The sequence below is a fragment of the Astyanax mexicanus genome, chromosome 17 (genome assembly GCF_023375975.1).
Source record: "Astyanax mexicanus isolate ESR-SI-001 chromosome 17, AstMex3_surface, whole genome shotgun sequence".
NCBI classification, from domain to species: domain Eukaryota; kingdom Metazoa; phylum Chordata; class Actinopteri; order Characiformes; family Acestrorhamphidae; genus Astyanax; species Astyanax mexicanus.
Window position 1 is genome coordinate 27857624 of NC_064424.1, and position 72089 is coordinate 27929712.

Below are 72089 nucleotides of genomic sequence, written 5' to 3' on the forward strand. Positions count from 1 at the left end.
AAAGCTCATAAATGTATAAATAAATATATTTGATCAAATCCCCCTAGTTCTAATATGGATTGAATCTTTTTGTGCAGTTGCATTCATGTTTTTTGCTGTACACAAATCTCCACATCCTTTTAAAGGTAAAGTTACAGCTTTGAGGGGAAGAGCACACAGAAAATATCTGTAAAACTCAAACTCAGTGCAGTAACATGACAGAAGACTGGAATAAGAACAAGAAGAAGAAGAAAAAAACATAATAACACTAACACTCTAACAAATCGCTTGCGGTGTTAATTTGGAAACACACTTTCAATGAAAGAGTGCGATTTTACACCACCAAAATAAAGCCCAGCGTAGCCGGGAATAAACAGACAAACGGAGTGTCATCTGTTTATCTCAGATAGGCTTTCATTAAGAATTCCTGATGTTCTTTGTGATTTGTTGTTAATCAAGTGTGATTTTTATTTAACCCTTTGAGGAGCACAGTTATGGCAGTGTGCTAAGAGTTAACAGAATCGACAGTTAATAAGAAGCACTAGAATTCCTGTGCATGCTGAATTTAAGTGTCTTGAATAAAAAAATAGCAATAAAAACAAAAAATCATTTAACTCTAAACCTGCAGAAACCTTTACTAAGAAAACCTTTAATAATAACAGAAATTGCCAGAAAAAGCTGCCGGTCAGAATAAAATAAAAAAAGTATACTTAAGAGCATTAAAATTAAGTTTGAATTAAATTAAAGGTAAAGAATACTAAATGTGCATTCAATTAGTATACTTTATGAAAATACACATTAAATATACTTTCTCTGTATTTCCAAAAAAAGTACTTTTAAGCAATATGCTTTAAATTATATGCTGAGTTGACAGAAAAAAAATATATAGTGACATTAAATACTGCTTAAAGTATACTTCAAAGTGTTTTTAAAAAGGTGTTAAAAACACACATGCTTAAATCTACTTAAAATTTCCAAAGTTGTACGAAGAAAAAAAAAAACACTTAAAGGCACAATTTAATGCTTTTATGTTGTGTTTAATTATAGCTTAATTACAATTGAAAAATACATAAGTTGCCATAAGTTGTTCCAAAACAGTACATTTAGTATGTATTTAAGTATATATGTTAATTTTAAAAAGTATGTTATTTTCCATGTTAAGTATACTTGTAAAAGATATACTTAAATACACTTCTCATTTACAAGGGATAGAATTCGACTACAATACATAAAATATTTACTGTCAAAAGAGAAACGTTTAGCAAAAAGCAACAAACTTTAGACAAACTCTAAAACTGTGGAAGTGCTCAAAATTCCTTTCTAACGTAAAGTATTCAACAAAAAGCAACAATCAGATGGTAAAATTTAACATAACAGAATTGCAGAACAAATTACTTCAATTTCACCAAAATTGTAGAAATTGTAATCAAAATTCTTTACTGACAAAATTTATTTCTTAAAAAAAAAACAAGCAAAAAAAAAAAAGTATTAATCTTAGTGCCATAAATGTTCAAATCAAATAATTTTTTTCATTTATTTATAAAGTGTTTTTTTTTTAACAACAGATTGATACGAAGCGGCTTTAGAGAATGTGGTTTCATAATAAACATTAAAAAAACAGAACCCCCATATGACCTTAAAAAAAATTACTAAGGACTATGAAAGGGACAGATGTCTCATTCAGGAAGGTATGATTAAAAGAAATGATCAAACTTTTACATTTGGAGGAAATAAGAATTACACTAAATAATAGATATGGGCAGTTTAATCAAATTTGACTCCCTGTTCTGCTATACTTGGATAGTATAAAAACAAAGGCAGTGCGACATCAGATTCTATAGGTGGGTGGGAATGGGGGGTGGATTGTTAATAATTTAAAAAGTGTGTTTATTGTTTGTGAGCTATTTTATTAGTTTTTTTTTGTGTGTTATGTAAAAAAATTGGAAGATACATTATATATTTCTAAGTGTTGTGATTGCCTTTATGCGCCTGCTTTATAGACAAATGTTAAAAGAAAAAAACGAGGCAAGGCTCACATGTACTTCAGACACTGTCTGGCCAACAAAAAAAAGTCAGCACCAAAAAAACACATTTGTTTGGACCTCCTTTAGCTTTGATTGCAGCACACATTTACTGTGACATTGTCTCAATAAGCTTCTGCAATGTCACAAGATTTATTACAATCCAGTGTTTCATTAATTTTTCACCAAGATCTTGCAGCATTGATGATGGTAGAGTCTGATCTCTGCACAAAGTCTTCTCCAGCACATCCCAAAGATTCTCAATGAGGTTAAGATCTGGACTCTGTGGTGAACTCTCTCAATCCATGTGTGAAAATGATGATCTCATGATACCTGAATCACTCTTTCACAATTCCAGCACCATGAATCCTGACATTATTATCTTGAAATATTCCTGTGCCATCAGGGAAGAAAAAATCCATTGATGGAATAACCTGGTCTATATTCAGTATATTCAGGTAGTCAGCTGACCTCATTCTTTCAGCACATACTGTTGCTGAACCTAAACCTGAACAACTGCAGCACCAACCCCACATCATTTACTTAGTTAAATTCACTATTAAATTAAAGTTAAAACATTTAATAAAAGCTTAAAAACAATAAAAATAAAATGTTGCAGTATGATTAAGAATACTTTAGGAGTCAGTTAAAAGGTTTCTAAACTCATGTGACAATTTAAAAGCATATTTAAAAGCAAGTCTGCTAATTATTTTGATTTTCTCTCAAGAACGTCTTTCTTTTAAAGAAAGACGTTCTTGAAAGACGTAAATAATTGATATTTATGACCAAAAAAACTCCCTCTTATTAATGGCACTCACTCCTGTTATTGGCATTCACTCCTGTAACTTTTTATGATTTGAGTAACAGGAATGAATGTAACAGGAATGAGTTTTTAGAATTAGCAAAAAAAAAATTGCCGGCTACGCTAATAGACACTGTGCGCATTCTAGTGATTTTCCCAAAATTTGAATTTAAAAAATAAACAAATAAGATCTAAGAATTAATGTAGGTAACAGGAATAAGCGTTGAAATTAAGCTCCTCAGTCATAATTTTGATAAGATCAAGTATACAGAAAAAAAAATGAGGGAGCTTAATTTTTGTCTTCCCATGGTCTTCAGAAGAACCAACTGATGTGACTTTCTGTTGTAGGTGTGACTTCCTGTGTAGAATGTTCCAGATTTGAGATGTTTCAGATGGGGTGATGTGTTACGGTAACAGGACTGAGTGAAACCCAGGGACACAACTAAAATGTGTTTTTTTTTTTTTTATTTAATATTATGGATTTATTATGAACAAAAAATGGCACCCATTTAGAGGAATATGCCAAATACTTTTTTTTTGTTCTCAAAAAGTCAATCCAATGAAAAATGCTGTTAAGTTATCTACATGATGCACATGAAACAAAAACAAATAAGCTTTGTAAACAGTGATTCAGATGTTAAACAGATGCAGCAATTACAGTCAGGAGTTGCAATAGCATGTAGAGCAACTGCGGTGGTGTTACTGCTGCTTGTGGCAGGGGTGCGACAGTACTGCGCAGTTTAGTTTTGCAGCGTTACTCCACTGGGTTTATTAGCTCTTTAATTAACATTTTAATTTAGACAGATGTGAAAGAGGTAGAACTCCAGTTTTGACATAAGTGAGTTTTTATTCTGCGTTATTCTGAACAATTGATTCATAACTTTAACTTCTACTGTGGATTCTTGATCAAGTTCACATAGCTGGTGATAAGTGGTCAGACTTCATTTCAAACATCAGGACAACTTTGTGTTTTTCTAAAGATATGTAGATATTATGAGACGCGGTGCATTTGAGATACCTCACGTACGGTTCTAGACAGTTAATGGCAACGTGGCTTTTAGACGAAACTTAGTGGACAACAATTTAATAATCAAACATCTGGCAAGCCAAATGAATCCCTCGGCATGTTGACATCTTTACAGTACATGAGAACACAGGTATTAATAGATCCACTGTATATCGTGGTAAAAGCACGAAGAAGCAACTGTATTAAGTGTATTTCATCAGATAGTTAATTTCACATTTGTGATTATGAACGGCGGGAAGGTGGTGGTGAGTGTGTGTGTGTATGAGTGTGTGAGTGAGAGATAGAGATGGAAAAACAACAAGGGTGTCAGCAAGAGAAAGAGAGAGATTGAGCGAAAGAGATAAACAGAAAAGAGGGGGGGTGGTTTTCAACAATAAATCAAGTTCCACACTAATCTATTTAGCATGCTTTCACCATTATCCTGTCAGTGAAACAGCTAATTAATTAACTGATTCTACAATGAAGAGGTTTTGAATGAGCCCATTTAGGTAATTACTACCAAGAGCCGTTTGGGCGACTCATTTACTGCAGCTGTGCGAGCGCTCGGTCTGCTCTAACTCCCTGTCCTGTAACATTAGGAAAATGAAAAAGAATGTATGTCCATATGTGGAAGAGTGTGTATAAATGTGTGTGTGTGTGTATTAGTGTGTGTGTGTTTAATGGTGACAAAAGTGGGGGAAGGTATAAGCACATCAACGTTTCCCCCATCTAGCTTGCAGACAGCAAGCATTTTGAAGCTAAACTAGAAGAAAATTCAGACACCAGAATAGGCCCTAGAACACACCCTTGAGGAACACCACCAATGAATCACCATAGTCAAAGACAAAAAATGGGAATTTTTAATTTTTTTTTTACACATACCCCTTTAAAAAAATAGGATTTAACTCTAAAGAAACCCATGCAAAAGTGCTTGAAGTGGTAGACATCTTTGAATCACCATGGTCAAAGACGAAAATGTGGGGTGATTTCAGACCTTTTTTTACACCTATCCCTTTGATGAAAAGGTTTTTAAACTCTAAAGTGTTTGGAGTGGTAGACATCTTTGATCGTGTTTCCCCATCTATGCAGACAGCAAGCTTTTTAAAGTTAAACTAGCAGATACTGTAATTCAAACATTAGAAAAGGCCCAAGAATACAACCCTGTGGAAAACCCATGCTAAAGTGTTTGGAGTGGCAGACATCTTTGATTGTGTTTCCCCACCTATGCAGACGACAAGTTTTTTTAAAGCTAAACTAGGAGATAATTAAGACATAAGAATAGGGCCTAGAACACATCTCTGAGGAACACCACCAAAAAAGTACCACAGTCAAAAATCGATAATTTCAGATATTTTTACACATATCCCTATGAGTAAACGGTGTTTAAACGCTAAAGAAACACACGCCAAAGTGTTTGGAGCGGTAGACATCTTTGATCATTTTTTAATCTATGCAGAAAGCAAGCTTTTTAAAGCTAAACTAGCAACTAATTCATACATCCGAATAGGCCTTATAACACACCCCTGAGGAACATCACCAATTAATCCCCATGGTCAAAATTAAAAATTGAGTGGAATTTCAGACTTTTTTACATTTATCCCTTTGATGCAAAAATGGCGGTACACATCTTTCCCCATCTGTGTAGTCAGCAAGACTTTTGAGGCTAAACTAGCAGATAATTCAGACATTATAATAGGCCCTAGAACACACCCCTGAGGGACACCACCAATATATCACTACAGTTAAAGACAAAAAGACTTTTTTACACATATCCCTAACATGAAAAGATGTTTAAAGAACTCTAAAGAAACCCATGTCCATGCTAAAGTTTTTGGAGCGGTAGACATCTTTGATTGTTTATCCATATATGCAGACATCAGACACTAGAACACACCCCTGAGGAACACCACCAATGAATCACCATTGGCAAAGACAAAAAATGGGGGTAATTTCAGACTTTTTTTACACAAATCCCTTTGATGAAAAGATGTTTAAAGAACTCTAAAGAAACCCATGTCCATGCTAAAGTGTTTGGAGCGACGGACATCTTTGATCCAGTTACCTTTACCCTTGTAAAGACCCGATATATTTGCAAACAAAGAGGCACATAAGCACCCATTCACAAAGCTTCTCGCGTTAAGCCACTGCGGCCTATCTGAAGCTGATCACAATACACACAAACCCAATCAAAGCAGTGGAAGAAGATCAGTAAAGTGTGGGAAAATAGCGTCTGCCGCTGCCCAACAATGCAGACACTGATATAAAGAGAACAACTCGTCCAACAAAAGGCCCAATGAAGATCATTACACCAAGCCTGGTGCCAGTGGTCAGTGTTTTTGTCACCTATGGCTTTGGAGTGAGAGAAGAGGGAAGGGTGAAAACCTTCTCCATCAACTCAGTACTTCTTCATCAATATCGCTCAATCCCACATCAATGAGAGGGCATCTTCCTTTCAGAGTCTTCCTTTCACCGAGCCTGTGTTCGTCATTACCCCCTAAACCTCCTGTTTGTTTGGCCTGGACTTAGGGACGTCGCAGCTGAAAAGAGACAGCCGTGCTGGGAGGGGGAGATTAATAGATAGACTCTGAAAAGAAGTGCGGGGGCCGAACGAGGAAGGTTTAGGTGCTTTGCTCGGGGAGGACAGGGCAATAAGGGCAGCAATCAAGATGTGTGTGTTTGTGGTCATGCTAAAGCCCGTAGGACAATGATGCTGCTACACGTGGGGTCTGCTTCACTTGTTTTACGCTGGCGATTAACAACTTTCTCTGTTAGTCTGTCTCAGGCTTAGTTACTTAGCCTAAGATTAATCCCTGTCCAGATACACTGTGGTGGTGGCAGTGCTTATTGGAGTACGACTTCACAAAAAAAGAGAAAAATGACCTGAAAAAAAGGACCACACTGGTTGGTTACTGGTTTAAAACCTGTTTACAGCCCAAAATTATAAATGAAATTTGAATAAATCCACACTTTTATAAAAGAAAAGTATTTTTAAAATAAGTAAGTATTGTTTAAGTATTGTTTTTGAAAGAAATGTTACAGTGACAAAAAAAATCAAAGAACATAAAGAAAATAAATCTGAACACTAAAAGGTTTTCTCCAGAGATGAACCCTGCTGCCGTTTTGTGGGCTCCAAAATCTAAAAACTCTAAAAACCTGCTGGTATCTGTATTTGTTTTACACAACAGAGAGCGAGCGGTGCTGCAGCATGGAAGCTAGAAAGCGGGCTGGTTCAGCTGCTACACAGCCCAAATATGTGTAAATATGTGTAAATAATTCATCAAATTCTGTAGAATTTTTCTTTCTATTTCTTCTTAAGTATAGAAGCACTCGAGGAGGTGTATAGTGTTTTTTTTGTTAACAACTTCAGGGTTGTTCAGGTCTGTGGCAAGCGTCAGGTGTTGTAGGGCGTACGATACTCCAACCAATTAGTCAAACCGATGAGCCAAAGAACTCCTCAAAGGTGAATCGCTCTGCAAGAAGAAGCCATATGTCAACACCATCCAAAAATGCTGCTGCCATCTTCTCTGTGCCAAACCTAATTTAAAATTCATTTCATTTTGATTAATCTGACAACAGAACAATTTTACCTTTTGTCTAAGTTCATTTTTAATGCTCAGAGAGGGAGGTACAAAGCTTTCATTTATTCATTATTTTAATTTATAAAATGCAAGGTTTACAAATTAAGCAATTTTCCTTTTATTCATCCTATTAGATGACTATCAGTAGCATTGTCTAATAAGGGAAGACCTAGAGTAGCTAGTGGTTTCACATTAGTGATAAAATTGGCTTGATAGCTTAAAAAATGATGATCTTTTGGAGCTTCTTCATTAACAGCTTTGGACTAAGTGTTGGGTAGTGGTTGAAACATATGGCGTCACTTCAATGTTAACAGTCAGGGGTGCAAAAGCACCAGACCAACAAAAAAAAGTAACTAATTTTTTTGCGTGTGTAAATTTCCTTCTGGCAAGCGCAACTGTAAGACTCACGAGTGGGCGATGGCTTTGCCATCAAGCTGCCGGCGTGGGTGGATGGCGCTTTCTCCCCTGGGGTGATGTCCGCAGCACAAGGCGTCTGTGAGCTGATGTATCAGAACAGAGCCGCTGCGCTTTCCTCCAAGCACGTTGTGATGCTGCTCGGCAATGTTGCATCAGCAGCAGTTTGAAAAGAAGGCATGGCTGACTTCACATGTATCGAAGGAAGCATGTGCTAGTCTTCACCCTCCTGGTGTGTTGGAGCATCACTAGTAATAGGGGAGTCCTAATAAGTGGGTTGGATAATTGGCTATGTAAATTGGGGAGCAAATGGGAAAAGAAAACCCTCATGAGCACAAAAAAAAGAAATAGTGTGCACACTAAACAAAATATCACTCCTAAGCTTTTTTTTTTTTTTTTTTTACTTTGCGACTGCTCGTTTTGCTTGAGTGAAGTTTTTGCACAGTGTAGAAAGGGGTGGTTTTGACAGTTTGGGGGCAAGATCATGGTCATCTCAATCAGTGAATGCTATTGGCTGACATCTCCAGGTTTGGTGAGTTTGTGCACCATTTGAAAATGAATGGCTGCTGCTTTTGACATAGTGTGACTATTAGTGCATGATGAATGGACCAACATACATGGGCCCACTCTACGTACTTTACATTATCAGCTTGGTGATGGTATTTTTTCTCCTTCCTCTCCACTGCTACCAGGTTGGTTCCATCAGTGTATGTTCGACAGGATCTGCAAGAATCCAGAAGCTAAAAGCCACACTGGGCTGATGACAGGGCCTTCTTTAAAGACTTATACTTTATGTCAAACTTAAAGACTTAAAGACTACTTTCATCTAAATGTATTCATACCTTTAGAGTTGTCTGGTTAAAATTCTTAGAATTATGATAAAGATAAGAATTTTCTGCCCACTTTTTCAAAGTGAAACTTTTCCTAAGATATTGTAGGTTTTGTTTCACGGAGGAGAAAAGGAGTGCGGTGTGTGGAGGACAAAGGGACATTAAGAATGTGTAACTGTGTGTGAGTGCCTGTGCTGGCAGTCCGTCCAGCTTTGGGCTTTGTCTCGCTTTGTCCGTGTGCTCTGTGCTCAATACCTCTTCACTCGGAGCATCATCAAGAAGGCCAGGCCATGCAAGCTCTGAATGTGATTCTGTCAGCGCCATTCTTCTGGGGTTAGTTAGGTTCCAGAAACTGTGATTTATATAAAGGGCGAAGGAACATGAGAGAGAGTGAGGAGAGAGGAGTAAGACTGAATGACAGCGTGTAAGAATAGCACTAAGATGCATTATGTTAGAATATGTATTCAGCTGCCACATAAGAGTGTATTATTGCAAGCAGGCGTACGCCACTATCACTCGCGCACACACACAGCCCTGCTCTCGCAGCACCCCGAGAAGGACGCGCGCGGGGCAGAATGAAATGTGGCTGAAGGCGGCTGTGTTGTAGCTGGTGAACGCAGAGTAATTAAGGGGAAAGGGCAGGCGTCAGCGGCGGACGACTGCTGGACACGGCTGATGGGAATTTATGACCGCAGCTCGGAGAAACACACACAAACACACTCCGAGAGTCTGCTGCCAGACACGCACTCATACACACATTCACAAGCAACCTGGCCAAGGACGCTCAAACTTGTACATGTATGCACGCTCTACTTTCACTACTGTACATTAAAATACTTGCAGTATATACGCTCACACAGATAATAATAAACTGAACATTTATTTGAATTTATCATATTCTGTATAGGATTTCACACTTAAACCACAGAGATGGTCACAATGCATTCGGACTAGACAATCCAAGTTTAGCCTTGAGTCTCTTCTAGTGTCAAGAGAGTTTCTTCTCTGGGATGGGAAGTCCTTGGGGTTCAGTTTTCAAATCTCTGGGGCACAAGCCTGAGCCCTTCAAATGTTCAGTCTCTGGATTGTAAGTACAATGCATCCTAATCAAAACGCAACTTTCTTGGATAAACAGCCTCTGGGGTGTGGGTCTTTATGAAAGTCAAGTCTTTGGGCTGCAAGTGGTCTGTAAGGTTTGAATTCAAGTTGAAAGACTGACATCTTAAGGTTGCACATCTATATTATTTTGATTTTGATGTCTGAGTCAAGCATTGAGTTGTGTGGGTGGAGTTTATATTGTAAAACTGAATTTCTTGGGTGCCATTTTTAGTCTAGACTAAATCTATCTGAATCAAGCCTCGAGTCTCTAGATTGCTGAGTCTATAGGATGCAAATCCATGTCCTGTTCTCTGGGCTGTAAATCTGAGTATCTGAGAAGTGTTGAGTCTCTAAATGTTGAATCCCTGCAGTGCACATTTAAATGTCCAAGACATGTGGGCTCTAAGTCTAGTCTAGAGTGTTTGGGGTGTCAGTCTACATTGCAAGACTTTCTAGGGTGCAGATTTGAGTCCAGTGCTGAGTCTATGAGATATGTGTCTGAATCTTCATCCATATCCAGTTTTGAGTCTCTGGGCTGTAGATCTGTGTGAAGTGTTGAGTCTCTAGAATTTGAATTCATGCAGTGCACATCTGAACCTCAGGTTTCAAGTCAAGTCTCAAGTTTTTCTATAGAATTTCTGAGCTGTGAGTCTAGTCTAGAGTATCTGAGCTGTGAGTCTAGTTTAGAGTCTCTGAGCTGTGAGTCTAGTCTAGAGTCTCTGAGCTGTAAGTCTAGCCTAGAGACTATGGGCTGTGAGTCTAGTCTAGAGTCTCTGGGCTGTGAGTCTAGTCTAGAGTCTCTGAGCTGTTAGTCTAGTGTAGAGTCTCTGAGCTGTGAGTCTAGTCTAGAGTCTCTGGGCTGTGAGTCTAGTCTAGAGTCTCTCTTAGCTGTGAGTCTAGTCTAGAGTCTCTGAGCTGTGAGTCTAGTCTAATGTCTATGAGCTGTGAGTCTAGTCTAGAGTCTCTGAGCTGTTAGTCTAGTGTAGAGTCTCTGAGCTGTGAGTCTACTCTAGAGTCTCTGAGCTGTGAGTCTAGTCTAGAGTCTCTGGGCTGTGAGTCTAGTCTAGAGTTTCTCTTAGCTGGGAGTCTAGTCTAGAGTCTCTGAGCTGTGAGTCTAGTCTAATGTCTATGAGCTGTGAGTCTAGTCTAGAGTCTCTGTGCTGTGAGTCTAATCTGGAGTCTCTGAGCTGTGAGTCTAGTCTAGAGTCTAGTCTCTGAGCTGTGAGTTTAGTCTAGAGTCTATGGGCTGTGAGTCTAGTCTAGAGTCTCTGAGCTGTGAGTCTAGTCTAGAGTCTCTGAGCTGTTAGTCTAGTGTAGAGTCTCTGAGCTGTGAGTCTACTCTAGAGTCTCTGAGCTGTGAGTCTAGTCTAGAGTCTCTGGGCTGTGAGTCTAGTCTAGAGTCTCTCTTAGCTGGGAGTCTAGTCTAGAGTCTCTGAGCTGTGAGTCTAGTCTAATGTCTATGAGCTGTGAGTCTAGTCTAGAGTCTCTGTGCTGTGAGTCTAATCTGGAGTCTCTGAGCTGTGAGTCTAGTCTAGAGTCTAGTCTCTGAGCTGTGAGTTTAGTCTAGAGTCTATGGGCTGTGAGTCTAGTCTAGAGTCTCTGAGCTGTGAGTTTAGTCTAGAGTCTCTGAGCTGTGAGTCTAGTCTAGAGTCTCTGAGCTGTGAGTCTAGTCTGGGGCTGTTAGTCTAGTGTAGAGTCTCTGAGCTGTTAGTCTAGTCTAGAGTATCTGAGCTGTGAGTCTAGTCTAGAGTCTCTGGGCTGAGAGTCTAGTCTAGAGTCTCTGTGCTGTGAGTCTAGTCTAGAGTCTCTGAGCTGTGAGTCTAGTCTAGAGTCTCTGTGAGTCTCTGGGCTGTGAGTCTAGTCTAGAGTCTCTGAGCTGTGAGTCTAGTCTAGAGTCTCTGAGCTGTGAGTCTAGTCTAGAGTCTCTGAGCTGTGAGTCTAGTCTAGAGTATCTGAGCTGTGAGTCTAGTCTAGAGTCTCTGAGCTGTGAGTCTATTCTAAAGTCTCTGAGCTGTGAGTTTAGTCTAGAGTCTCTGGGCTGTGAGTCTAGTCTAGAGTATATGGGCTGTGAGTCTAGTCTAGAGTCTCTGAGCTGTTAGTCTAGTCTAGAATCTCTGGGCTGTGAGGCTAGTCTAGAGTCTCTGGGCTGTGAGTCTAGTCTAGAGTCTCTCTTAGCTGTGAGTCTAGTCTAGAGTCTCTGAGCTGTGAGTTTAGTCTAGAGTCTCTGGGATGTGAGTCTAGTCTAGAGTCTCTGAGCTGTGAGTCTAGTCTAGAGTCTCTCTTAGCTGTGAGTCTAGTCTAATGTCTATGAGCTGTGAGTCTAGTCTAGAGTATCACAGCTGTGAGTCTAGTCTAGAGTATCACAGCTGTGAGTCTAGTCTAGAGTCTCTGTGCTGTGAGTCTAGTCTAGAGTCTCTGGGCTGTGAATCTAGTCTAGAATCTCTGAGCTGTGACTTTAGTCTAGAGTCTCTGAGCTGTGAGTTTAGTCTAGAGTCTCTGAGCTGTGAGTCTAGTCTAGAGTCTCTGAGCTGTGAGTCTAGTCTAGAGTCTATAGGCTCTGAGTCTAGTCTAGAGTCTCTGAGCTGTGAGTCTAGTCTAGAGTATCTGAGCTGTGAGTCTAGTCTAGAGTCTCTGAGCTGTGAGTCTAGTCTGTAGTCTATGGCCTGTGAGTCTAGTCTAGAGTCTTTAAGTTGAGGTGCAAGTCTAAATCAAGTGTCGAGTCTCTGAGATGTGTGTCTGAATCTTAATTGCAGAGTCAATGTCCAGTTCTGATTCTCTGGGGTGTCTTTGGTGCTGGACTGATTTGAGCGTTGAGTCTTTAAACTAAAGATCAATATTCTGCACTACAGTTCTCTGTAGTGAAAATCCTCTTTCTGTTGTAGAAGTTCCAAGTTAAGTCTTAAGTTCCTAGATCAGAAAATAGTAAGTAATGAGTCTTAATACACAGTGTGAGATAACTGTCAAATTGCTGGAGTGTCTGCAGGCATTATCATGAGTCTCATATTGATCGAATACAATGTGCTTTAATCGGCTCTGATATTAATAAACTAAAACATGCCACATTTAATTCTAATATTAGTTTATTGGTTTAAATATGCCTTGTCAGGCTCTGACATCAATCAATTTAAGTGTGCCTCAGAAATCAACTAATTCATTAAAAATGCTTCAATCAACATTGATATTGAATCAATAAAATGTGTTTTGATGCCTCTAATATTGATCTACTACAATGTGCCTTGATTGATGGCTATTTTAGTGATCCATTCAAATGTTCCTCAATTGGCTTTGATATTGATCTATAAAAATGTGATTTGTTAAACCCTGATATAGGCTGTAATATTGGTCCAATCAAATGTCTGAATTGACTGAATCCATTAAACTGTCCCTCAAGATAGGCTGTAATATTGGTCCAATCAAATGTCTGAATTGACTGAATCCATTAAACTGTCCCTCAATCAGCTCTGATTTATCTATTCAACCATGCCTCAACTGACTCTGTTATTGATTTATTTTAACATGCTTAAATTGACTGATTTTGATCCATTAAAAAGTACCTTGATTGACTCTGTTATTGATCCATTCAAATATACCTCAATCAGCTCCGATATTGATCCAATAAATGTTCCTTTGGTTGACTTTTGTATTGACCCATTAAAATGGGCCTTGATTGGCTCTGAAATTGATTCATTTAAATATTTCTTATTTGACTCTTCAGTTGATCCATTAAAATTCACATTGATTGACTCAGAAATTGATTCATTTAAATATATTCTATATTTAACTCTTCTATGAATCTATTAATATGTGCATTTGTTGACCCCTGTATTGATTCATTAAAGTATGCCTTGATTGGCTCTGGTAGTAGTCCACTCAAATGTAATTTGATTGGCTCTAAAATTGATCTATTTAAATATTCTGTAATTGACACTTTTACTGACCCATTAAGATCTAACTAAATCTGCTTTAATATCGATGCATTTAAACATACCTCAATTAATATTAATCCATTCAAATCAATGTCTTGATTGGCACTGTTATAGATTTATTCAAATGTAACTTGATCAGCTCTGATATGTATCTAATAAAATGTGGAATAAAATAAAATGTGCAATAAAATGAATATAGATCCAATAAAATGTGTCTTGACTGGCTTTAATATTGATCAGTCAAATGTGTATTGATTGACTCTGATACTAATCCATTAATTGTGCCTCAATCAACTATAATATTTACCTATTCAAAGCTTTTTAAATGTGTCTTGATTGACTGTTATATTGATTTATTAAAATGTGACTTGTTGGCCTCTGTTATTGATCCTTTTATACATATATATATGCCTTGATTAACTGTTTCAATCCATATATTGACTTATTAAATCAATCTCCAAGTCGACACTTATCAGAATAACTGCTGTTAATTAATGGATTAAAATACAGCTCTGATATCAACCTTTCAGATAGTTTTGGAAGATCCTTACTAGTTGTATAATTTGGTCCCAACCCAAAACCCAATCAAACCAAATGTAACAGTCTTAAGTGTGAATGGACATATGGGGTCAGAATTAGTTCTTTTTTTCTCTTTTTTTTTCTTCCACTCCTGTTCAAATCCCATTCATTCCACCGAGGGGATTGTTCATCTTCACAACGGCAGCCGGGGCACCTGAGCACCTGGGGTGGGGGCTGGAGGTGGTGGTGGTGGTGGGGGGGGGGGGGGGGGTTTGTGGGTTTCTAAAGGAGGCTCTAAAGGAGCCTGAGGAGAGCCAGGTGTCCCGGCGACACATTTTACGGTGAGAGGTGATTGTGGTGGAGGACTGTACACTCACACTCACACACTCGTACACTCATACATACACACACAAGAAAAAACTGGGCCCTATCAGCCCAGCCATTTCTTACTCTCTCTCTCTTTCTTTTTTGCTCTCTTTCTTTCTCGCTCTCTCACTCTCTCTTGTTCTCTCTTTCCACATCTCCTCTCTCTGAATGTGGACTTTTCTATTGACAAGGTGCTGGCAATATGCTGGGCAAAAAAAAGGGGAAAAATGAAGTCTGCTTCATTCTCTCACTCTCTCGCCCCTCTATTCTCCGTCTCTTTCTTTCTCTCTTACTCTCTCTCACTCTTTCTCCTTCTACCCCCCTCCTTCGCCTGCGTTCACTCTGTTCCGCCTCCTTCATCTCTCTCCAGCCATTCCTCTCTTTTTGCTATCGCCCCGTAAAACACTCCCTCCCTCCCTCCCTGCCCCTTTCTCGCTCGCTCGCTTGTGAGATTTGCCTAACAATGGGCGGCTCTGCCCAAGGTCAGATAAGGAGCCACAGCGCAAGAAGCCAGAGCCACCGCTCCTTTCATTCGTCTTCTCCCTCCCTCCTTTCCCCCCTCGCAGCTTTCGAATTATCTCCGCCGCACATAATAATCATTACAGAGGACGGAGGAGAGGAGATAAGGCAGAGGCAGAGAGAGAGAGAGAGAGAGAGAGGGTGTGCGTGTGAAGAGGGAGAGAGAGAAAGAGAGAGAAGGAGAGGAAGTGTGAAAATTTATCATGGCTAGTGTTAGGAGGGGAGGGGAGAAGGGGGGAGTGGGAGGAAAGTAAGTGGGGGGTGGTGGAGTAAAATTATATTCCCTGAGTACTTTTCATCAAAAAAACGAAGAAACCGAGGAAGAGTTCCTCCACTCCTCAGGATGTTCTGCACAGAGCAGCTCATTAGATTTACAACAAACCAGAGCAACAATTAACAACCCAACTATATTGGATAAATCAGTAAAGAACCCTGTCCAGTCAGGAATGTTTTATCTGGGTATCTGTATAGTGATACAGCTAAACAAGCTCCTCCATTGGTTAGAACTCAGGAACAGAGCTGGAAGCCTAACACTGTGTTCACACTGGTAGGTCACAAAGCAACAATTACTATGGGGTTAAGCAATCTGTAGCTGCAATTGGGTGACAAACAGCAAATGACATGGAAATAGTTCAACAACCAATGATAAAAAAAAGTTAATGTTTTCTCAATGTAATGCAGATTCATTTTATTACAATGTTACGGGTAGGTGGGTAGGTCAGTGGGTAGGTCGGTCGGTAGGTGAGTAGGTGGGTAGGTAGGTGGGTAGGTATGTAGGTGGGTCGGCCGGTGGGTAGGTTGGTAGGTAGGTGGGTAGGTAGGTGGGTAGGTAGGTAGGTCGGTAGGTAGGTAGGTCCATAGGTGGGTAGGTGGGTAGGTAGGTTGGTAGATAGGTTGGTCGGTAGGTGGGTAAGTGAGTAGGTAGGTCGGTAGGTGGGTAGGTAGGTTGGTAGGTGGGTACGTAGGTTGGTAGGTGGGTAGGTCGGTAGGTAGGTTTGTAGGTGGGTAGGTCGGTAGGTGGGTAAGTGAGTAGGAAGGTCGGTAGGTGGGTAAGTGAGTAGGAAGGTCGGTAAGTGGGTAAGTGAGTAGGAAGGTCGGTAGGTGGGTAAGTGAGTAGGAAGGTCGGTAGGTGGGTGAGTAGGTAGGTGGGTAGGTCGGTAGGTGAGTAGGTACATTTTTGCAACTACAGTCTATCTCCTGGGTCTCCTACGATAACGTTTAATTTCTTTCATGGATAGTTTGTGCTGACACTGATGCACCCTGAGCCTGTAGGCATGGGCGTGGTAGTGGGGGGAAAAGTGGACCTGACTACCCAGCGTCAGAGTAGGGGGATTTTTTTTTCCCGTTCGTGTTCTTTGTGTACTGGCATGAATAGGGGCCCACTAACATTGAGAGTGTACAGGGCCCAGAATTTGCTGCTACGCCCCTGCCTGCAGGACAGCTTGAATTTTCTTGGTGTTTGATTGGAGCTGCTTATCCACCATCTGGACTATCATGTGTAGCAGCCTTTTGTCAATTATTCTTTTCCATCCACGTCCAGGGAAATTACCTACAGTGCAATGCAATGTAAAGTTCTTGATTCTGTTGCGCAGCATAAACAAAGGAACATCAATATATCTGGAGATGGATTTGTAAACTAACTTTTAAACACACAAATGTCTCAGGACTTTGTTATGGTTCAATACAGAAAATGGTTGACTGTTTATTTAAGAACTAAAGGTTTTATGAGAACATTTTGAAGGTTAATATAAAATAACGTAATGACTATGTATGGGTTCTGTCATATACGGATGTTATGTAGCCCTTATGTGAACCCATTAAAAGTTCTTGAAAATCTGTTAAGTTACAAAAAGAAGCTATCCACTTTAGAAAATGTGATGCACAATTAATGTATTTCTATATATGTATTTCAATCTACAGTTTTCAATTAAAAGGGCTCTATATAGTGTTAAAAAGGGTGTTGGCCTGGTAAAATGGCAGAATGTTTTTAACATTTTAAGTATTTTTAAAAGAACAATGTACAACATCCTTTTCAACACAGCGAATAAAGGTTTTGATTAACCTTATATATACTGCTCTGGAAAAAAATAAGAGACCATGTTTGAATAAAATGAACTTTGTTGTTTCATTCTATAAACTACGGACAACATTTCTCCCAAGTTTCACATATAAATATTATCATTTAGAGCTTTTATTTGCAGAACATTAGAAATTGGTGAAATAAGAAAAAAGATGCAGACCTCAAATAACGAATTCATATTGATAAAGTTTTCAGAGACAACAGAAATCAATATTTGGAATTGGAATAACCCTGGTTTTTAATTACAGTTTTCATGCATCTTGGCATGTTCTCCTCCACCAGTCTCCACCAGTCTTACACACTGCTTTTGGATAACTTTATGCCTGCACTCCTGGTGCAGAAATTCAAGCAGTTCAGTTTGGTTTGATGGCTTGTGATCATCCATCTTCCTCTTGATTATATTCCAGAAGTTTTTAATTTGGTAAGATCAAAGAAACTCATCATTTTTAAGTGGTGTCTTTATGTCTGAACGAGGCGCTCTGTGTTGGATAGATACTCGCGAGAGGGATGGGTGGGGGGTAGGGGGGGTTCAGGGTGGTGAAGGGAGATGCCTATCACAGCAGCTGTATTATAGGCTTCAAACGATGGCAGGTTAACCCATCCAGACCTTACATACACACACACACACACACATACATACATACATACACACACACAAGTCCCTGTGGATCAGGGGCTATTATAATTCCACTGCCTTATCTGGAGAGTCAGGCGTGTCGTCTGGATGACCCATGAAGGGCCGGGGGACAGCAGGAGAGCGGTGGTCCATCTCTGCTCAGACTACCTGCAGTCTTGTTGGGTTGGGCTGAGCTGGGCTGGGCATTGGTGGCAGACTGCATATGCCTGCTTGGTTTTGGTTCCATCCAGAGAATATTTGTGTAAATATCCTACATTGGAAGGCAGCAGTGAAGATAAATTGGGAGTATTTTTTTTTCATGTGATCATACAGGGGTTGGACAATGAAACTGAAACACCTGTCATTTTAGTGTGGGAGGTTTCATGGCTAAATTGGAGCAGCCTGGTGGCCAATCTTCATTAAATGCACATTGTACCAGTAAGAGCAGTGTGTGAAGGTTCAATTAGCAGGGTAAGAGCACAATTTTTCTCAAAATATTGCAATGCACACAACATTATGAGTTCAAAAGAGGACAAATTGTTGGTGCACGTCTTGCTGGCGCATCTGTGACCAAGACAGCAAGTCTTTGTGATGTATCAAGAGCCACAGTATCCAGGATAAAGTCAGCATACCACCAAGAAGGACCAACCACTTCCAACAGGATTAACTGTGGACGCAAGAGGAAGCTGTCTGAAAGGGATGTTCGGGTGCTCACCGGATTGTATGCATATAACATAAAACCACGGCTGCCCAAATCACGGCAGAATTCAATGTGCATCTCAACTCTCCTGTTTCCACCAGAACTGTCCGTCGAGACAATAAATTATTGTGGTCCAAAACCAGGTGTTTCAGTTTCATTGTCCAACCCCTGTATATTTGGTGCTACATCCAATAGTGTTATAAAATGGAATGGAATTATTCAAGTTGCTGTTGAATGTCTAAGAAGATAGCTAAGCATTTGGCTGCTGAACATTGCACCTAGAATGCTGAGTGATCCAGTGGGCTTAGTGCTGCCATTATGAATGAGCCAACTGCCAGAGCCCTGAGAGAGCACAATTGGTGCTCTTTCTGGGTGAGTTAGATGGCATTCTTTCCCCTCATCACTCCTAGAATGATGATGATGATGATGATGATGGTATCTGAACCGAGTCACTGCCTTACTCTGCAATGCTGCATCAGCAGTAGTTTAAAAAAAGAGGCAGTGGCTGGCTTCACATGTGTCAGAGGAGGCATGTGCTAGTCTTCACCCCCCCTTGTGTTGTGGCATCACTAGGCAAAAGCAAGACAAAACTAAGGCTTGTCACTAAAGATGATCTGCTGCTATTCAGAGTCACTCCATGACGGTCTGGCATGACTATCCACCAAGTTTCATTCCTAACAGTTAATTCCTTTTGGGAGCAACAATTTGTTTTTGATGATGAGAGTATTGTTGTACTTAAGGAAAAACTTGTGAGAAACCAAGGCTCATGAAGGGGGGTCCCATCCTCCTCTGGTCAGACTACTTACATAAATAAATGATTAAAAAATCTATATGCACTCACACAGGTTGATTGTTGAAGTCCACGTGAACTTTAATATAGTTGATAGTGAAGCTTAAACCACTAGTCTGAATCACGTAAGCATAAACACTGGACACTGGTCAATTTTAGATGATTGGGGTGCCCGACTTCCAAAAACGTCCATCAGTGTCAGGCCAGGCAGGTGGGCCCATCTCCCAGGTAGCAAGATGAAAATGTTCTGACTGGATTTATGAAGAACAGATAATCTGCAATATATTGTCCTCTTGGTGTAGTGAAAGATTAAGACCAATACATGTGGCACTTACCGTAAGGGATACTTTCCTTGAGTTAACCTGGAGTTAAGGTTAGCTTTTAACCTTTTGGCACTTACTCCCATCTCTGGCTTTATCTCTGGCTTTAGTTTCCTGGCTGATTGAATTTAAACTACACTTCTGCAGACACTGGAACAGGTGAAGTAGCTTAGCAGCATTCACAACAAGTAGAAGAGTTTGTAGGTGATGCATATCCTAGGTAAAGACTGTGGGTGTCATTTTGAGGGTGTGAATATAACAAGTGAAGACTGTTAGATTACAGTTTTGGGGGCTTTGTTCTTGGCCTGTTTAGCAGTTCTATTTTGGCTACGCTGGATTGATTCTCTTTTCAGTGAGGAGACAGCAGTGAATGATAAAAGTGAGGTCTCTGTTTTGTCACTTCCATGTATCATTATTCAATTATGACAAGATAACCAGGCCTTCTGAATATGTGATGCGTGACAACAAACTGTTTATCTCGGCCCTGAGTCATTGGTCATCTCCATAGCCCAAAGATGAAGATGACCTGCTGCCATTCTGACCAATGACCAATGAATCTGTGAGTAAAAGCACTGTGGTCAGGGCCAAGACGAATGGTTTGTTGTCACACAAGACAGGTACAGAAAGCCTGCTGTCAAGATGTCAAGATGGGGTGCATTTTTAAATTGGTGCCAAATCACCTTTGGTCTTTATTACAGTCAATTTGACACTCAAATGTTAATAATGTCCTGTAACTAATAAGAAACCCTACCTTTTTTGAACACCCACTTGTGCTATTCCAACAAGACCTTGCTTGTCCACATACTGCTGCTGTCTCAAGAGCTTGCTTTGAAGACAAAGTTGCTAAGCCATGTCCTGCCCCATCAGACCTGTCACTGATTGAAAATATGTGAAATACTATTTGACGCAGTATCAAAAAATATTATTCAAGCTGCATGTGATAGAATATAACAGGACACCATAAGGAACCTCTACAACTCTATACTGACACATATGGCATGTTGGTTTACACATGCAATATATATGCATTTCACACTAGTTCAATATGTGTAGCTCAAAAACTGTTGATCATATATATGTCAATTTGTCTCTGGTAACCTTTATCCTCCTTCCGAATAGCATTGCAATCCAACACTTCCTTCTCTGGCAACTATCGTTCTGAAGAGATCAACTTAAAGTTTGACCTATTCCTTTTTCATTTCACTACTTTAATAATTAGTCATCTAAACTGAAGCGCACTTTTGAAGTGACCATCCCAACCCTGCTGAAAGTGATGTTGACCTGTGAGAAGTTCTGTGTGCACGTTTTACATGGAACGTGGTAGTCTTGATCCTCTTGTCTAGGCCAATCAACATATCCTGATGTGGAGAGGTCCATTGTGTTGAGAGTGAAAAAAAAAACCTGTTGAATTTCTCCCAGCTAAGACTTGAGATGAATAACGCAGTACGTACACATCATGTCCAAGGACACACTGAGTTTGTTATTTGAAAATGAACAACCATAACCCAAGCGAAAGGTCTTCAGAGAAATGCAACTTACAGCAAATGCCAAAAGTCCAGCTGTTCTAGCGCTGCTAGTATAGCATTCCTTGGTTCGTCAACATTCCTGCCTTAATTAAAGTAGAGTTGTAGAAAGAATACTGAGGAGGCATCTAATAAAATGACTGTTAGACTTTTACATTCCGGTTAAGAGGCATAACTTAAAGTCGGGGTCATGATTCAGTTTATTGTTCTATAAAAACAAAGGCTTCGGAAGAAAAAGGGGATCCCGGTTGAAGCACATCATTGGTGTACCTTCATTCTCATATTTGGGTGAAGAAAATTAATCTTTCCAAACTTTCCAAAGGAGCACTCACTTAAGTCTTATTGGAATTGGGTTTGGTTATTGGTGGGGAACTGGGGGCATCAGTAGCTTTGTTTTTAGATGTTAGGTCAGGTAGAGGTTTTCATTGGTTTTGCTGCTTTTTGATAATCTCCTGACCCACCCATTGATCACCTGCTGTTCCATTCCACTGCTGAAATAGAGATTCCTATTGGTTTTGCCTCTAATTTGACTACCTGTTGTCCTGCCTCCCAGTTGAAAAGAAGATGCTGAATTTGACTGCCCATTGTTCCGACCATTGTCCTGACTATTCTGCTGACTTGTTCTGCTACTGACTTCTCGGTAACACTTTACATTAAGTTTTGACTAACTAACATGAATAAATGCATTAGTTACCATGAATAAGACATGAGGAAATACATTAACAAAGCTTAGGTAATGTTAATTAAACATGGAACTACAGAACTAATTAATGTTACTTTCACACATGAACTAGAGTTAAAAGTAAGGTATTTGTTAAGGTGAACAATAAGTCATAAACAAGTAACAACTTTTGCTTATATGCTGCAGCTATGCATACAGTAATTTACATAATAAATATTTAATATTTACTGTATGCATAACTGAAGTACATAAGCAAATGACGAAGACGATTAACTAACGCAGTTGTTACTTGTTTACCCAACATTAGTAAAGTATATGATAATAAAATATATGACTTATTGTTCATCTTAACAAATGATTCACTTGTAATGTGAAAGTAACATTAATTAATGCTGTAGTTCTGTGTTTAATTAACATTACCAAAGCATTGTTAATGTATTTCCTTATGTCTTATTAAAGGTAACTAATGCATTCATTCATGTTAGTTAGTCAACACTTAATGTAAAATGTTACCAACCGTTTCTCTGTTGTTCCATCTCTCATGTGAGAAAAAGATAGATTAGTTCTGCTGGAGGCTTTGGTTGCCTGTTGTCCCACCCCTGGCTTTTTTTAATAAAGACTCTTATTGGTTCTGCTGTTAAGATTGACTGCTAGTAGTCCAGCCCTCATCTGAGATGGAGATAGTGATGGGTTTCTTTTTTGATTGAATGATTGTCGTTCAACGCTCAGTTAGGATAGATATACTGATGGTTCCACTACTGCTGCCCTGCCTCTTTGCTGAGATTGAGATGCTGATTGGTTCTGCTGGTGAGATTGACATAGTGATTCTCATTGGTTCTGCCTGTGATTTGACTGTCCATTGTACAAGCACCCAGTTCAGATGCAGATACTGATGAGTTCAGCCTCTGAATTTGACCGCCTGTTATCTCACCTCCCAGATGACATGGAGTTACTGATTAGTTCTGCTCTAGGGTTTGTCTGACTGTTGTCCCGCCCCTGGCTGAGATGCGGATAGCGATTGGTCCTGCAGCTGAATTTGACTGACTATTGTTCTGCCACCAGCTGAGATGCAGATTCTGATTGGTTCTGCTGGTGAGGTTAACTGTTGTCTCATCGTCTCCTTAAAGTGAGTTTGACTGAATGTTTTCCCACCTCCCAGCTGAGTTCTGGCTCTGAGTTTAATTGCCTGTTGTCCCGCCTCCCCAGCTGAGAAGGAAAAGCTGATTGGTTCTGCTGCTGAGTTTGACTGCCTGTTGTCCCAGTCCAAGCTGAAATGGGCATAGTGACTGGTGCTGCCTCTGAATTTGACTGAATTTTTTTCTGCCCCAGCTGAGATAGAAATACAGGTTATTTCTGCAGGTGCAGGTGCCCCTAAATAAGATGGAAGTAGATTGAATAGAATTGAATAGTCCCGTCCACCTTCTAAAGTGGAGGTGCTGATTGGTTCTGCCTCTGAATTGACTACCAGTTAACCCGTCTCCAATTGGAGGTAGAGGTAATGGCTGGTTCTCTGTATATAAGTTACACTAGAGTTTTCACATTTTCTGAGCAATTTAGAGTGTCCAATTTACCTGGAACTTTGGAAGGAAACAGGAGTCCATAGAGGAAAGCCACAAGGACACAGGAAGAACATGGAAACTCCACCCAGATTGGGACTTGAACCCAAGACCCCAGTTCGGAAAGGTGAATGTGCTAACCACCAAAACAGTGCGACAGTTTTGCACAATATTTTCTGGGAGTGTTGAAAAACTGTTTGCAACATTTTACTACCTTTTACTATCCCACCTTTAGCTGAGGACGAGGAGTTGATTGGTTCTGCCTGTGATTTTGACTGCCTGTTGTCCCACCTCCAGCTGAGACAGAGACTCTCATTGGTTCTGCCTCTGAATTTGACTGCCAGGTGTCCTGCTTCTTTGCTGAAACAGGCATTTCTGTTGATTCTGCCTGGACTGGATTTTGACTGGATTTAACTGTCTTTAAGTCTGCCTGTTGTGCTGTCCACCAGCTAAGAGATTTATAGAGAATTTACATTTTTATATCTTTGATTTTGACCAACTTTTGTCTTGCCCCCAGCTGAGACAAAGATTCTCATTGGTTTTGACTTTAGGTTTGTCTACCTTTTGTCCCACACCACAGCTGAGATAGAAATATTGGTTGATATGCTGTGCCATACCAAGCAGAAATAGAGATTCTCAATGGTTCTCCCTCTGAATGTGACTAGCTGTCAATCAGAAAGAAATTTTCCTATTTGCTTTGTTTTCAAGTTTGTCTACCTGTTGTACCGCCCACCAGCTGAGATGGAAATATTGATTGGTCACAAGTATGTCTAAATGCTGTCCCATGCCAAGCAGAATTAGAGAGATTTTAGATTGCCTCTTTGGTTTGACTTTGCCTACCTGTTTTCTCGTCTCCATAGCTGAGAATCTGATTGGTCCTCCTACTGAGTTTGGCTCCTCCCCTCACCTTGCACCAATGGATTGTCACCATCTGAATCTGGGAATCTGAATTTGAAACTGACTGTTGGACTGGGTTGAAACCTCTGTTACCTGCATTAAACTCTGGTTCAGGCATCTGGTTCGTTTCACCACCACTGTGAACCACGCTGGCATGGTGAGTTCCTGCAAAACAGAGCATTTCACACCAGAGCCTCTAAATAAAACAGTAACATAAACAACGGCAACGATTTCGACAGAATAGCAAGACTGTGACCTGTGTGTGTGTGAGAGAGTGTGAGTGTGTGAGACACAGTCCGCAACCCTGAAATTCCTCATTTGCTGGAATTGATTAAAAAAAACACGTGTTTGTTTAATATGCATTAAAATGTCCTGCAGGCCCCTGGAACACACTGATAAAGTGGACATATCTCTGAGTGTTATGATAAGCGAGAGCGGGAGAGAGTGAACGTGTGTGTGTGTGTGTGTGATATCTCAGAATGGTATGATAAGAGACAGCAGTGAGACAGCAGAAGGCAACAACAGAGAGAGATGGATGGAGGGGAGAAAAGAGGGGAGAGGGAGAGGAGGAGACGGAGGGGTCTCTCTCTCTCTCGCGCACGCTCTCTCTCTCGCTCTCTCAGTCTCCTGGGGGAATGGTGGAGCAGCGCAGTGTAAACATGTGTGTGTGTGTGTGAATAGGTGGATGGGAATGGACAGCTGTTTGAGATGACAGAGATGGCTGCTGCCTGCTCCCCACCGGCCTGTTTTCACACACACACACACACACACACACACACACACACGATTTGTTGTCATTCATTGTCAGAACATGGGGCAATACATATGTATGGTGTGTGTGTGTGTGTGTGTGTGTTTAGCATAACATTATGACCACCTCCTCGTTTCTACACACATTTTCTTTTTAGCTTTTCCATTTAACATTTTCCATTTCTTAGCTTTACTGATCATATTGAAGCACTTTGTAGTTCTATAATTACAGACTGTAGACATTCTGTTTCTCTGCATACTTCATAACAATAATATTCAATATAATAATAGCCAATATTGATTTATAACGTCTCATAATAGAAACATATTACGAATATGTTTTACAAAGGTTTGGGTTATCAGTATGTAAATGGATCATTACCTTAGTGGGCAGCTTGGGAACACGCACACATATGTACCTACCTAGTGGCTTGCAAAAGTATTCATACCCCCTTGAACTTTTTCAATAAAAAATCTAAAAGTATTCAGCCCTCTTTACTCGGAATCCCTCAAATAAAATGCAGTGCAATAAATGGCATTTAGTCACTTAATTCGTTAATATAGTCCAGTTTGTGTAATTTAGTCTCAGTATAAATACAGTATAAATACTGTAACGTTGTTTTTTCTCGTTTTGTGTCTAGATATGTGGGAGACAAGTATATGTGCAACGGGTAATATTTAACCCGTATTCTGTTCATAGTAAAACAGCTCCAAGTTATCATGTTTTTGTACCATAAAAGTAAGTTGTTTCAATCTGAAATTAAAAATATAATCAAAATGTCTCTGTTTTGAATGTATGTGAGGGATACTGTCTGTTCTTGCTGTTTCCTTTGCAAGTCTTCATTATAGTAACAGTGTGTGAAACTACCACCACCATGGCCACTGTAAGTTGTGAGGTGTTATCTTGTGAGTAATGATTGTGATCGGCGGTGTCTGGCTTGAACTGTCCCTGAATAAACAGACAAGCAAATATGTCAGAAATCATATCCACATTCAATGGATGCAGTATCTCTGCCCAGTGCTGCCTCAGATCAGAGTAGCTGTGTGTGTGTGGGTGTGTGTGTGTGGACGAAATGAGCAAGTCAGTGGATAGAGCAAACACTGATCCATATCACTGCACTGAAGCTTACGACTGCATCTACTCTCACACTGTCATACAGCATCACTCACCACCCTGAGAGCGCGAGAGAGAGAGAGAGAGAGAGGGAGAGAGAGGGAGAGAAGGAAAGAGAGGGGGGAGGAGGAAGAAAAGAGATGGATGGGAAGGAAACAGAGAGGGAGAGATAAAAGAGACAGAAGAAGGATGGAGAGGAGAGGAGGAGGAGGAGGAGGAGAAAGGAAGGAAGGAAGAAGGGAAAGGGGAGGAAGGAGAGGTGTGTGGTGCCGGAAGACCTTACAGTAGAGAAGATCGATGAGAGGCGCAAGCAGCTCAGGAAAACAGGGAGCGAAAGAGAGATAGAGAGAGAGAGAAGGGTGAGAGAGATAAATATGGCATTGCTCTGATGCATGATATCCAGATTTCACAGTGCATGCACTCAACTGCTAGAGAGAGAGAGTTAAAAAAGAGCAAGAGCGACAACAGGAAGAAATAAAAGTAATAAAAAGAAGAATTAGGGAACACAACAGAAAGAGAAAATGAGAAACAAAGAGGGAGGGTCAGAAATATTTGCAATGCACAAAAACATATCATTACTTATTAGATATTTTGTTAGTAGCCTTAACCCTTTGATGCCCTTAACTAGAAAAAAAAACCCATATATATTTTTTGTTAATGGCAATAATAAAAAAATACATTAATGTATTTGTACAGACTTCACAGTTTTATAATATACACCTTTTTTAAAAATTAACCTTTGTGAAAGATGACAATTTTTGGTAAAAACAAAAAATAATATTATTAATAATAATAATAATAATAATAATAATAATAATAATAATAATGTGTCTTCTGTATGATGTTGCACAATTTTATTAATCAAAACCTCTGAAACTATAACATGTTAAAATATCCAGTATGATTTAGATAACCCTTTAAATATAAAGCAAAAATAAACATGCACTGTAAATAATTTCACTGTAAATTAACAATAAAATACTGGTAGACGTGACACCAACATTTTAACGTTGTTTTAAATTTTTGTATATAGAATAACATTATTTATAATACTTTTATGGTACACGGCACAATGTTACTGGTATTTTACAGTGTTGCTTTTTTTATAATACACTGTAATTACACTGTTTTCTAGTATGTCTGGAACAGTGATGTGCTACAATGCTGGTTTAAAGTATGATAGCATGTATTTCCATAGCTCGAAAGAAAATATTGTATTATGCTGTTGGTTTCTGTTATTTACAGTTATTGGTTAACTGCATGCATTACATATTATGCTTGTATGCAAGGTATTATTATTATTATTATTATTATTATTATTGTCCATTAACACAGTACAATACTATTCCATAACTTTGAATTCATTTGAATTCTATTTAATTTTGAAATATTTTAACACAATTTATTTAAATTCATTTTAAAGGGTGCCAACTGCTGAAAAAGGAAAAATATATATTTGCATGAAATGATATTGTTATATGATAAATGATTGTAAAGATATATGGTAGATATATAGTTTAAAATATAATACAATTTAAAATCTAAAAAAGAAAAGTGAGGGAAAAAAGATGGGGCATGAAAAAAGAGACAGGAAATATATAGAGAAAAATAATGAGGGAGAGAGACAGAGCATTAAAAAAGAAAGAGACTAAGAGGACAAATAATGAAAAATAAGTGATTTGAGAGAAAATATATACAGAAGATGAAATCAGAAAAGAAAGGAAAGAGAGAAAAGAACCAAGTAAGAAACAGAGAGAATGAGAAGTTAAAAAGAGAGAGGTTTCAGAAATAGAGAGAAAGAAAAAAAACAGGATGGGTGAGAAAAAAAGAGATAAAAGAAAGAGAGAAGAAGAGAGAAAAAAGGCAAAAGTTTTAAAATAGAAAGAGAGTTAGAAAAAGAATAGAGAGAATAGAGATTGAAAGAGAGCGAGAAGAAAAATGTGGTCGGGGGGCTGAGATAGAGAAAGAGAAAGATGGAGAGATGGCTAAAAGAGGAGTTATGCTAATTAGAGGAAGCCCAAAGGCAAACCTGTGAGGGAGGAGGGGTGTTGAAGAGGGTGACATCAGCCCTCTCTCTCTCTCTCTCTCTCTGTTTCTCTCTCTCTCTGTTTCTCTCTTTCTCCTGGTCTGGGATGAGATGTAGGTGCCAGACTGGGCCTCGTCCTCTGTGAATGAGTGTATTTGAGTGTGAGGGATGAGAGAGTGAGAGAGCGAGGGAGTGAAACACATGGCAGTGTGTGTGTGAGAAGAGTGTGTGTGTTTGGTAGAAACTCTGCCCTTGTTAGTGGTCATTACTGACTGATTGAGTGTTTGTGTTTGCGTTCTGTTCGCTGTGTGACCTTTCTTTTTGTTTTACACAATGTGTGTGTGTGTGTGTTTGTGTGTGTGTGTGAGAGAGAGAGAGTGTGTGTGCGTTAGTCTTGTATTTGTCTCGGTTTTCCTTGTTTTGGGTAAAATTTAACCTGGATTCTGTTCATAGTGAAACAGCTCCAAGTTGTCATGTTCTCGTATCATCAAAGTATGTTGTTTCAATCTAAAATATAATCAAAATGTATGTGTTTTGAATGTATGTGAGGGATACAGTCTGTTCTCGCTGTTTCCTTTTGCAGGTCTTCATTCCAGTAACAGTGTGTTAAACTACCACCACCATGTTTGGAAGATGCACTATAGTTTGTTGATCTGCTCTAATTTGTAAAGCAGTGCTCCATTATAGCCACCAACAATGAGGTTCAAATAATATAAAAGTGAAGAGAAAAAATGACATTCCAAAAATCATGGGAATGTGTCCAATAAAAGCTAAAGACCACTACACAGATCTTTGAGATATGCTAAGTGTGGAGTGTGATCTGTTGAGGTGATTTCTGCCTGTTCCTTGAGATTCTTGATGGCCAATTCTTTCCAGAAGCCTCCAGTCACGATCATTAACACTCTCTACGCTGTCCACTGTGGGTGGTAATGCCTAAATGCTTGCACAACTTTAGAAAATGAAAGATCTCAGCCACCAACAAACATTTCTGGGCTTGTGCCACTTGTGCCTAGAAGGAATGGTTTTCATCCCGACACCATGTCACTAGCTTACTGTATATTCCTCCCTGTACAAACTTCAGCCTGAGTGTCCAATGAAAGCTTTCCCATTTGGGAAATGCTCAGATGCCCTTAGTTGTTCTAAAATAATGATCTTGATCTTGTCATAGTGTCTTGAACCGCCCATCTTTCCCTATCCTTTCTCCTCACCAAAGTCAGGTTGGTCCAGGGTGATTTTGGGTGTGTCAGTGTGTCTTTGGTATCGCAAGGACACAAAAAATACCCCTTGCACGTATTTTGAGTGTGTTCTTTGCAAAACATGAAATAAACAAATCAGTGTACCTTTAAGAGTCAGATGAGCTCTGACTTTGGCACGTTCATATCTTAACACCTCAGCGCTTTGTTTTTCTCAGCGGAGGATACTGACCTGCACGTACACAATGTGAAGGTACGCCAGACTGTTGACTGTTGTCCGGGTTTTAATCGGTCAGTGGCGCACCAAGATATTTACCTAAACACATCTCACTTCCAGACCACCACACTCATCAGTGTAGATTTATTCCTAACCTCCGACGCTGTTTTATTGGTGCAGCTGCAAGGTGTGAAAATAGACCGTTGACAGGGTGTAAGATAGCAACGAGCATCACAATGCGTCTTGGGCAGGGTATACAACAGGACCAAAAGTCTTCATTGAGGACTTCGACTGAAAGTTCTGTTAACGAATAAATTGCCATCAAACAGAAATCTCAGACTTTCACATGCACTCGACTAGATGTTGTGACACATTTCTCCAGTAATCATCATTAAAATAATAATGATAATAATAATAATAATAATTTCTTCTCCTTGATACATTGATGACATTCTAACATTGGTAGTCATGTACTAATTCTCTTGATTAATCAAGGGTGTGTTTTGGGCGTAACACGAAATAAACCATTAATAAATCAGTGAGTCTCACATTCCCTTTAAGAGTCAGGTGTGCTCTGGAGGATTGGTATTTTAACAGTGCAGTGCTTCTCAGTAGGGAAAACTGACCTGCGCTTTTAAGTTGTGAAGGTCATTTATGGGAACTGCACTGTTATTTCATTATCTATTCTGAATTGGTTTGGGTTTGTGCACTGATGCACGCTTGTTTGCGTGTATCAAGTGTGGGTGTGTACACACGTTAAACATACAGTGCACCAGCATTGCCGAGATAGCAATGAACGTCTGATAGTCGACTGTTGTAAGGGTTGTAATCAGTCAGTGGCACACCTGTGTTTTCCATTGCCAAGATAGCAATACACCAGCAATGTACCTGAACTCACCTCACTTCCAGACCACCATGCCCCTCGGCATAGAAATATTCGTGAGCTGTGTCACTATTTAAACGATGCAGATGTAAGGCGTGAAAACATACTGTTGACGTGGTGTTAGATGTGGCCCTGGGGTGTACCTGGTTCTTATTACAGTGGGTCTGGTATTTTAACACTTACACGTCTGACATGTCAGTCACACAAACGAAGGTTATAGCCATACTTGCTGTTAACCACACACACATGAGAGCTACTTGTTTGGTGCGCTGGTTGTGCACACTCAAAGAACTGCCAATGCAAATGCGAACGTTTTTAAAAAATTGCATGCATCTGTATGTTTTGTCCTTGCCACTGTGGCAGGTGGAGGCCTCTAGTGGCAACCTCCAGGAACAAACGTAGCATGTTAGTATGCGAACAATTAACTTAACATAGCTGGTTACCTATGCAAACACATGGTCAAACAGCAAGTATGTCCCTAGCCTGTTCTGTTACCATATGTCAGAAATTCCAGACATTTACATGCAACACTATTAAGTCTCGCCAGTCAAGGCTACTGATGTTAGCTATGATTAACCAATCTAGACAGTCATGGTTCTAGTTTATCCTAACAGAACATTTACATACAGGTATTAGTAGCTCACTCCTCCCTGCTGCTGATAGCGTCACAGTAAAACCCTCCCTCTCCCTTAATTACCTAAAGTTTTTTAACACTTGCCTTTTTGGTGTTTTGAGAAGATTACACATCCCTCTCCTGAGTGATAGCATGTGTGTGTGTGTGTGTGCATATATGTGTGTATGCATGTGTGCGTGTTTACTTACTGCCTCTAATCACATGTCGAATTTAACTGCGGTTTGGTAAACAGCGGAAGGTGGTGTGTTTGTTTACTAAGACTGAAGCAAGGCGTCTCAACTTAAAAGCTAAATGCACCCGCTAATGCAGGCGCTAACAAGCTACAGATAAACACACACACACACACACAGTTCGAAGCACATCTTTGGCATTAATACAAGAAAGATGAATACAAAAACAGAGTGTAGTCTGTAAATATAAATTAATGTGTGTCTCTCTCCCTATTTGTCTATTAGTGCTATCTCTCTCTTTCTCTCTCTCTCTTGTCTTCACATTCTCAATCTTAATCTCGCTTTCTTTCTCTCTTTCTCTGACTTCTCTTGCTGTCTATATTGGTGCCTAAGTATCTTGGTCTCTCTCTGACTCTGACTGTCCTATTCTCCCTCTTTATTGCTCTCTCTATCCCCCTCCCTCTCTTTCAGTCTCTCTCTGATTATCTCAGTCTCATTCTTTCTCGCACTCTCTAACTGTATGTGAGTCTCTTCCTGACTTCATCTCTCTGTTCAGTCTCTTTCTGATTGTCTCAATCTCTCTGATTCAGACTCACTCTGTCTCAATCTCATTCTTTTTCTATCTCTTACTCTGTTTCTGTCTCTCTCTGACTCTCAATCACATTCTGCCTTTCTCTGACTATCTCAATCTCTCTGTTATAGTCTCTGACTATGTCAATCTCTGCTTCTGCCTCTCTCTAATTGTATCAATCTCTGTTTCAGTCTCTCTCTGACTGTCTCAATCTCATTCTTCGACTTTTACTGTTTCAGTCTCTCTCTCTCTGACTATCTCAATCTCATTCTTTCTCTCTCACTCAATCACTTTCAGTCTCTCTTATTTCTCTTTCTCTCACTCTGTTTCAGTCTCTCTCTGACTCAATCACATTCTGCCTCTCTCTGACTATCTCAATCTCTCTGTTATAGTCTCTGACTATCTCAATCTCTGTTTCCGCCTCTCTCTAACTGTCCCAATCTCTGTTTCAGTCTCCCTCTGACTTTCTTAATCTCTCTGATTCAGACTCACTCTGACTGTGTCAATCTGATTCTTTCTCTCTCTCACTCTGTTTCAGTCTCTCTCTATCTCAATCTCTCTATTTTCATCTCTCTCTGACTGTATTAATCTCTGTTTCAGTCACTCTTTGACTGTCTCAATCTCATTCTTTCTCTTTCTTTCTCTATCTCAATCTCTCTGTTTTCATCTCTCTCTGACTGTATTAATCTCTGTTTCAGTCTCTCTCTGAGTATCTCAATCTAATTCTTTCTATCTCTGACTATCTCAATCTCTATGTTTCAGTCTCTCTCTGACTGTCTTAATCTCATTATTTCTCTTTCTCTCACTCTGTTTCAGTCTGTCTCTGACTACCTCAATAACATACAGTGTCTCTCTGACTATCTCAATCTCTATGTTTTAGTCACTCTCTGGCTATCACAATCTGTTTCAGTTTGTCTTTGACTGTCTCAATCTCATGCTTTCTCTTTTACTGTTTCAGTCTCTCTCTCTGACTATCTCTATGTTTTAGTCTCTCTCTGACTATCTCAATCTGTTTCAGTTTCTCTCTGTCTCAATCTCATTATTTCTCTTTCACTGTTTCATTCTCTCTCTCTGACTATCTCAATCTAATTCTATCTCTCACTCAATCACTTTCAGTCTCTCTCTGACTGTCTCAATCTTTTTGATTCAGACTCACTCTGAGTCTTAATCTCATTCTTTCTGTCACTCTGTTTCAGTTTCTATTTTACTATCTTAATCTCATTCAGCGTCTCTCTGACTATTTCAATATCATTAAGTCTCTCTGACTCTCTCAATCTCTCTATTTCAGTATCTCTCAAACTATCTTAATATTTTTGTTCCAGTCTCTCTCTGACTGTCTCAATCTCATTCTTTCTTTTTCTCTCACTCTGTTTTAGTCTCTCTCTCTCTGACTATGTCAATCTCATTCTTTGTCTCACTCTGTAACCATATGTAAGTCTCTACCTGACTTTATTTTTCTGTTCAAGTCTCTCTCTGATTGTCTCAATCTCTCTGATTCACACTCACTGAATCTCATTATTTATCTTTCTCTCTGTTTCAGTCTCTCTCTGACTCAATCACATTCTGCCTCTCTCTGACTATCTCAATCTCTCTGTTATAGTCTCTGACTATCTCAATCTCTGTTTCAGTCTCTCTCTCTGACTGTCTCATTTTCATTCTTTCTTTTTCTCTCACTCTGTTTTAGTGTCTCTCTGACGTTCTCAATCTCATTCTTTCTTTTTCTTTCACTCTGTTTCAGTCTCTCTCTGACTATCTCAATCTCTGTTTCAGTCTCTCTCTGATTATCTCAATCTGTTTCAGTCTCTCTCTGATTATCTCATCTCATCCTTTCTCTTTCTATCACTGTTCAGTCTCTCTCTCTTACTAGTCAAGTCAAGTCAAGTCATTATCAACCGCTTCATCCATTAAGGGTCGCGGGGGGGTGCTGGAGCCTATCCCAGCCGGCATCGGGCGGAAGGCAGGATACACCCTGGACAGGCCGCCAATCCATCGCTCTCTCTTACTATCTCAATCTAATTCTTTCACTCAATCACTTTTAGTCTCTCTCTGACTGTCTCAATCTCTCTGATTCAGACTCACTCTGAGTGTCTCGATCTTATTCTTTCTCTCACTCTGTTTCAGTCTCGCTCTGACTATCTTGATCTCATTCAGTCTCTCTCTGACTATCTCAATATCATTAAGTCTCTCTGACTCTCTCAATCTCTCTATTTCAGTATCTCTCAGACTATCTCAATCTCTTTGTCTCTGTCTCAGTGTCATTCTTTCTCTCACTCTGTTTTAGTCTCTCTCTATCTTAATTTCTCTGTTTCAGCCTCTCTGATTTTTTTCTCAATCTCTATGTTTCAGTCTTCTCTGATTGTCTCAATCTCTCTTTTCTTTCTCCCTCTGACTGTCTCAATTTCATTCTGTCTCTTTTTCTTCTCTTACTTAATAATAAATAATGCTCAAAATTCAGAGAAAAGAAAAATATTAAAACACACTGCACTGCTGAAATAGTATGAGAACTTATTCTATAGCAAAGGCTTTTGTCTTCTGCAAAGACCTTATATAAATGGAGGCCTGCGTGTGTGTGTGTGTGTGTGTGTGTGTGTGTGTGTGTGTGTGTGTGTGTGTGTGTGTGCGTGTGCGTGCGTGTGTGGAATGGTCCTACAGGGTTATTCTCCCGCCAGGGTTCATTAACCCCTGTGGTAATGACAAAGCGTTTACGGACGCTGCGCCTCAGAGGAATTGTGGAATTGAGGAGGGCCGAATGAAGCGCCGGACAGTGAGAGCAGCTGAGAGCGGACCCCCACGAACACCAGGGAATCAATCAGGGGCTCTTAAATTCATCACACTGTCACCAGTGGAGATTAGACAAGGAGAAAGAAACAAAATCAGCAAAAAACAAAACAATGCTTATTAAAAATTTAACACATTAAACTCTGCAAGTTTATTACTCACTTATTCGTTTTATAGTGAATAATTCTTATATACAGCTCTGGAAAAAAATAAAGACCACTTTAATTTCTGAATCAGTTTCTTTGATTTAGCTATTTATGAGTATATGTTTAATTAAAATGAACATTGATGTTTTATTCTATAAACTACGGACATTTAGTAATAAAAAAGTAATTTAGAGCATTTATTTGCAGAAAATGAGAAATGGCTAAAATAACAAAAAATGTTTCAGAGCTTCATATTCATAAAGTTTTAAGAATTCAGAAATCAATATTTGGTTGAATAACCCTGGTTTTTAATTACAGTTTTCATGAATCTTTGGCATGTTCTCCTCCACCAGTCTTACACACTGCTTCTGGATAACTTTATGCCACTCCTGGTGCAAAAATTCAAGCAGTTCAGCTTAGTTTGATGGCTTGTGATCATCCATCTTCCTCTTAATAATATTCCAGCGTTTTTTTTAATTAGGAAAAATCAAAGAAACTCATCGTTTTTAAGTGGTCTTTTATTTTTTTTCCAGAGCTGTATATGAAACAGAAAAAAAACACAGTAAACATAATAATAGACTACTGTGTTTCTTCAAAGTAGAACAATTCATAGTAAATACTGAATAATTAATATTAGTTATTGAATAATTACGGAATAATAAGTATACTTATACTAATTATTGAGCAATTCATTGTCAATACTCAAAAATGTATAGTAAACATTCAATAATTAATAGATATGAAATCATTTATACTGAATGAATTATAATAGATATTGAATCATTCTTATCAGATGCTAAATAATACATAATATAAAATAATAATACATAGTACATACCCCATTGTCTATAGTAGATGCTGAATAATTAAATGTAGTTTCTAATTAATAATAAACTAAAAATTCATAGTAGATACCTGCAAAATGCAAAATATACGTGACTGATCTTTAATTACATGATCTAACTCATCTTTATCATCACATCTTAACTACATTTAGTCTTTGAATTGTTTAACGTATTCCATTTAACATATTATAAATAACACAAATAGTAATTATAATTAACTGCATTTAAATAGAGAGTTTATATTCGGAATCCTGAATCCATGATTTCATTTCTGTTTTCAAAAGATTACAGTTGGTTTTGTAGAGATGAGACAGAGGCTTTCCCTTCAGCTGTAAACGCAATTAATTTTGTCCATTTCTGTCACAGACTGGGTTCGGCTCTAGCTGAGGGGGTGGGGGGGGGGGATCGGGGGGCTATAAGTGAATAAATAAATGCAGTGGTGTCCACAGGAGCAGCGCTTTAAAAGCCACAATACGGATTCAACATTAGATTCACTCACATCCCATTACACCTAATACTACTGCTCTACTCTCTCTCTCTATTCTCTCTCTCTTTCTCTCTCTCTCTCTTTATTCTCTCTCTCTCCCTCTCTCTATTCTCTCTCTCCCTCTCTCTCTCTCTTTCTCTGAACTGGCTTCCTCCATAATTACCAGTTATTAATTTTAAATGAGTCCGCTAACGCATTGCACGATTTTAATACGGCCTGTTAATATCAGATCAGATGAGATGGGGGGGGGATGATGATGGAAAGGGTGTCTCTTTTATTTCTGCCATCGTTACAGTCAGGACATCACACTGTCTCTCTCTCTCTCTCCCACAGCCTCGTTTTTATACACAATTTGAGGATGTAGGGTATATTTTATATAGATATAACATTATACATTAATATATTGTTAATAAAATCACACACACACCCATGCTAGTATTTCTATTTAATCATATTAATGTTTTGCATTAAACGCATGTGGTTACCTACACTTACTATGTGTGCCAGATGTACTACTATTAGTGTAATATTACATATTGTATATTACAAGATCCAATATGTATTATATATGTGTGTGTAGTATTAATCTGTATATATGTTTCACGTAAAGAAGTATTTATTTGAAAACCTTCCTTATATATTTAAGGAACAGTTAATAAATGGTTTACAATTAGTTTATTAATGGTTACTAATTAGATTGTAAATGCCTTAAAAATCATTAATAATCAGTAATAACCCATACTTAGAAAGGGCAACAATGACATATTGTTTGTCAAATAGGGAACCCACAGCTGTCTATATTGTTGCCCTTTCTACGTATGTGTTATAACTGATTATTAATTATTTTTAAGGCATTTACAACCTAATTAGTAACCATTAATAAACTATTTGTAAACCATTTATAAACCCTTTATAAAGGTAGTCTTATTTTAAAGTGGTACCCATTAATATTATATTTATGTAAGTAATCAAATAAATAGTGTGTCCCATGTATTGTACAAGTACACACACAGACACACATAATACATATAGTACATAATTCATAATTAATGTCCTTTTTATATTATGTTATTCATTACATCAATTATTATAATATCTATTAGAATAAGTCCCATCCCTAATACTGCCGTAAGCAGTTATTTTTGCTCATTAAAATGAGAAAATGTTACTTAAAACTATATTTATTGCTTTGCTTAATTAAATTAGCTTGATTAATACAATAAGTATAGTCCACTATTTTGCGTGTTTATTATGTTTATACTTTTGCAGGAAGGAACATTGCATATACATTTGAGGCAATTCAGTGTGACTTGAGATCAGTAATCGTTGCTCTTTAAAATAAGAATTTGACCTAAAATTTATGTTTTAAACTTTGCTTAACAAAAAGAAAAAAAAAACATCCCAAAAGTGTGTGTGCATTATGATACAAATTTTAGAGTAAAGTCAACGTGACACAGTTGAGCACACCTAACAAAACATTTTAAGACTGATTGGGACACCAAGTGATGCTCGACACTGAAGCAAAAAAGAAAACATCTTGTGGAAGTGTTGCAAAACGTCTTAAAGAAGGATTGCAGAGGGATGAGCACAGAGACAGATTATTTGAAAGTATTTACACTTGTGAAGCACCTGTGCAGTTTGAGATGGCTTTAGAGACACAGTGCTACAATGAATTGTTTTAGCTTACAGGACTGGGCTTGACTGCCAAAATACCAAAATATCGCCCCCTGTAGGTAATTTTAGCTAGAAAATACAATAAATCTTGCTGAATTTATCAGGTAACCAGCTAACTACATAGGTAGTAAAGGTATTTATAAGGTTAAATGTCGCATTTGTCCAAGCCGAATACGGTTAGCTAACTAGTTGCATGATACAGCTCTGGAAAAAACTTCACTTTCTGAATCAGTTTCTCTGATTTTGTTATTTATAGGTATATGTTTGAGTAAAATGAACATTGTTGTTTTATTCTTTAAATTACAGACAACATTTCTCTCAAATTCCAAATACAAATACTGTCATTTAGAGCATTTATTTGCAGAAAATGTGAAATGGCTGAAATAATGGAAAAAAAAAAATCATCACAGGCATGTTTTCCTCCACCAGTCTTACACACTGCTTTTGCACACTCCTGTTGCAAGCATTCAAGCAGTTCAGTTTGGTTTGATGGCTTGTGATCATCCATCTTCCTCGTGATTATATTCCAGAGGTTTTAAACTGATCATTTTTAAGTGGTATCTTGTTTTGTTCCAGAGCTGAATATTCAGCAACTGACCATTGACGTTGTTTAGCAAGCTTTGTTGGTGGCATTATAAGTGCAGCACTAGTAGTGGTCGGGAGGCCTGGCTGCCAGAACTACCAACACATCATTAGCTCATGAGAAGTTTGGTGAAATTTCGAGAACTTTGGAAGCATATTCAAGTGTAGTAGCAAAGACAATCAAAAACATTATGATGAAACTGGCACTCATCAAGACGATTCCAGGAAAGGACGACCAAGAGTTACCTCTTTTGCACAGGAAAATTTCATCATAGTGACCAGTTACATGAGCTATATGTAAAATAAATTGTAGATAAAATTGTCATGTATGCAATAAATATGATATATATGTACATTTAATTAGTTCATGTAATAATAATAATAATAATAATAATAATAATAATAATAATAATAATAATAATAATGTATGTACTATAAATATATTTTAGTGACCACATGTAATAAAAATAACATAAAAAAGAGTTACATATACAAGCAACCCTTTGTTGCCAAACACAAATATATATACAGCTCAAAATAAGAGACCACTTAATGAAAATGTTTTTCCTTGACTTTACCAAGATGAAAAGCTCTGGATTATAATCAAGAGGAAGATTGATGATCACAAGCCATCAAACCAAACTGAACGGCTTACATTTGCAGTGCAGGCATAAAGTTATCCATAAGCAGTGTGTAAGACTGGTGGAGGAGAACATGCCAAGATGCATGAAAACTGTGATAAAAAAAAAACAGGATTATTCACCTAAATATAGATTTCTGAACTTTGTATTGTATGAATATGAACTTGTTTTCTTTGCATTATTTGAGGTCTGAAAGCTCTAAATCTTATTTTTGTTATTTCAGCCATTTCTCATTTTCTGCAAATAAATGCTCTAAATGGCAATATTTTTATTTGGAATTTGGGAGGAATGTTGCCTGTAGTTTATAGAATAAAGAAACAATGTTTATTTTACTCAAACATTTACCTATAAATAGCAAAATCAGAGAAACTGATTCAGAAACTGAAGTGGTCTGTTAATGTTTTCCAGAGCTGTATGTGTAAGTGCATCTATTTCTAACAACATGTCCCTGTCTACAAACGTAAAGGAGCTTTTATATTTTTGAAAAGAAATGTGTGGTTTTTTTATTGTTTACTTATCTCACATATGAATAACTGAGTGTCTGGAAACACAGCAGCAATATAAACAATATGGTAAAAAGGGGCGTAACTGTAACTGTTCACAGAGGCAGAAGCACAAGCTGTTTCCTGCACACTGCTGTAAACAACAGTCCATAAACAGGAATAAATAATCATCAGTGCACTGAGAGTGCGGGGCGTGCATTAGGCCTAGATCCCACAGTCAGAACCTGTGACAATGAGGCCTACTTAATACACACAGCAGAGAGACCCCCCCACCCCTCCCTCTCTCCCCTCCCTCGCTCATGTTCTGCGTCCCGGAGCCCTTTCAGTGGCTAAAGTGGCGCTTGTGGCGGCTGAAGTGTTGATGCCTATGTGCCCGAGCCTGCAATTCACCAATTTCACTGCTAATTAGCCTACAAAGCCGGCGCCTCCGGGGGAGAGGGTGAGGAGGGGTGCAACTGCGGGGGGTCCTGGGCCCACAGCCTGGTAGAGGAGGGGCTGAGAGGGGGGGGTACTGGCACAGCTGAGACATATGGCTCACAACCAGAGACTGGATGGAGTGGGTGGTGAAAGAGTGAGAGAGGGTGAGAGAAAGAGAGCGAGACTCTGGCAGAGGGCCAGCATCATCTACACTGCCATTCAAAAGGTTTCAATAATAGTACACCAATATGTCTGCTATAGCTCTACATATAACAATAATTTAAAATATATATAATATATAGCTGCTCCATATGCATTGCAAGTGTCGTTATACGTTCTTGGTTTTGATCTCAATTGAGTTTAACTATGACTCTTGTTCTCATTTGGTTTGGTCTTGACTCAGTATTGATCTCAATCAGAATGTGATGTCATTCAGGACTGGCTTTGACTCAGTCTTGCTATTGTTTAGAATTGGCTTTGACTCTGTATTGATCTCAATCAGAACTGGCGTTGACTCAGTCTTGCTATTGTTTAGAAATGGCTTTGACTCTGTATTGATCTCAGTCAGAACTGGCTTTGACTCTGTATTGATCTCAATCAGAACTGGCTTTGACTCAGTATTGATCTCAATCAGAATGTGATGTCATTCAGGACTGGCTTTGACTCAGTCTTGCTATTGTTTAGAATTGGCTTTGACTCTGTATTGATCTCATTCAGGACTGGCGTTGACTCAGTCTTGCTATTGTTTAGAAATGGCTTTGACTCTGTATTGATCTCAGTCAGAACTGGCTTTGACTCTGTATTGATCTCAATCAGAACTGGCTTTGACTCTGTATTGATCTCATTCAGAACTGGCTTTGACTCAGTCTTGCTCTTGTTTAGAACTGGCTTTGACTCTGTATTGATCTCATTCAGAACTGGCTTTGACTCTGTATTGATCTCAATCAGAACTGGCTTTGACTCTATATTGATCTCATTCAGAACTGGCTTTGACTCTGTATTGATCTCATTCAGAACTGGCTTTGACTCAGTCTTGCTCTTGTTTAGAACTGGCTTTGACTCTGTATTGATCTCAATCAGAACTGGCTTTGACTCTGTATTGATCTCATTCAGAACTGGCTTTGATTCAGGATCGCTTTTATTTAGAACTGCTTTGACTCAGTCTTGCTCTTATTTAAAACTGGCTTTGATTCAGTCTTGTTGTCCTTCAGAACTGGCTTTGATTCAGGATCGCTCTCATTCAGAACTGTCTTTGACTCAGTATTGATCTTATTCAGAACTCTTTTACTCAGTATTTTTCTCATTCAGAACTGGTTTTGACTCAGTCTTGCTATTGTTTAGAACTGGCTTTGACTTAGTCTTGCTTTAATTTAGAACTGTCTTTGACTTGGTCTTGCTCTAATTTAGAACTGGCTTTGACTCAGTATTGCTCTTGTCGTTTACCGCTGTCTCTTTGCTGTGAAGATGCTTGAAGATGAGGAAGAAGACAACGCAGACATTGCCTTAAGTGTAATACAATTATTTATTACAAAGACTAAGACAATATCTTCAAGGCTTCCTAGGCCAGCCTTGGAGAGAGATGTTTCACGATTCTGATGTCCCCGCTCTCTCTCTCCAAGTCTCGTGGTCTAAACAGTTTATATAGCTTTCCACAGTCACTCCTATAGCTCTCATACCAAAACCACCCTATGTTCCAACCACCCCATGTATATCTTCACCATATATGGAGACATGACCTTTTTAAAAAGTGGTATTGACCCCTCATGTGACATTCCAATCATATATAAACATGGACTTCTCAGAATAGTTCACCTGGACACATGAACCAATCTAGGCTAAAGGTCATTGTTCTTCACAAACAAGAAGGGACAAACATCCATAGTACGAAATACACCTCAAAAGAAAATACATATGCCGAAAATATACATCATATTTCCCCCCTTCGAGACTATATAAAGTCTCGTAAAAGAAATAAAAGCAATACACAACATCAACAGGTGCATACCAGAACAGTTTCCCAAAAATATGTGTCCTCCAGCACACAATGATTAACCAAATCAAGGAATGTGAGAGCGAAAACCTGTCAGACAGCCAACCATCCCAAAATATGAGTTATTTAACATTCAAGACAGGAAAAATTCTCTCACGGCCCCTCCTGCCCCCTAGGCGGCCATATTCCATATTAATGAAAATGGAGGAAGTAACAAAAAAGCTGTTTAGTGCCTTAAGGTAAAGCACATACAAGTGAAACCCCAGAAACCAAAATAATAAACATCCACCTTCAGGCTAGTCGACCCATCGGACCCTACAGTGGACCTGTCCCTGCCTAACACCAATATCCCTAATGCGAGAAAAAGAACAAAACATCTGAGGTTCCAATATACCTGCTCCACAACATAACCCAAAATGAGTCAGAGAATGACAAGCACCATGTTCTGCAGTGTAGCAGCACCCCTACAGACTAACAAACTAAACAATAAAGTATATGACATTAAAAGATGTTTAAAATAAGTCACAGAATACACAGTAAGATGATACAAACCAATAACATCATATATGTATACAGAAATATTAAAAAAGAAGAATAATGCTTCTCCTCAACGTAGAAGGAATGATGACTCCCAGGCTTGTTATCACAGATCCCGAGTTCAGAGTCTTTCGCATTATGTCCCAGTACTGTCCATGGTGAAGCATTTGAGTCCAGATTTTGTCGTTTACCGCTGTCTCTTTGCTGTGAAGATGCTTGAAGATGAGGAAGAAGACACCGCAGACATTGCCTTAAGTGTAATACAATTATTTATTACAAAGACTAAGACAATATCTTCAAGGCTTCCTAGGCCAGCCTTGGAGAGAGATGTTTCCCGAATCTGATGTCCCCGCTCTCTCTCTCCAAGTCTCGTGGTCTAAACAGTTTATATAGCTTTCCACAGTCACTCCTTCAGCTCTCATACCAAAACCACCCTATGTTCCAACCACCCCATGTATATCTTCACCATATATGGAGACATGACCTTTTTAAAAAGTGGCATTGACCCCTCATGTGACATTCCAATCATATATAAACATGGACTTGGACCCGGACACATGAACCCATCTAGGCTAAAGGTCATTGTTCTTCACAAACAAGAAGGGACAAACGTCCATAGTACGAAATACACCTCAAAAGAAAATACATATGCCGAAAATATACGTCACTCTCACTCAGAACTGGTTTGATTAAGTCTTGCTCTCATTTAGAACTGTCTCCGAATCAGCCTTGCTCTTAGTTTGAACTGACTTTGACTCAGTCTTACTTTAATTTAGAACTGGCTTTGATTTGGTCTTGCTTTAATTTAGAACTGGCTTTATCTCAGTCTTACTTTAATTTAGAACTGGCTTTATCTCAGTCTTACTTTAATTTAGAACTGGCTTTATCTCAGTCTTACTTTAATTTAGAACTGGCTTTATCTCATTCTTACTTTAATTTAGAACTGGCTTTGACTCAGTCTTTCTCTTAATCAGATCTGGCTTTGCAATTAATCTTGACTCATACTCAGTTTTATTTGGAGTCAGTATTTACTATTTTAGACTTTTAACTTGACTAGGTCATGCTCTCACTCTCATTTTGAGTCAGTCTTGACATGATCCTGTAGTCTGTCTTGAGCCTGTCTCCCTCTCATTTATACCTGGCTTTGATTCGGTCCTGTTATCATCAGACTTGAATTGCTAATGCTCTCATTTAAACACTGTTTTTACTGTGAGTAGCACTTTACTCATTTAAACTGCTGATACAGTATCTGGGCACGTATATACATAATTCATGAAGGACTTTTCTATATTTCTAAATACACAGTCAAGTCAAAATATTATGATCTCCACTCACTGTCTATCTTATCAACTCCACTGTGCATATAGGAACAATTTATAGCTCTGTAATTACAGAGTGTAGTCCTGTATCTGTTTCTGTGCATACTTTATTAGCCTTATTTCACCCATTTCTTTAATGGTCAGAATCCCACAAGATAGACCACCACAGAGCAGCTATTATTTGGGTGATGGCCCTGCATTGACACTGACATGGTGGTGGTATGCTAGTGTGCTTGTATGAGTGGATCAGACTGGGAATTGTGCACCGACCAGAAAGCAGCTACATAGAGGTTTCTAATAAAGCGGTCAGTATCACTGAAATACTATGAGTATCAGACCACCAAAATAATGGCTTTTCTGTGGTGTCTCTGTGGGGTCTTGGCCACTAAAGCACAGGGTAAGGGGCAATAAAATATCGATAAAACAGAAAGAATACAATCTGTAATTTTAGAGCTACACAGGAGATGATAAAATGACAATGAGTGAAGGAACAAGAGAATGGTCATAATATTCTAATATAACTGTGTATATATACAGTTGTGGTCAAAAGTTTACATACACTTGTAAAAAAACATAATGTTATGGCTGTCTTGAGTTTTCAATAAGTTCTACAACTCTTATTTTTCTGTGATAGAGTGATCGGAACACATACATGTTTGTCACAAAAAACAGTCATGAAATTTGGTTCTTTCATAAATTTATTATGGGTCTGCTGAAAATGTCACCAAATCTGCTGGGTCAAAAATATACATACAGCAACAAAATTTGTCAATTTTGGTGATGTAGCGAGTTGTGTCAATCAAATTAGCTTCATGTCATGGCCTCTTCACTTCTTGTAAGTGATTCTGATTGACTACAGCTGTTGACTTCTCATGAGCCCATTTAAATAGGGCTCATTTGACCCAGTGATTAGACTCAGCTACAAAAGCTACAATGGGAAAGTCAAAGGAACTCAGTGTGGATCTGAAAAAGCGAATTATTGACTTGAACAAGTCAGGGAAGTCACTTGGAGCCATTTCAAAGCAGCTACAGGTCCCAAGAGCAACTGTGCAGACAATTATACGCAAGTATAAAGTGCATGGAACAGTTGTGTCACTGCCACGATCAGGAAGAAAACGCAAGCTATCACATGCTGCCGAGAGGAGATTGGTCAGGATGGTCAAGAGTCAACCAAGAATCACCAAGAAGCAGGTCTGCAAGGATTTGGAAGCTGATGGAACACAGGTGTCAGTCTCCACAGTCAAGCGTGTTTTACATCGCCATGGACTGAGAGGCTGCCGTGCAAGAAAGAAGCCCTTGCTCCAGAAAAGGCACCTTAAGACTCGGCTGAAGTTTGCTGCTGATCACATGGACAAAGATAAAACCTTCTGGAGGAAAGTTCTCTGGTCAGACGAAACAAAAATTGAGCTGTTTGGCCACAACACCCAGCAATATGTTTGGAGGAGAAAAGGTGAGGCCTTTAATCCCAGGAACACCATGCCTACTGTCAAGCATGGTGGTGGTAGTATTATGCTCTGGGGATGTTTTGCTGCCAGTGGAACTGGTTCTTTGCAGAAAGTAAATGGGATAATGAAGAAGGAGGATTACCTCCAAATTCTGCAGGAAAACTTAAAACCATCAGCCCGAAGGTTGGGTCTTGGGCGCAGTTGGGTGTTCCAACAAGACAATGACCCAAAACACACATCAAAAGTGGTAAAGGAATGGCTAAACCAGGCTAGAATTAAGGTTTTAGAATGGCCTTCCCAAAGTCCTGACTTAAACCCCATTGAGAACATGTGGACAGTGCTAAAGAAACGGGTTCATGCAAGAAAACCATCACATTTAGCTGAACTGCACCAATTCTGTCAAGAAGAGTGGTCAAACATTCGACCTGAAGCTTGCCAGGAGCTTGTGGATGGCTACCAAAAGCGCCTAGTTGCCGTGAAAATGGCCAAGGGACATGTAACCAAATACTAATGTTGCTGTATGTATATTTTTGACCCAGCAGATTTGGTGACATTTTCAGCAGACCCATAATAAATTTATGAAAGAACCAAATTTTATGACTGTTTTTTGTGACAAACATGTATGTGTTCCGATCACTCTATCACAGAAAAATAAGAGTTGTAGAACTTATTGAAAACTCAAGACAGCCATAACATTATGTTTTTTTACAAGTGTATGTAAACTTTTGACCACAACTGTATATATTTTTACATCAAGATATTGTCATACAGTACTGTGCAAAGGTTTTAGGCACCTAAGCAAATGATATATTAATGTATCTTAGCAATATGAGTGTTTTTGCCTGAAAAAACACCACATATGATTTAAACAGATGCAAATAAACATAAATACAGTAAAAGTTTATGAGAATTTCTCATTTTTAGGTAAGTAGGTTGTACCCTGAGCCAAGCTGTAGAACAAAGTTTAGTTTCACACATTTTCCTGGATGCCCTCAGCCAGCATGTGCATGTTCAGTTCCATCAGCAGCTCACCTGATTTAACATCAGTAAGATTTGATTTACCGAACCAGGTGTTGATATGATGAGAACTAGAAATAACTCTATTAAACTCAGATGAGGAGAGATTAGGAAATGTTTTAGGGAAAACAGCTCTGTTAAAACACTGCTTTTTGCAAATGTCTTGTATTTATTGTAATGCTAGTGTTTAACTGAGCTAATAATCACTTACTGCCCAAACAAGAAGCTTTTTCTTTACATAAAATTCCCACAGGTGCCTAAAACATTTGCACAATACTGTATGTCATATAGGTTTTGTATGGGACATTTTGTTTCTCAGACTGAAAATATTTCTATAATAAAAGGCTAGTCATCAGAATATGTTAATAACAAAGAGACTAACTATAGAACTATAGTTTTCAATATAAGACTCAAAACTGGACAAAAAAATCACATGAACTGTTTTGTTTATCTCTGTATCCATGTATGTTTGAGACTTGCCTGTAATCATTATTTTAAGATGTATTTTGACTAGAAAATATTAGCTAAAGCTAAAGCTAAGGATTTGGCTAAGTGTGTACAGTGCAAGGCCCTGTTTGCCAGCTCTGTGGAGGCTATGAGATGTGTCCATATGGAGCAGGGTTGCGCTGTTGGCCAACTGTATGTTTACACTGTGTTCATTTTCATTTTAAAAAGCCGCTGGCATGAGCCGACGGTGAATTAGTGGCGGGTTTATCCCGGGCTTTCTGGTCTTTAGCGAAACATTTTCCGATCAAATAAGAACAGCTGTCGAAGACGGACGCATTTCCTTGCCTTCTTGTTGAAACTGTGCTCCAGCTCATTTGAAGTTGGGCCAGAGAATTCACTCAGAAAAAAGGCATGGAACTGTGCCACAGACGGTGATACGAGCAGTGCGGAAACTCCACAACCCCGATTTCTTTACAGTGGTGATGAATGGAACCTGGTGTTACCATGTATGCAACTCAAATGAGAAATAGTATTGACTGTATGGAAAATTCAACTTAAAAATACACTGTTTTAGGGGCGCTGAGTGGTCCAGCGGTCTAAAGCGCTGCCACTTTGAGCGGGAGGTCGCAGGTTCGAACCCCCGCTCATGCAGCTCTGCCATCAAGCTGCCGGCGCTCAGTGGGAGCACAATTGGCCAGGCTTCCTCAGGGTGGGTAGATGGCGCTCTCTTCCCACTACACTCTTAGGATGATGTCTGCAGCGCAGGGCATCTGTGAACTGATGTATCAGAATCAAGTTGCTGCGCTTTCCACCAAGCGCACTGTGATGCTACTCGGCAATGCTGCATTCTTGAAAAGAAGCGGTGGCTGACTTCACATGTATCGGAGGAAGCATGTGTTAGTCTTCACCCTCCTGGTGTGTTGAGGCATCACTAGTAATAGGGGAAGTCCTAATGAGTGGGTTGGGTAATGGCTATGTGACAAAATGTATGACAAAATGGGGAAAATTTGAATTTTTTTTAAAAAGAAAACACTGTTTACTACCATCGGATTTAGCATTTATGAGAAGGAAGTGGGTGAGGGTAGAGAGAGAGAGAGAGAAAGTGAGAGAGAGGGAGAAATAGAAGGAGAGTGAGCAGTGTGTCCACTCCAGCATGCCTCTGGGCACACTGCCAATCGGCAGTCTCTCTGGAAACCGTCGCCGTTAGCGATAGGTGGTAGTGCGGGTGCCAGCATGGCGGCGACAGTGTTAGGGCTTCGCTGGCTGCCAGGATGTTGGGCACATGTGTGTGTTTGTGTGTGTGTGTGTGTGTGTAAGCTGCAGTGTTAGGCCTCTCCTGGCTGGCTGGAGTGTGTAAGGTGCCAGGTCTGGATGTGCTGCAGCTGCAGCCAATGAGGGTCTGCCATGGCTGGGCATCCCCACTTCTCACCCTCACACACACACACACACACACATACACACACTCACACACATACACAGGCCCAGCAACCCCAGCTCTCACCTTCCTGTACGACACTCATCCTTACTTCCTGTCATTCACAAGACAGAAATCCTGATTTCCCACGTTTTCACATCAAAACATTACAATGTTTACAGCCTCAGAAACAGAATCTGATTTCTGATGATGTCACCTCCCTCTGAATATTGTCATTATGTTAGCATTTTAGCTTTGTATTTGACTTGGTCAGTCTACTTTGAAAAGAGCAGAAATGTACTCTTCTCAACCAGCTTGAACTTTTTTTTAACTAATTCAGCTCGAAGATTAGGCTGTGTTCAGACTGCAGATCAATCTGATTAGTTTCTCCAATTAGATCTGTCCAGATCTGCAAGTGATCAATTTGAGTGTACACAATACACGATACATTGTGATACACACTGTGACTTCAAAAATAAATTTTGTAATAACAGCAGTATTTTGTTTTAAAAACTGTCTATAACCCTATCCGGATGGGATTGGTTTCTCAGGGGGTCCTGGGGTAATTTTCTCTTTTCTCTGTGATTTTATTCTCATTCGGAACGACCATGTGCATGTTTTTCTCAGACGTCCTCTGAGAAAATTACAGACTGAATTACCTACTGCATTTCTCTGAACTTTGTGGTCCTCTGGAAAATAGCTATTTATCCACTGCTATGCACAATCATTTTGCCGCTTGACACTTTGTGAGCTTGTTTCCATGGAGATCCACGTAAATATAACAAGCAAGTGAAAATGGAGGAGCTACTGAACGTGATGTCATGTGATAGGAAGCCAAAAAACTCACTGGTCCTCCTGTTTTTTTTTATTGCAGTCCAGATACAAGAGCTTTATCACTGAGAAGAAGGGTAAAATATTTTTCACAGATGTCCCCCTGAGAAACTAATTTTGTCCGGACTGAGCTGAATTTAAATTTACTGAGATGGTTTAGAGGGTTTTTTTTATGTTCGCTATTTATATTTATGCATTGATATTCTGCACTTTCATATTTAACATTCATACACAGCAATTGCATGACTTTTTTTTTTGTTTACCAAACAGACAAAACGTTTTTTTGTTCTACTGAATGTTTGAAACTTTGACATTTATTCTGATGCACTAGTTTTTTCTTGAAATTAAATTTTTTTAAATATTTTTTTTGTCATATTGCCAAGAATGTCATATTGCTGTATTACCCTGAAATGTTGTGATATTAGCACCCACCCCTAGTCTGGACTTCTGCAGGGACTGCTGTGGTATGAGTTTATCCTCAGTAAAGAACATTTGCTGCTCCTTTTGTACCCCTGCATGTCAGTCACTCTGATCTGATGAGTTTTTTGATTGATGTGTTGTCAGTGACGCAAAAGAGACATTGAAATCTGATTCAAGACACAGAATGAAACACATCTGTTCAAATATGATCAATTTTTAAAACAACCTCTAAATGCTGTATGGATCCGATTTGCCAAAAAAAAAAGAACATTTATTTTTTTTAATTGTTTCTGGCTGTGGAAAAATGCATGGGTTGAATTGGGCAAAAGGAACTGAACAAATGGAAGGAACTGGTTCAGAAAATGAATCAAACCAGCACACCCCCATTCCCACAAATACCTCGCCAGCCCAAAACCCCGAACATGCAATGATATCTGTGAATACATGTCTGTGATATCACAGCAGAAGATTCGGTTCATTTGCAATGTGTGTGTGTGTGTGTGGGGGGGGGGGGGGGGGGGGACTCGTTATCACAAATGCTTACAATTCACACAGCTGCAGCTTTTCCTAAAAAAACATGTTTGTAGGAAATCTGAGCAAATCTCTCTCCACTTGTTATAATCTCAACAAATTCCTCACAAGACCAGGATTCACACAAACATACATTCATTTTTTACATTTCTCCATTCCCATCTTTATCCCCCCCCATAATGTTCAAGGTTTTTAAGCTTCACTAAAGCTTTAGCACTCTCTTCATCCCTCCCTGCCTTAAATTTTCCCTGGAGATTCCCTCCTTTGTTCCTTTATCTCTCCTTCTCTCTACAGTAAAAAACACCACCTTTTCATTTTTTTCATAGGTCTCCAGTATTTTTTTTTACTCCTCCACCACTTCCTAGACCAGACATACAGTACCAGATTGGAGTATCAGCAGTGTAGCTCGCTTCCTGTTTCTACAACATCTAAATATTTTATAATAAATTAAGACCTGTCAGTCCTGACGCTATCAGTCTGCCTGCTCTAAACTGTGCTATAAACACTCAACTTTCCAGCAAGCACCCACACTGGACTTCCCTGACTCCACATTCCCACTCTCCAAGATACTAATTGGCTCCACCTGCCCTCCCTAGGATATATACCCCTCAGTTTGCTCAGTTCTTTGCTGAAAATGGAATCTAGTTTTCCTAGCTCTTCTTCGAAGCATTTCATTGTTTTGCCTTCTTCGTTACTGACCCTTTTTTGTATTCCTTTTTTGCCTTGCCCATTCTATTGTTTACCTGTTGCCGGCCATTTTTTGTATTTTTGGACCTCTCATTTGCCTTCACTTTTGTTTGTTGGATTTCCTGGGTATGACCCTGCTTTGCCTGACTACTATTTGGTATGTTGTTTACATTTGCTGCCATTCTTTTACTGACTTTGCCTGTTCCTCAAAATCCTTAGTCCCTTTTGTAATAAACCTAATAAATTTATCTGTAAGTGTCTGTCCCTGGTCTGGCATGCGTGAAAAAAAAGTCCACAAGACTCTAAATAAGAACAAGGACAAGTAAACAAAAAATCCAAAATGGAGTCTGAACCAAGGTTTATGTGTTTGCTACATTGTTTACATCTGGTCCAGTTAGTTTTGGTTTAACACTTCAGTTTAGTGAGTGGACTAAAGAACTATCCTGTCTCCTACGTGGGCTGTGTCTCCTTACACTGGACATTGACTGATTTGTAGAATGTTGCCAGTTTGACAAGATGCATTTACAGATGTATCAAATCCAACTTACTGATGGAGTCAACATATAAAAGTAGAATCCAGAATCTAAGTCATGATAAGAATATAAACGAGGTCAGGTTGTTAAAATGAGAGGCAATGAGTTAAATGCAGGTCTAAATAAGAGCAAGATAAAGTCAATATTAGGTAAAATGAGATCAAGAAAATAAAAGAGACAGAGATGTTTAGATACATAACACATAATACTGCTTACACTAAGAGTGCTGCTAATATTGCGAGCATTGCTAGAGTTTCAGTTGATGTTTAGATGTGTAAAATCCTGCTAACACTAATAGCACTGCTACCATTTATAAAAGACGGAGATGTTTAGATGTATAAAACTCTGCTAACAATCCTGTCTCTGCTAACACGGCTAAAGTTTACAACAGAGGTGTTTAGATGTATAAAACACTGTTAGCACTTTATTATTAGCGTCATTTACAACAGAGATATTGAGATGTATGTGACACTCCTGACACTGGTAGCGTTTACAACAGAGATGTTCAGATGTATAAAACTGCTAATAATGCTAGCCTTACTAACACAGGCAGTGTTTACAACTGACAGAGGTGTTTAAATGAATAAAACACGGCTAACACTGCTAGCGACTTATTATTAGCGCCATTTACAACATTTGCAGATATTTGATATTGTATATGACACTCCTAAAACTGGTAGCATTTGCAACAGACAGATATATTTAGAAGTAAAAAAACTAGAACCCGAGAAGTACAACGAAGAACCAATAATATAGTGAAAGAAACAGAAAAAGAGAAAAGTAAAAATGTGGGAAATGTTCTGCAATGGGCTTCAGGTGCATTTACCTCAGAGCTAGCGTGCGGCTAACTCAGATCTACCTGCATTGTTCCTCTCTCTCTCTCTCTCTCTCTCTCTCTCTCTCTTCTTTTACTCTCTCTCTCTCTTTCTTTTTTCTTCTCTCTCTTTCTCTTTTCCTCTCTCTCTCTCCCTCTCGCCCTCCAGCACAAATCAGAAATCATTTCTGTTCCGCTTTCAGAGTCCGAGCGCAAAATGAATATGAATGAAAAGGTAAATCTATCTGAAACTCTCCTCCTTTAAACAACCTCCCTCCCGCTCTCTCTCTCTCTCCCTCCCGCTCTCTCTCTCTCTCTCTCTCTCTCTCTCCGCCGCTGCGCTGTATTTTATTCGTGGGCGCGAGCTGAATTTAATAAATATATGTAAATGTGTGCGGCGGAACATGACGGGCTGCGCGCGGTGGAGAGATTGAGGCTGAGAGCTGACCCGGGGTTAATCATTTTTCACTTCCCTATCGCATTCAATTCTGCTGCTGCAGCCCATAGCCCGCCCGCCTGCCTGCGTGAGCGCGCGCGCGCGCGTGTGTGTGTGTGTTGCCAGTTTCATGCGTGCATGAGTTTGAATGTGTGTGAGTTGGGGTGCATACTGGCGTCATGTGTGAATATATTATAATGCATGATATGTGTGTGCGCATGCAGGCCCAATGTGTGTGTGTGTGTGTGTGTTTCAAAGTGTGTGTGTATGTGTGTGTGTGTTTGAGTTGGGGTGCATGCTGTACGTATATGCATATATTATAATTCATGATGTGTGTGTGTGTGTGTGTGTGTGTGTGTGTGTGTGTGTGTGTGTGTGTGTGTGTATGTAACTTAGGCCTCATGCTTTATGTTTCAATGTATGTGTGTGTGGGTGTGTGTGTTTCGTAGTGTGTGTTCCAGGATGTGTGTGCGTGTGTTTGAATGGGTGTGTGGGCATGCACCAGGTTCACATGTGTCTGTGTGTGTGTGTGTGTTTGAATATAAGGTCCATGTGCATTTCCACCACTCATTCTGCATCTCTCTCTTTCTCTCACTCTTTTCCTTTCTCTCTATACCTCTCTCTATATATCTCATACCCTTTTTCTTTCTTTTTTCTTCATCTTTATTCTTTCCTCACTCTTCCCTTTTTCTTTCAGTAAATTTGTCACTTTTTCTTTCTTTCTTTCATGTCTTTTTTCCTTTTTTAACTCTTCCTTTTTATTCTCTTGCCCTGTTTCTCTCAGTCTATCTCTTAACACGTCTCTCTCATATCCACTATACCTGACTCTCTTTCTTATACATACCTATCATTCTCTTTATGCACCTTCCTCCACATCTGATATGTAAAACTCCTCTTTAAAAATAATCTTCATCCCCATCCTCACCCTCTTATACATTTATATATGTAGAGCTCTATTAACAGCTGATGTCACAAAGGAGGTTTACAGAACCCTGGTTCCAATAAACAAACTTTAACCCCTTCAGACCCTTAATTTTTTTATGTTTTGTTTCACATAAGACTATTTGAGGAATGTTGTCCATCAGAATAGACCATGAACCAGCCAATGAAGGAGTTTAAAAAACAATGAAACAGTAGCCTGGCCCAAGGTGCCCACTGAACAAAAAAAAAACAGTAGTACCAGAGGCCATTGATGGAAAGTAAAAGCATTTTTTTAAGAATTCTGTGTGTTTTAGAACACTTTCAATCATTAAATGTTTTTACTGTTTAGGGATGGTTTATGAAATAAAAAACATCAATGTGAAATATAATATATTACACACAGGCTTCCAATGCAATGGGAATTAAAAAATATATATTCAAAATGTTATAGTTAATTTGATTTATTTGCTACATAGACTGATAAAGCCTTTTTCTGTGCATTACAGACAGAAAACAACATTCCTATATATTTTTCAACACTTGAGATCATTCAGGTCTGAAAGGGTTAAGAGGAACCAAGTTTCACGGGAGGGGGGGGGGGGGGGGTTAGAAAGTTTTCAATTATAAATCTTTATTAAATTATTTAGTTGTAGCAATTGTACAACATGTTTTGTTATCCGGTGATATTTGGTTGATAATGTTGTCAGTTTGTTGAAGATTAACATTACTGGGTAAACATTTGTATGTGGGCCCAGATATCACTAACCAACAAGCTACATGTATGGGTGCCCAAGCTAGCTAATTAGCTTTTAGCTTCATTTGATATAACTTGTGGTATAACCAGGGTTAATGTGTTTAACTGTATACATCTGGTCCAGGTAGTTCTGGTTTCAAAATGCACCTGCAAATTAGCACCTGCAGAAAGTGGAATGCATCTGCCTACTTTTGAAATTGGTTTGTAGCATGCATCCGTTTGGTGAATCCAGCTTTCCAGATGTGGTGCCAAATTCTACCAGAATGTGAGTCCCTTCATGTGAATGCGTAACAGATTCCCCACACATCCCTTTTGTTTCTGTTTATTAACTAATTTATTCATTCTGTTTATTAATGGTGACAGTAGATTAAAAATCACCAGTTTAATCCATACTATTTCATGACAAACTTACACATGAAAGGGAGATTAATTACCCTGTGATTAGTCCAAAAGCCCAAATAAACTGGAAAACGGTTCACAATTCAAATAAACCAAACCATGGTTCAGTTAACCTACACTGAGGCAACCAAATTTTAGTTCTTTAATTCAGACCTTTCGAACCTGCTATTTTGGTTTGGATCAAACTGAAAAGTCTGGAAGTCTGGACCCGACAAGGCAGGTGTGAAAGCAATTAAATTAGCCATCACTGAGATCGGGGTATATGACCTTTAACCACATGTGACTAAATATATATATGTTAATTTACAATGAGTTAACATCCAATCAGCACCTTCACGTTGTTTTAATCTAACAACATGTTTAATTGTTTACAGGCCTAAAGCACAGAAGTATTTGGGCACCTGCTCAATTAAAAATTCTAGGACATTAAAGAAGATTGCTTATCCTGATTGGTTGGAGTAGCTCTTGTCTTGACTGTCCAGGGAAGGCTTTCTACTAGATTCTGAAGCATTGCTGTGAGGATTTGATTGCAATTAACGATAGAAGCATTTTAGTGATTAGTAAGGATGCTGGATGATTGCCACCCCACCCCGTCTTCAACTCCTGTACTCATCCTCTAATACTGAGGGGGGATATAAACCCCTCTAGCCTACACTTGACATTAGGCATGGTGCCAGTGTAGTCTTCTTCTATTGGTAGTACCTCTTTGCAGGAACTAGACAAGCTGTGTGTGTGCATTTGCACATTAGTGTCAATGTTGAAACAGCTGAATGCATTATACTGGTTACCTGAGATACACTGTATTGTATCAGTGCTCATGTTACAGCAACACAACTTTGTTTTAACACATTTGAAGGCTGAACACTGGAGGTAACTTTGAACTCACTAGGAGCATCTATTCAAATGTTTAAATGTGTGTGGGGGGGACCACCGCAAAGGTCAAAGGTCACTTTTCTGGGCCTCCTTGTCAAGTTCCTTTAGCTGCAGTGCCATCTGTAGGCTGAAGGTCAGGAGTACAGCAGGGATTACAGTCAGCAGCTCTTTTAGATGAACTGAATCATTAGAATCACTGAGCAAACACCGTTCCCTCGCATGGAGAGTCTCCGCCACCAGATTTGTGGGTGATTCAGTGATTCACAGACCACACAGCAGTTCCCCTGTACGGTCACCGCTGAGCTCAACTACTGAACTGAGAAAGGAACAAATCAGCTGAGGAAGTGATTCCATTCAGTACGTTCACTCAAATGATTCATTCATTCAAACAAATCACTCACAAACGACTCAAGATACTAACAGTGGATGTCAGGTGTTTGGAAGTTGTCCAGGAATTTAACATTCTTCAGTTCACATTGTCACGTGTACCGGGAATAGATCATAGAAGACATTACCACCCTCAGTGGACTTTGCAGATGATTGTTAGAGTCAACCATTGCTTCTTTTCGAACTGCTACTGATGTAGCATTAATGGGTAGCCAGCACTTTTGGAGGAAAGCGTAGCGACCCAGCTCTTATACATCAGCTAACAGATGCCTGTAGTGACTGACATCACCATGGGAGAAATATGCAATGGTGTTTAACTTCTATAAGACAAAGTACATCATTTCATGGGACACAGTAGATAGATTCCTGTCCCATTAGTGTCCAAATATTTATAAACCTGACAGAGTACATAGAAATAGTGGAAAACAACTTAGACATACTTTACTTAGATGCGTACATATTCATAAGACAACTCTAGGCTTCATACACCCCCCTCACTGGAAGACTTCACACACACACACACTCAGGGCCAGCGCGTGCCCCAGTCCTGCCTAGCGTGTCTGTACCCGCCTAACTGATCTAAGTTCTAATCAAACATCATTTAGGTTCCATCTCACCACATTCCCGCGGGAACTGCCACCCCGGCAACGGTCGCCAGGCAACCGGGCTCTCATTTCTGAAGTGTCGGTTTGCATTATTGTCTTCACGCTCTCTGGTGATACCCCTGGCCCTGCATACTCGCGCGCACACACACACACACACACACACACACCAACAGTTCCACAAATGTGAAATGTACCTTAGTTCATTTACACACAGCAGAGCTGCTAACTTTAACACTTAGTACATTTCAAACAACAATGCAAACATTCGTATTCGCACACACACACACACACACACACACACACATTGCTGTGCATTTCTAAAGATGTGAATATGGCAAGAAAAATACCTTAATTTACCTGAACATTATACCTGTGTCAGCCATTACATTAAAACCACCCACCCAAAACTGTGTAGGTCCTCCTTGTGTAGCCAAATCTGTCAGAACATGAACTTCACAAGACCTCTAAAGATGCCCTGTGATATCTGGAAAAGCAAAACATTAGCAGACAAAAAAAAAGTCCTGTAATTTTTGAGGTTGGGCCTCCATGAGTATCAGCGATTCTTGGGTGCCCATGAACAGTTGGCTTGTCAACACAGCCTGGTTTGTGGTCAAAGGCTTCCTAATGATTCCTAAGGCTTCTCTATTCCATTCAGTGCATACTGGATGTCGGCATGCTAATGCCACAGTAGAAATGTTGGACAAGTATTGCCACCAGCTACTGGCATTGTCCAACATTGCTACTACAACATTTTCATACTGGCTACAGGCATCATTGCACATTATTTGTGTGGCGCTAGCATGCTGGGGCGCTGGCTCATCCAACATTGCTACTACGGCATTAGCATACCAGCTACTGACCTCGTTCAACATTACTACTAGCCTTGTCCAGCAATACTACTACAGCATTAGCATGCCAAAAAACAGACTTATCCCACTTTGCTTATCAAGCATTAGCATACCAGCCACTGGTCCTACCAGCCTTGTCCATCGTTGCTACTATGACATTAGCATGTCAACAACCAGACTTATCCCACATTGATAATGCTACCGGGCCTTGTCCTACATTACTACTAGCCTTGTCCAACATTGCTACTGTGTCATTAGCACACCAGCAACAAGGCTTGTCCCACATTGCTAATGCAGCATAAGCATGCTGTCAACTGATCTCATCCTACATTACTACTAGCCTTGTCCAACAATACTACTATGGCATTAGCATGCCGAATTCCAGACTTGGCCCACATTGCTAATGCAGCATTAGCATACCAGTTACTGGCCTTGTCCCACATTACTACTAGCCTTGTCAAACATTGCTACTATGGCATTAGCATTCCAACAACCAGACATGTCCCACTTTGCTAAAACAGCATTAGCATGCCAGCTACAGGTCTCATTCGACCTCGTTACAGAGGTGTTAGCGCACTGGCTAAGGGCCTCATCCAACAAGGTACCACAACTTTAGCAGAGCCTGACAACCAATAGCCAGATCTTTTACCTCTGTTTTGTGGCTCCAAGTACGGTCAGCTAGATGTACAGAGAAAAACATGCATGTCTGTGAGGAAAAAAAAAAAACACCATAACTGTTACTTTTTGTGTTCAGAACCATTTGGCTCTTTTTGGTGTCTCAGATTCTTATGTTTGCCCAACTTCTTGCTTCAACACATTACTTTTAAGAACTGACTATTCATTCTAGGATGAGATCCACTGGAACCATCATAATGTTATGACTAATTGTTCTTTTTTTTGTTACTGTGGTTTAAAGACACATTTATGTAAGTGAGCTCTGTACTGTTTGTGCATTGTGTATCAGTATGAATAGATGGAAAAGGAAAACCTGCTGGCTTGTCGGATATGCTATATAAATATGTCTGGGTTTGGTGCAGTTTGTTTTTCATATATGGACTGAACAGGCTCGGAAGTGAGCGGTACCTTTAGAATATTCTACATACACCCAAGCTGCAGCGAGATCTGACAGACCACAACATCTGCATGCATGAATGCACAGTCAGTAAACACACAACACGTGAAAGAAACACACAAACACAGGTCACTTTCTTTGAAGCCGGCAGGGTGGGCGGTGCTTATGCATATGAGAGAGCCTATGAAGCACATTAGGCCAGTACACATCAACAAACAAAACTAAAAGCTGCATCCTAACACACACACACACTGCTGTACTAAACATGCTTTACTTCTGCATGTGCTACCAATGTTGGTGCACCACCTTTACACATAATGTAGTGTCTATTCAGTCTTAGCTATAGAGCCCTACTTTAACAATATTTAGGTGACCTGTAAACTGCCCACTGTGCAGCTTGATTTAGGGCTTGTCAGTGTCAGTCTTTGCTGTCATAAAGATGGGAATAGTACGCCATGCATAGCTCAAAATGCACAAAAGGCATGGACTAATTCTCTTAATTAATCATGACTATGTATTGCGTGTAACATGCAATAAACCAAGCATTGTGCCAATTGCCATTTCTCTTTAAGAGCCAGGTGAGCTCTGACTTTGGCGCATTGCTATTTTAGGGGTAGCAGCTAACTGGACATGTCCAATGCTTCTCAGCAGAGGACACTGACTTGCTTGTTTACACTTTCTGGAGAAACCCAAGCTGTGTGTGGATGAGCATTATCCAGCTGAAAAGTGAAAGTTGAAAAAGCCCTGCCATGAAAGGCAATGCATGTGGCTGTCCTGTGTAGTACATATTGCTAAGCTGTTAGTATCCTTCGTGAACCCATTATATATCTGCCTGATTAATAATGCATGCTAAGTTTTGCAGCAATTTTGTTGCATTTCTTTGTCTATGAGGACTTTAAAACTATATCGATCTGGGAGTCAATTAGCACTCAATAACAGTATCTTGTTTTCTGACAGTTAGCATCTAGCCTGTGCTCATTATTAGCATTTTGACCAATTAGTGTCTAGGTAGCGCTTATCCTACAAGTTATTCTACAAGGCTGTTAAGGTGGCTCCTGTGGTGTTAACAGCTGGTAAACATAGTCAGATGGTTGATAAAGTGTTACTATGTTATTCAAAGTGTTTTTTTTTTTCAAGTTGCTGCTAGACAAGTTGCTAAGGAATCTTTGCTAAGGTATTATTGTGAGTGATTGTTGGGAGGTAAGGTGGTTACTATGGTTTTTTTATGGCATTTTGGGTGGTTGTTGTGGTGTAGAATCCAAAGTTATCAGGGATCTTAGATATCCAGTGGACTTGTATGATATCTTTAGAGTTGGGTATTGTAAATGTTGCTTTTATGTGCTGTATCTTTGGTGGTCAATTGCTTAAACATTTTCAATGTTTTATATCATTTTTTAGGTGTCTCCTACGGTGTTGCCATGGTAGATTATTGGAGGATTATTAGCTGCATTCACGTTTCTCCAAGGTAAAATCATTCATCCAACTTGGTCATGTTTACATGGATTGTGTAGGAGAATAAAAGTAGTTTTTTATATAATATATTTGTTATTTTTCATTTATTTTATGTTTGATAATACAGTTGTATGTTTGAAAATATATTTATCTGTTGTTAACATGCTTAGCCAAAGTGGAAAGTGAGGAACTTGTAACAAGGATATTTCCAACATGCCCAACATGAGGATTCTACTTCAGAGGGTTCAGATGGTGTTCATGTAGTGCTTCCTAATGGGAAACTTGTTTTTTACTGACAAAGAGAAGCACTGTGGTTGTTGCTAAGGTACATTAGATGGTCGCTATGATATCCCAGGTGGTTGTGATGGGCTTGAAAGTATACAGAACAGACAGTGACATGCGAGGAGTGCTTTTTTGCACAAATATTTTGAGCATCCTCATATTCATTGATGATGGAGTAGTTGTAGCCAATGGAGGAATACTGGTACACCTTGACTCACCAGTGAAACCACCAGCCTTTTTATTACCAGTTTTTCATCTGGAACAGCAGGGATGTGAAAATGGATGAACATGAACTCCAGCAGAAGACTTTTTTTTTCTTTTTACCACCTTTTTAGGGATCTTTCATTTAGCACCAGGCAAAATGAACAACCCAACTAACTGCAGTACGAACAACTTCACAGGCACAAACACACACACACACACACGTGCGTGCACACACACACACACTCATAGGGGGAGAGAGAGGGATGTGTTAATTTGGATGTGTTCAGCACGAAAGAACACCCCGGTTAATATGAGAGAAAACTCACTCGTTCAGCACCATCTGAAACGACATCATCTAAAAGTTAAACTCTCAGATTCTCAATACACTTCCATTCACTGGCCACTTTATTAGAAACACCTACTCACTGTGTTTTTCCACTCACTGGCCAATTTATTAGAAACACCTACTTACTACCTTGTACTTTCACTCACTGGCCAATTTATTAGAAACACCTACAAACTACTTGTACTTTCATTGAGAGGCCACTTTATTAGAAACACTTATTAACCTTGTGTTTCCACTCACTGGCCACTTTATTAGAAACACATTTTTATCTTTGCTTCCACTTAGTGGCCAGTTTATTTGAAACACCTACTTCCATTCACTGGCCACTTTATAAGAAACCCCTGTGTACATTGTGTTTCCACTCACTGGCCACTTTATCAGAAACACTTACTCTCTTGTCACTGGCCAGATTATTTGAAACACCTACAATCTTCTGCTTTCAATCACTGGCCAGTTTATTAGAAACACCTACAATCTTCTGCTTTCATTCACTGGCCAGTTTATTAGAAACACCATTGTACCTTTTCTACTGGCCACTTTATTAGAAACACCTACTTAATTATGCCTCCACACACTGGCCACTTTATTAGAAACACCTACTATTTTGTGCTTCCATTCACTGGCCACTTTACTAGAAACACCCAACAATGTAACTTGTGCTTTGATTTACTGGCCAGTTTATCAGAAACACCTATGTACCTTGGCCAATGGCCAATTTATTTGAAACACCTACTCATTTATGCTTCCACACACCGGCCACTTTATTTAAGCACCTACTATCTTCTGCTTTCATTCACTGGCCACTTTATTAGAAATACCTATGTACCTTTGCCATTGGCCACTTTATTAGAAACACCTATTTAATTATGCTTCCAGTCACTGGCCACTTTATAAGAAACACCTACTCACCTTGTGCTTTCTGTCTCTGGCCACTTTATTAGGAACATTTTGGAATTTGGAACAATTTGGAAATCTTGTACACTAACAAGGGGTTTCTGATAAAGTGGCCAGGGCAAACGCTAAGGAAATATATGACGGGGCTCTGCTTGAGTGTGTGTGTGTGTGTGTGTGTAGATGCGACAGTCTGAGTGCAGTCGTACGGCTGTGTTTGTTGCGAGGTGTGACTGTGTGTATGTGTGTGTTGGGCCCTTGCGAGAGGAAAAAGAGCGAGCTCTCTGAATGCATTAGCGAAGAAGCGTGAGAGAGAGAGAGAGGGAAGAGCTAGGTGGCGAGATCCGGCTCTTTGCTAGATATGATTCATGCGCGGCGCGCGTTAGCCTAACAGCCCAGCGCGAGGTGCGAACACGTCGAGGAGCCTCGCTCAATTACCGCGCGGTTCCACTGATGCCGCAGCTGTTCATTTTTAGGCCTTGGGAAAAAAAAATGTGTTAGATTTACCACTTCCATGCCTGGCTGTCGATTCGAGCCCCTCGGAGGTCCCACTTTTCTTCCCCTCCCTCCCTCCACCTCTCTTGTTTATTGTATAATTTACAGATCTGCTTGCCTGCATCGCTGCAGCGCGTTAATGCACACACACACAAGCGCACACACACGCCGGCGAGGCCTCGTGCTGGAGCTAAATGCGTAGAACCGGGCCTGTAGGCCGAGACAGACTAGTGACCCCATTTGTGGAGCGACAGAAAACAAAAAAAAGGATCCCAAGCAAAGCGGATCGCTACCGTCGTTTGCGTTCGCTTAATCTCACAGGAAACCAGCAGCGCTGAAGCGGCACGTCTGAAGCAGCTGGCAGAGCCCGACGGCTTCGGAAGCTTGAGAAGGAGAAGCAGCTGGAGGTTTCTCTGCCTTCTTACAATAATGACTCGTTTTCAGATAGAGCTTCTGCATCAAGATATAGTAAAAAGAGCTTGCATTCACTGGCCACTTTATTAGAAACACCTACTGTCTTGCTTGCAGATATGATTGCTGCATCAAGTTATAGCAAAATTAACTTCCACTCACTGGAAAGTTTATTATAACACCCACTTACTACCACTGCTTTTATTCTCTAGCCACTTTACTACCTTCTACATCCATTCACTGGCCACTTTATAAGAAACCTCATCATTCTGTGGTCACTTTATTAGAAACACCTACATATTACCTTGTGCTTCCACTCTCTTGCCACTTTATTAGAAACACTTACCTCTTAACCTTGTGCTTCCACTTAATAGAAACTCTTTATTAGAAACACCTACATATTTACATGTGCTTCCACTCACTGGCCACTTTATTGGAAACCTCATCATTCTGTGGTCACTTCATTAGAAACACCTCATTAGTGCTTCAATTGAGAGGCCACTTTATTAGAAACACCTACATATTAACTTGTGCTTCCACTCTCTGAACACTTTATTAGAAACACCTACTTACTACCTTCTACATCCATTCACTGGCCACTTTATTAGAAACACCTAACACCTAGATATTATCTTGTGCTTCCACTCTCTGGACACTTTATTAGAAACACCTACTTACTACCATGTGCTTCCACTCACTGGCCAATTTATTAGAAACACCTACATATTACCTTGTGCTTCCACTTACTGGCCACTTTATTAGAAAAAAAAAATCATATTAATGTGTGCTTCCACTCACTGGTCACTTTATTAGAAACACCTTCTTACTACCACTGCTTCTATTCTCTGGCCACTTTATTGGAAACATCTACCTACTACCTTCTACATCCATTCACTGGCCATTTTATTAGAAACACCTTACACCTACATATTATCTTGTGCTTCCACTCTCTGGCCACTTTATTAGAAACACATACTTACAAACTTGTGCTTCCACTCACTGGCCAATTTATTAGAAACACCTGAATATTACCTTGTGCTTCCACTCACTGGCCACTTTATTAGAAACACCTTCATATTAACTTGTGCTTCCGCTCACTGACCACATTATAAAAAACACCTTCCAAAATAAAAATATTCAGCCCTAAAGTCCTGTAGTCATAAAAATGATTAAGTGATTGATTTGGTATTATTTTAAAATTTATTTTTTCTGCATTTTCATTCGTTCATTTTCTCCCCCTCCGTTCACCACTGTTCACACTGTGTGTATTCAGTGTCAGACTCTTGTCTCTTTGGGTCTTGCTGAAGTGCAGGCTTGCATAGATTAATAAGTGATGAAGTGAAAAATTATAATGATAGTTATTCCCCAGTGGGTTTTAGTATACACTGTAACCAATTCCTGTATTTTTTACAGTAAATTCAGTAACAATAAACAGCTATATTTTGAGTGTAAACACCAGGCAAAAACACATAAATCTACTATATGCAGAAGCTTCCTAAATCTTACCTGAATATTATAGACTGTAAAAAAGTAACATTTAGAATCTACTCAATAAATCTGAATCAACAGTTTGATCTCACTTTGTTTTGGGTAAATTGTACTGCATATTCTGAGTAAATACTACTTAAATTGAAAAAATCTTACATTTCTTAGTATTTGACACAAAAGTTAAAATTTTCCTATTGGCCCCTGACATTTTTTTTTTTAGGTGTCCCCCCACCCTTAACTAAACACTTGCAGTATTCCATAGGCAACTAAAGACCACAAATATTTAAAATATGGTTTTATGGTTATTGTAAAAAAAAATTAATGTATTTATTTATCTATTTATTAATGTATTTATTTATTTATCTTATTTATAACACGCTGTAATATTCTGCAATGTGTTTATAGTAAATTACTCTTCTTATTATATATCAGTATTGTCACGCCTGGCGCCGAAAGCACTCCTGTCTCTTCCACACTCAGTTATACATGCAATCTCCAGTCTCTGTAGTACAATACCCAGAATGCACCACACACTGATGTCGCTTCCTCATACAATCACGTCACTGCACAGGGAACCTCCAGGAAGTTGATCACCTGAATATTGATTCCACCTGTGTACACCCATATAGTATATACACCCTCACCACACACACATCCTGCTATCTGCGCGTGTCTGAGTCCTGTAGTGTCATGACAAATACCCTGTCATCTTTCTCCTTCTCATTCTTTTTTATTTCTTTCTTCTTCTTTTTTGTCTACATTGTAGATTAATATTAAAATCAAGAAAACAATTAAGGGACACATATGGAATGATGTAGTAAACAGTAAAAAAAAGTGTTTGTCCTCCACAATCCCCTGATCTTAACCTGATCAACTGAGATGGTGATTTGTGATGAGCTGGAGATTCACAGATATAACTGTTATAACTTGTTCAGCACCTCCAGGAACTCCTTCAAGAGAAAACTCAAATTCCAGGTGACTCTACCTCATGAAGACACTGAGATTAAAATGCTATGAGTATATTTCTATATATAAACAAATGAAGGCCATAGCATAGAGGCCTGCAGTCACGGTGCCGGTGTGGCGTACCACACAAAGGAAGAAAGCTGTAAATACACCCAGGAGCTCGTGCAGATGGAGAAGAATGTGTGTGTGTGTGTGTGTGTGTGTGTGAGTGTGTGTGTGTGTGTACAGAAGGTGCAAACATATGTTGTGTGACAAAGTCACCCTCCAGGCCTCCAGTGGCTTTGGTGTTAATAAACCCAAAAGGCTGATCTGAGGTCAGGTGTGCTGTTAATCTGATAAATACTGTGAGATTCAGATGCCTCTCCTCAGTATAAACCGAGGGGGCTTTTGTCTAAATCATTGTTTCACTCTCATTGTTCTGAGTTCTAAGGTAAAGTTAAAAAAACACTAATACACTGTATGGACAAAAGTGTTGGGACATCTGAAAGAAACGATCTTTTCTTTTGCAATCAAAGTACTAAAATAGTTGATTGTGAGGATTTGATTGTATTCAATGACAAAAGCAGCATTAAATAGATTAGGATGTTAGAAGCTCACCACCCAAACTTTTCCCCAACTTCCCAGCTTGTCCTGCTTAACTGCTTAAGCATGAACTAGCTTGTTTGTTTTTTGCTATTTAGTAAAAGCTAACACTAACAGAGTGTGGCCAGCAACATCTTATTTGCATTAAAGTGACAGAGCCCTTATTCTAAACAGCTCATTCTGAAAGGAACTAAAACTGCAAGAATAAAGCTGTTGTTTTTATGTGAGTGATTTTGTGAAAATAACTTTATGAACATGTTTTGGATAGCCCATAGACCTTTTCGGACTGGTGTAAAAAGAAATATTATATAGGGAAAAGTGGGGTGATTTGTGCCAGTGGTGAAGTTGTGCCTCCCTCTGTTTCTAGGGAACCATAGAAGAAATTAGTTATGTGACCACACGTTAGAAAAAGTTAGCCATTTTATTTATCCTGCAAAGAACAGAGCCTCACTGCATAAGAGGTAGGCACATTTAAGTAAAAAAAAAACTGTTTTTTTGCCTTTCAAAGTAAAATTTCAATAATCAAAGAGAAATGAAAACATTTCACACATGTTTTAGTGCTATGGTAAAGCTACACTATGAGTCTATACAGCTAGCAGGATGTTGGCCCAAAACTACTGGATGATTTTTTTTTTCCAAAATAGTGGGGTGTGGGTGATTCGTGCCAAAGGGCCTGGGGTCAGTTTTTGTATTTGTACATTGTATTCTTACATTTCATCACTAAAACTATGTGACATTCTTAATTTTAGACCAAAAATAGAAATAGACCATCATGCCATGGAGTTATAAGAGGAAGACATGCAGGGCTTCCACTCAGAGCAGTGAAAGAGGTAGAGAAGGGGAATTCCATTGGTCAGGAAGGAATTAAGAGATATGCTAATTATGTTAAAAAAACATTTAACCTTTGCTAGGCCTTGATTGGTTTGCTAGGCCTTGTTTAAGAAAATTGACCTTTGGTGTGCTCATGTGTGAGACTTTTTACTGTTTACTACAGAATTCCATATGTGTCTCTTAATCGTTTTCATCTCTTTAATAATAATCTGCAATGTAGAAAATCAATTAAATAAATAAAGAAAGAAAAACACTTTGAATGAGAATGTGTGTCCAAAGGAATTAATGTGGGTCAGGAAGGAATTAAGAGATATTCTCAAATTGGCCTTTGATGTTGTAAAGTAATTTTAAATAAAGATCAAATTAGTAATTTTGTATTGAATTTGTCTAGCTTTTATATGGTATTACAGTTTCTGGGATCAATATTATACTGTTTTACTTTAGTAATCAATGGCACACGTTACTCCAATGTATTCTCTTCAAGGGCCACAAGACCACTGTATTTCTTAAATATTATATTTCAGATCCAAAGTGACTGTTTTCAGGGATGCACCACATCCTGAAATATATGTACATATACAGTCATGTGAAAAAATTAGGACACCCCATTAAAGAGTCCGCTCTTTATTGAGAAATGTTCACATATCAATGTCCAAAATCGTTTTTATTTATTTCTCGAAAAGAAAGTAATTTAATTGCAACTAAACAACCAAAATTAACATCGTTTTACTCATAAAACAAAAGTTATGAACAAAAAGGCATATTATAACGGAGGAAAAAGTTAGGACACCCCACCCTCTAATAACTAGTGTTGCCCCCTTTGGCTGAAATAACTTCAATGAGACGCTTCTTGTAGCCACCCACCAATCTCTGACATCGATCTGAAGAAAGTTTGCCCCACTCCTCAATGCAGAATTCTTACAGCTGTGAGATGTTTGAGGGGCGTCTTGCATGTACAGCTCGTTTTAAATCACTCCACAGCATTTCAATTGGATTAAGATCTGGACTTTGACTTGGCCATTCCAGGACTCTCCACTTCTTAGTTTTTAGCCAGTCCTTGGTGGATTTACTGGTATGTTTTGGGTCATTGTCATGTTGCAAGGTCCAGTTCCGCTTCAGCTTAAATTTTTTTACAGATGGTTTCACATGTTCCTCAAGCACTCTCTGATACACAGCAGAATTCATGGTGGATTCTATGATGGTGAGCTGGCCAGGTCCTGCTGCAGCAAAGCATCCCCAAACCATGACACTTCCACCTCCGTGCTTCACAGTTGGTATGAGGTTCTTTTCTTGAAATGCTGTATTTGGTTTACGCCAGACATGTCTTGTTTTCTGGTGTCCAAATAATTCAACTTTAGACTCATCTGTCCAAAGAACATTATTCCAGAAGTCCTGGTCTTTGTCTGCATTATCTCTGGCAAACTTCAGTCTGGCCTTAATGTTTTTCTTAGAGAGCAAAGGTTTCCTCCTTGCACACCTCCCATGAAAATTAAACTTGTGTAGTCTCTTTCTGATAGTTGAGTCATGCACTTTCACATCGACAGTAGCTAAAGCCTGCTGTAGGTTCTGTGATGAAATTTTAGGATTTTTCATGACTTCTTTTAGCATCTTACGGTCTGCTCTGTGGGTGAACTTGCTTGGACGGCCAGACCTGGGCATGGTCACAGTTGTTTTGAATGTCCTCCACTTGTAAACAATTTTCCGGATGGTGGAATGACTGATGTTAAAATCTTTGGACATCTTTTTAAATCCCTTTCCAGACTCATAAGCAGCCACAATCTTCTTTCTGAGGGCGTCAGGCAGCTCTTTGGATCTCACCATGGTGCTCACTCTTACTTCAACAGTCAGGGACACACCAAACTACATTTCTGAGGTTTAAATAGGGTAAGCCTCATTCAACATGCTGGGTAACGATGTTCTGATCATGTGCACCTGATATGACACACCTGTGTGTGATCTTAACTATTTTAAGTGGCCCAATATATAGGGGTGTCCTAATTTATGCCTCACCAGAAATTGCATTCTTTTTGAATTACATTTTACATAAAATTGTAAAAAGGTGTTTCTTATTTTTTTATTGTTTAGTCATATATCTCAGTACTGTTAAATTTGATAGTAAATATCCACATGTCCAAATATGTTAAAGAATATACAGGTTTTCATAGGGTGTCCTAATTTTTTCACATGACTGTATGTCGCTTTTAAGTCACTTTAAGTAAAAACTGGCACAACTCACCCCCCTCTCTCCTACGCATCACTCATCAGTACTAAAAGAGTGGCTATATTTGAGTTGTAACCATAAAGAAATATATTTGGATCATTGTAAAGAATTATAGTATCAATACATTTTCTACAGTAAAGCATTTGAAACCAAACTCACCAAACTAAATGACTCTCTGTGTATAAATGCTAATTGTAAGCTGACCCCCGTTGTCTCTCGGCGGGACCCCTTCCCAGCCCAGAAGGTTAGTGCCGGAGGCCGGAGACCCATAAATAGGCAGCGCGAGAGAGTTTTAATTAAATAAGCACTCCTTAAACGCTCTCCTGGGCAGCGGCGCTTTTGTTTAAAGATGATTGATTGAGCGCTATCTCTCCAGGCTGGCCCATTTGTTTCTCCCCTCGCTCTCGCGCTCTCTCGCTCTCGCGCTCTCTGTATCGCCATCACTCTTACATCTCCCTCTCTCTCATTCTGTCGTTTATGAGGGCTGTATTTCTCCTCACCCCCTGACACGATAACGAGCCCACAGGCCACGCCCCCCACCCCCTGTTTTTTTTCCCCAGGAGGCCGTGGGGCAGGGTGCCCCGCTTTAAGCGTGAACTCAATCTCGCTCCACCGCCGGCTTGTTTATTTTTTTCGCGAGGGCCGCCGAGCGGTCAAACGAAGCGCTATGATGCTATTGCCGGCCACACCGAGCTGATAAACACAACAGACCTCTCTCTCACACACACACACACACACACACACACACAGTCACACAGGGTGGAGATAATGGACTGAACGCTTTATAAAACGAGCTGAATAAAAATACCAGTCCAGTTGTGTGAGTGGCTCGCAAGCGTGCTCCTGAATTCATCATGCGCTTTCCTTCCTTCCATCCATCTCTCGCTCGCTTTCTCTCTCGCATGCTTGTTTGCTCTCTCTCTCTGTCTCTCTCTTTCACTCTTTCTCTCTCTCTTTTTCTCTCTTCCTTCTCGTGATCTCTTTCTCTCTACGTTCTCTGTCTCTCTACGTTCAGTTTCAGTTATTGGTGAAATACATTATATATTATTTTGTGATGTAAATTGATCATTCTGATATACTTACTGTACTGGACTAAGAGATGCACTCTCAAGAGGGGATTCCAGTTAGTGTTCGAACACTCGCTGTACTCGGCTGAGTTATGGACCACTAAAAGAGGAAGCTTTTTAGTGTTTTGATACTTAGTGTGCTGGACTAGGTGATGCAGGCTCAAGAGGGGTATCCGGTTATTGTTTTAATAGTCGCTGTACTGGACTGAATGATGCACTCTCAAGAGGGGGATCCAGTTAGTGTTCTAACATTTGTACTCGGCTGTATTCAACTAGTTGAACTCTCAAGGTGATATCTGGTTAGTAGTGTCAGTAGTTTATATTACCACAGGGGTGGCTTTATGCTTTAGCATGCTTTAGCTTTCTTTGTACATGGCAAAAGTAATGGTTCCTGTCACATAAGATGTGGCATGTCAGTGTACAGTATATGTGAGGAAATTAGGACATCACATGAAAACCATAAAAAGGCAGAAAGTGATTATTGTTTTTAGAGAATGTAGTATTTTTCCCAAAAACTTATTGCAGTGACTTTGTGTATACTGGTACAACACAAAAAAAATAAAGAAAAAAGGCAAAATTAATTTAATTTCAGGTAAAACTTAAAAATAGGCCTGACAAAATTATTGGCACTGCCAGCTTACAGTATGGATGAACAGCAAATGCTCGCACTTTACTCAAAATCCATTGCCCATGCCCCAAAGCTACTTATTTATGTCAGTGGACATCAATCAATGTGATCGTCTTTCAGTTATATAATATGGGATTATATATAACAAGGATTTTCTCAATGCTAATGTTTTGGTATCAGACTGAGAACTGCTTAATTTATTTTCCTGTGAATCATAAATCAGTTTCAGCAATACAAAATTACACAGTACTGTTTACGAGAGCCTGTCTGCAAAAAATTGGACAGAATTGACCTTTATGATTTTACTGTTTTTATAGTAAATTATTGACAGACCATGTCGTTCTACCAGAGAAAAGACAGACAGGAATGAAAGCACAGCGGAAGTTTCTACCAATGCTATGTCACCTAATTATCTATCCAATCAGCTGCTTCCTTCTGCCTTTAAATAACAAACAATCATTCAGTACCTTTACTGCCTTTCGCTCGTTCTTCCCCACCTCCTCCAGGTTGGTGCCCAGGGGTTGATTCCCTGTCTTCATGTACGTTTTAATGACAGGGCCTACGCCACAAACTTTATCTAAAGACTGTTTCTTTATAATATACATGTATTTTCTTCCACATTAAATATTTCAAATAACCGTTTCATCATGTTTCATCAGGTTAAATCTGGCCTCATCCAGGTATATGTTTTGCTTCATTCCAGTTCCATTATGTTACATTCCAGAATAAAGAACATGACTTTTATGAATTAAATGCATTGCTATTCTGGACACGATACAGTTATGTATAATACATATTAGATGTAAGTTTCTAAAATCACAGCAATTGTAAGATCAAAGATCACTGAGTGCACTGTATATTATTATACACTGATCAAGCATAACATTATGACCACCTGCTTGTTTCTACATCCATTATTTATTTTTCAGCTCCACTTAGCATATAGAAGTGCTTTAGTTAGTCATCAATTCAGAAGATATTTACCAGAAAAAAATCTAATAGAATTGTCTAAAATCTGCTTTATAGGTTCTAACAACTAGTTCAGCAGCGTCATGTATAAAATATTGTGATCTTCATTGATAATTTGGGAAACAACAGATAATTGTATGAATTAGCTTTTGTATAAAATGAATGAGATGTGCACAAGTGACTACATTACATTACATTACATTACATTACATTTGGCAGTGAAGGAGGGGAAGAAGGAAATGGGGTTAGAAGTAGTTAGTGTGTTAGAGGTGTTAGGAGAGTAAGTGCTCTTTGAAGAGCTCTGTCTTCAGGAGTCTCTTAAAGATAGCGAGAGATTCTCCTGATCTGGTAGTGGAAGGTAGTTTGTTCCACCATTGGGGAACTCTGTATGAGAACAGTCTGGATTGCTTTGTGTGAGTGTTTGGCAAAGCGAGGCGACGTTCACTGGAGGAGCGCAGCGGCCGGGAGGTAGCGTAAGCCTTCAGGAGTGAGTGCAGGTAGGAAGGAGCCTGTTCTGTCATCACCTTGTAGGCGATTGTAAGAGTTTTGAATTTGATGCGAGCATCAACTGGTAGCCAATGGAGCTCAATGAGCAGCGGAGTGACATGTGCCCGTTTTGGTTGGTTGAAGACCAGACGTGCTGCTGCATTCTGGATCATTTGGAGTGGTTTTACTACGCAGGCCGGGAAGCCAGTTAGCAGGGCATTGCAGTAGTCGAGGCGTGAGATGACGACTGCTTGTACCAGGAGTTGGGTGGCCTGTTGCGTCAGAAACGGTCTAATTTTCCTGATGTTATAAAGCGCGAAGCGGCAGGATCGAGCAACCGAGGCCACATGGTGGACTAGATGATGTTCAGACTGAATACCTTGTTTTGAGAAATTCTGATGTGAGAAATGCTCCAAAGTGGCCGAGAAAAACTGTAATATTTGGTTGCACACTATTTGGAAGAAATCAGTTGCTTCCAGTTTCAGTCAACAAACTTCTTATTCCTCATTCAGTTTTCCTGTAAACAGTAGAATGATGTGCTGTGCTAAAAAGTTCTGTCTTGATGTAATCTGTCCACAAGACTTTTTCCTTAAAGGATTTTGGCTTACTCATGTATATCTTTTTGCATTGCTTTAAA